Source organism: Capricornis sumatraensis, chromosome 6 (assembly GCF_032405125.1).
Source record: "Capricornis sumatraensis isolate serow.1 chromosome 6, serow.2, whole genome shotgun sequence".
Taxonomy (NCBI): domain Eukaryota; kingdom Metazoa; phylum Chordata; class Mammalia; order Artiodactyla; family Bovidae; genus Capricornis; species Capricornis sumatraensis.
Genome location: NC_091074.1, coordinates 47,348,040 through 47,420,128, shown reverse-complemented (window position 1 = coordinate 47,420,128; position 72,089 = coordinate 47,348,040). Strand labels below are relative to the sequence as shown.

At 40.8% G+C, this 72,089-nt stretch overlaps 1 protein-coding gene and 1 pseudogene across 1 annotated transcript; one reads left to right on the top strand and one right to left on the bottom strand.

Annotated features, from left to right (window-relative positions):
• Positions 1-7,100: 7,100 nt before the first annotated feature.
• On the bottom strand, positions 7,101-8,155 carry LOC138080708 (thyroid transcription factor 1-associated protein 26-like; annotated as a pseudogene).
• A 16,984-nt stretch (positions 8,156-25,139) lies between these two features.
• PDCD1LG2 (programmed cell death 1 ligand 2) lies at positions 25,140-60,481 on the top strand. Its single transcript, XM_068973584.1, has 6 exons — positions 25,140-25,191; positions 32,996-33,301; positions 48,352-48,618; positions 57,044-57,181; positions 60,377-60,430; positions 60,477-60,481. The coding sequence occupies exons 1-6, from the start codon at positions 25,140-25,142 to the stop codon at positions 60,479-60,481; spliced, it is 822 nt and encodes a 273-aa protein (XP_068829685.1).
• The last annotated feature ends 11,608 nt before the right edge of the window (positions 60,482-72,089 follow it).

Genomic DNA, 72,089 nt, shown 5'->3' with positions numbered 1-72,089 from the left:
AGTCTGATCCAGCCAAATCCCTTGATGCATTTCAGTCTGTATTCATTTCCTTTCCATCTTCTCTTCATCTTTCATTACTCCCTGGTCAGTAGAAAGGGCTGAGTCTCAAGGCTACCACTCCCATTCCACATTCCAGCTTCATTTGCTAAGGAAAATGCTCAGGATCACTGGGCAATTGATGAAGAGAATTTGGAGCTAAGAAGAATCTTTCCCAAGCCTGATTGGTACAAAATACCCTTGGACATTATACCATTAGAAGGTTCCTTAAAAGTTAAGTGACATTTTATAGCTAGTTAAACTTCCCTAATGGGTTTCCTAGAAAAGCCAGATATTCAGAGAAATTGTAGAGTACTGGTGCTCTAACAAAGAGGTCAGTAAATTCTCCACAGAGTTCCTTCACAGGTTTGAAAAATTACCTGCTCACATAGGAACATGTTGGGAACCTGACAGCAGGGACTGCCTCTCCATTTTTACCCTCCCACAAACTGACCACTGGCCTAGCTGTCCTCCCACAGCTAGTCGCTGCAGAAGCCACATTCACGTAAACTTCTGTCAAGCCAGCTGACCGGCCAGTCTGTTTCCTTGCAATATGAGCTACTTTACTGGGACATGTGTCTTTAGGTTAATACCCTTTTGATCCAGAGATTCCACTTACAGCAAGTTGTCCCAAGAAATAATCAGAGAAGTGCCCATGGCTGATTGTGTGGGTTCAGTCAGTGGTGCCAACTGTTTTGTAATATCAACATTGGAAATAACCTAACTGACCAGAACTAGGGGATGGCATAAATTAATTATGTCGCAGTCATACAATGAAATACTTATCAGTCTTTACTAATAAGTATGGGATTTATAATTATTGACATGGAAAGATACCCACAATGTCTTTGATGAGTAATAATAGCCATTCACTGAACAGTATCCTCAGATAATGCTACTTATTAAAGTTGTATTCATATAAATGTGTCCAGAGAGCTATAGAGAATTATGCTCACCAAAACATAAAAGCAGTTATCTCTAGAATTAGGTAATGAGTAATCTTTACTTTTTTTCATTAAAAATATTTTACAATAATACAGTATATCATTTTACAATCTAAAAAAAAGCTGCATTTTATTTCTGAGGGAGGAAAATGAGCTAGGTTTCAGGTTTTCGGAGTGAGATCTAATTACACCAATCAGGTAATAACATAATAATAATTAACATTTATTGAGCACTTACTGTGCACCAGAGACTCTGTTCTAAGTACTTTCCATGTCTCAAATCACTTAATCTATATGACAGTGTAATGAGGCAAGCCTTTTATTGCTGGTATTTAATAAATAATAAAACAGAATCCAAGAGAGAAAGTCATTTGTTCAAGGTCTCAGGGCCAGGACATGGTGAAACAAAGATTTGGACAGAGATCTCTGGTCATGAGCCCTGTGCTCCTCCGAGTATGGTTCATCTGCTCCTTCTCGGCAAGGAGGAGTGGGGGTGCCGGGTCTGAGGAGCGGGCCGGTGACAGGAGCAGGACTCTGTCCTCTTTTCCCTGCTGTTCCCTAAGGCTCCTCAGCCTCCCACTGTCCATTTGTTTGCTTAACCCCTCTAAGCTTCAGCTTCCTCTTTTGTAAAACAAGGAAGCCTTCTTAAGCCATCCAACCTAGAATTAATCAGTTCCTTTTGTATACTGTGTACCGACCTGGTAGCTCCTTCTGTTGTGGCACTTATATTGCTCCCCTACTGTCACCACCAACATCCCATCTCAGGCTGAGGGGCAGGCCCCAGCGTTCCCCAGTGGACAAGTTGTCACAGAGGCTGGAAGACCCCTGCACACTCTCTGTGCCTACATTTACCACCCTCTGTGAGAATCCTGTTCATTTGTCTTTCTCCCCATTGGACACGAACCCTTTGAGGCAGAAACAATGTCTTAGATACTTCTGCATCCTTCATGCCTGGAACATAACATTGTTCAATTATTAAACATTCTTTGTGGACTGAATATCTGAAAATCACAGCCATGTGGCCTTCAGATTCCAGAGTAATAGGGAAAGCAGTACTTGCATATTAATTTATTTTTTTGTTTTTTGCTTTCTACCTCATCTGACACCAAGTTCAGAGTAAGAATGGTCATTAAATAAAGTCACTGTTTTTAAATATTTATTTATTTTTAATAGGTTGATGATTGCGTTACAATATTGGTTTGATTTCTGCCATACCTCAACTTGAAGTAGCCATGGGTGTACATATGTCCCCTCCCTCGTGAACCTCCCTCCCACCTCCCACCCTTTCCCACCCCTTTAGGTTGTTCCAGAGCCTGGTTTGAGTTCCCTGAGTCATAGAGCAAATTTCCATTGGCTCTCTGTTTCACATATGGTAGTGTATATGCTTCCATGCTACTCTCTCCACTCATCTCACCCTCTCCCTCCTCTCCCCCGCCTTGTCCATAAGTCTGTTCTCCATTGCTGCCCTGCAAATAGGTTCATCAGTACCATCTTTCTAGATTTCATATATATGTGTTAATATACATTATTTGTTTTTCTCTTTCTGACTTACTTCACTCTGTATAATACGCTCCAGGTTCATCCACATCATTAGAACTGATTCAAATGCATTCCTTTTTATGGTTGAGTAGTATTCAGGTATATATCCCACAGCTTCTTTAACCATTCATCTGTCGATGGACATCTACGTTGCTTCCATAGAGAAGTCACTAATTTTTGACATGCCACTTAAGCAAAAGGGACCAGAAGGCTCTATTTCACATTGATCATCTAACGTAAGATTCTATTCATTCTATGTAAATTATAAAAGATCATGAACAGAACTCCTTCTCTTGTTTCAGGCATTTTACCTGTAGTGCTTAGTTAACGCACACGGCTGGTGAGGAGTGGAACCTGATCCAGCTTTTCAGCCCCTGTCTCAGCTGCTCTCCACTCTCTACATAGCACCACCCCTCTAACCAGTTACTGTGGTTTCTAAAAGCAAACCTGCCACTACCTCTGGCATCTTAGGAGAGATCAACTCATGTCTGAGTACTTACACTTTTCTCCCCACTGGTAAACTAAGGCTCATGATATCACCTCTTTTTAGCAAAAAAAACAAAAACAAAAACAAAAACAAAACCGAAGAGGCATGGACAGATATATTTAAACAGCCACTGTTAATCTCTGGGTACTCACCTACTTTTCTCCCTTTCACTTACTTTTCTTCACAAGGACTGCTGTGACCATCATCACCTAGGAATTCCCTAATGTTGAGTCACCAATTAGGGCAGACTGGTTAATTCAGAACCACCTGAAAGAAGTTTTGAAAAATACATATTTTTGGATCGCACCTCTGGAGATTTTGAATCAAGAGGTCTGGAGTAATGCCCCGGCATCTGTATGTGTTTTGAAGTTCCCCAGGGGATTCTGCTGTGCAGCCAGATCTGGGAATCACTGATCTGACCCCAAAACATGAGTCAGCTGTCTTGTCCTGCCCTTGACTACATTTGAAACAATGAGTCATCATTTCACTTTTTTTTTTCCCCAAAGTGAATTGAAACCAAAGAGCCAAACCTCAGATTTCCTTTACCTGACTGTAACTTCAAATGTCCCCTTCACTTGGTCCAAGCACTGCATCTGCTTCCCCAGGTGAGGCTTCAGGTGATAGACTCCCTCCGCTGTTTAGTCCTGGGAAGATGTTGCAGTCTTGATCAGCCCTGGTTAGGAAGTCCCTGGGTGAAATGGCTGTGTGATATTTGATTTATAATAAGACATATCTATTTGGTCTTTTGTCTCCATTTCTGGCACAGAGTTCCTAAAAAGTTTGGAACTCTGGGGATCCTTCAGTCCTGAGTTGGCTGGGACCACACCGGGTTCATCTTAGAGCAAGCCTAGATGTTTGGGTTCAACACTAATGCCTCCCTCTGACCTCCCAGCGATGAGCCAGGACAAGGGAAAGGGAGACTTTAGAACACATGTAGATTATTTGGTTCTGTAGGTTTACCTTGTTCTTCTCCTCCCAACCACCCTAAAAATTAGGTCAGGCAGTTAGCTTGCAGCAATAGGTAAATCTCAGGCATTTTTGCTCTTTTGTATTATTAGAACTGTCTGATATAATAGAGACCCACTTGAGCAAAAATCATAATTCCACACAGGTATCTGGTCAAACCAGAAGTTGGGACTACAACCCAGACTATAGAAAGGTCTGGAACAAGTACCAAAATTCTGGTCAGGGCCCCTCTGTTTCTCATCTACTAACTAAAGGGTTTCTCTCTGAAGAGTTTATATGGGCTACATATTCGAAGATGCTCAAACGTTTTTTTAGAAATTGTTGCCAATAGTTTCCCGTCAAACCTCTTAGCCTGTTGGGTAGAGCATGACCCTTCGTCTCATTTATTTTCATTTCTTTGGGGTATATATACCTAGGAGTAGAATGCTGAGTCATACCGTAAATCTATGTTTAACTTTGAGGGGAACTGCTAGAATCCAGTCCCCCTTGAAATTCCAATCATATATCCTTTTCACATATCCCTCCTCCTTCCAGAACAGGCTAAAGTATGGCTCTGTTATCTTGGAGTCGGGGAGGGAAATATTTCCAGGCTTCAGTCTGGCCTGATAAGGGCCCAGAACTCCTGTGCCCGTGATTTCCCTCCCTCTGTGTCACCTGAAGCCTCAGTAACTCTGGGGGTGTTCAGAGACCACTGAAGGCTCTGGGGCCTAGAATTAGGGGTGACCCCATTTTCTTCATCCTTGAAAACAGCTTTACAGTTTTTCAGACCCTAGAGGTAAAGAACCGCCTGCCAGTGCAGGAGACATAAGAGACGTGAGTTCAATCCCTGAGTCCAGTCTTTTCCCTGGCAAAAGAAATGGCAACCCACTCCAGTATTCATGCCTGGAGAATCCCATGGACAGAGGAGCCAGGGGGGCTATAGTCCATGGGGTCACAGAGAGTCAGACACAACTGAACAACTTAGCACACACACAAGGTATGGGATACTCCAGTGAACCCCCACCCCCACTTCAGGCAAGAAGCAGGTATTAATGTCTTCATAAAAGCACTCTCAAGCATCAAGGATGTATGTCTAGCACCCCCTTTTCTCCCAAGAACCAGAGAAGAAGAAAGTAAACATTCCCTCCAGGCCCTCCACAACCTCCTTGTTGTCTCTTGAATCCCTCTCATTTAGTTTTTCTTGTTAAAGGCTGGTGAAGCATTTCAATTTCTCCCATAGTCCTCTCTTCTGCACCCTCATTTCCTGTCCCCACCCTTGCACTTGGGAGATTTCTCTAGGGAATTTGACCTTAATGAAACCTGACTTTTGTGACTTCGGTAACTTTTTTCTCTATGAGGAGCCATCTCCCCAGTTATTTCTTCCCCATTCGGTGACATGGGGATTGCTATAGCAGGAAAAGTACTTAATCACTATTTTAAATCAAACTATTAAACTTACAATAAACCTCCCATTTAGATGAGTTTCTTTCAGAAAGTGAAGGAAACCTGGGCCTCGTTTCTTCTAAATACAACCATCTCAGTTGCTCTGGCCAGAATATTCATCCACACTTTTCCCTTCCCTCACTTTGAGCAAGGGTTTTCCTTCACAGATAGAGATCACGTGGGATTCCAAGCTACGTGTGTGACTTCTAATATGATGGCAAGTGACCAGCCTCCAGCCCCTGGGTTGACTGCAACTGAAGAAGTCTAGTTTTCAGGGTGGCCCACATGTGGATTCCCGCCCCTCCCCCATCTGACTCCCTCAACCTATGACTTTTTCCTCACCTCTGAATCCCCTATCCCCATTTTTCGAGAGAGGAGGTTAGCCATCATTCCTTTTTGTCACATTCCAGATAAACTCACATCAAGACGTTGGCCCCTGACTTTAGGAAGGTTGCTAAGGCTGGTTCTAGCTAAGTTGCTGGCTTCTTGCAGTTCCCGAGAAGCTCTTTCTGGGCTCTTTCTCTTTATCCAAGTCCCCAAAACCCAGGGAACATTTCTTTCTCACACTTAGATTTGTGTTCTTTTTAAATTTTTTCTTCCCAATAAGGCCTAGTAAAGTGGGAAATACTGGACTTATTTTTTGGACCTGAAGTAGCTAACATTGATTTAGCACCTGCTAGTGACAAGCACTGTTCTAAGTGTATATGTGAGCTTTTTTTCTTTTACTTCCTGTTTTATTGAGACATAATTAACATACCACACTGTGTAAGTTTAATGTGTGCAGCATCATGACTTGACATACATGCACCATGAAATGATGCCCACAAGTTAGTGCATATTTTTCATCTCATATAAATACGAAATTTTAAAAATTAGAAAAGAAATTCTCTCTTTCTTAGGATTTACTCTCTTAACAACTTTCATATATAACATACAGCAGTGATCGTTATGTGTATCCTTGGTACATTACATCCCTAGTACTTATTTACCTTATAATACTGAAAGCTTGTACAGTTTGACCACCTTCATCAAATTCCCCCTCCATCCGCCCTTGCCTCTGGTAAACACAAATCTCATCTTTTCCTATAAGTTTGTTTGCTTGCTTTTGAAGGATAATTTACCTATAACACTATGTTAGTTCCTGGTATACAACATAATGACTCAATTTTTTTAAACATTTTATTTCATGTGAATTTCATATGGTACAAAAGTATTATATCTTTGAACTTGTCACTCAAATAGGAGGTTCTTTCAGTTCTGTAGGCCAACCTTCTTTCAGAGGCAAATACTTTTTTTAAAAATAATATTATGTAGAACATATATAGAAAATTTTCTCTTATAAAAACAAAAGTATTTGGACATTTTAAATTTAGTACAGCTTAGCATCCCGGTTTCTGTTGATAGATTTAGTTAATTGTTAGGAGGTTTATATATAGGAAAAACTCTGTAAATGGTAGATATATTTTAACCCTTGATTAAGGGTGACATGTCTGACTTAAATTTGTTCTTATTTTTTAAAATAATTTTTAAATTTTATTCTGTTTTTTTGGTTGCACTGGGTCTTTGTTGCTACACACAGGCTTTCTCTAGTCGCAGCAAGTGGGGTCTATTCATTGCAGTGCACGGGCTTTTCATTACAGTGGTTTCTCTTGTTATGCAGCACAAGATGTAGGCACATGGGCTTCAGTAGTTGTGGCTTAGGGGCTCTAGAGCACAGGCTCAGAAGTTGTGGCACATGGGCTTAGCAGTTCCGCAGCAGGTAGGATCTTCTCAAACCAGGGATTGAACCATGTCCCCTGCATTGGCAGGCAGATTCTTATCTGATGTACCACCAAGGAAGTCCTATGTTCTTGTATTTTTTTAAGAAGAAACCCCATTTGTAAATTCAAATTTGGTTTTCCCTTTATAATTTTTTGCTCAGTATTTTGAACACTTTGATTTTCTTCTTTTTGTAAAGACGTTGAGTTTCTCCCTCTTTTCTCCTCTCAAATTCTTGCTTCTTAGCGGCAAGCTTAGCTCTTACCTGTTTATGTTCTTCATGTGTTTTTTGATTTGATAGTTTTCTTTTTGTTTTTATTTGGCATAGTAATAGAGTTGTTTCTAGCTGAGATTGCTCAGTATTCAAACATTCTTCAGACAATACCCGGTCAATGCTACACTGCTCTTCTGACAAAGGCAGGTCAACTTGTTCTAACAAAGACTAGTCAGCTTTTCTTTCTTTTTTAAATTAATTAATTGATTTATTTGGCTTTGTTGAGTCTTAGTTGTGGCACTCAAGATCTTTCACTGGGCTCTGAAGCACGGGCTCAGTAATTGCAGAGTGAGGGCTTATTTGCCCTGCAGCATGAAGGATCTTATTTCCCTAACCAGGGATCAAACCTGCATTCCTTACATTGCAAGGCAAATTCTTAGCCACTGGACCACTAGGGAGGTCCCCAGTCAGCTCTTCTAAGCTGCTTCTGGAGTCTTTCCTCTTTAGCTGAATAGAGATGTTTCTGATGATCAGGGTATCACTCTGTGAATTGAGATTCCTATGAGGTTTGAAACTTCTTTTCCCTTCATAGCAATATATTATAATCTTGCTGAATGTTTAGTTTTTAAATGCAAAGCCTTGTCCCTCAAGAACACTCCCCATGAAGACTTGGAGATGGTTAGATCACCATGTTCTTTTCACATTTTTGAATCCTACTTGTGAAGCACTTTCACCATGTGTCCCAAAGTTCCCTGTCTGCCACTTTCCTGGCAGCCTCACCAATGCCATGGGGCCCGATGAGGTAGAAGAAGGGAAACAGTAGAGAGTATATCTCCCTCCAGAAGAAAGGCAGGAACTCTGGGGGGTGGTATGTGGACCCCACAGATGCTAAACTTTTTAGAGTCTTGCAGGGGACATTCATCCATTCTCCGAAGGGAGGTCAAGTAACAGCAGGCAACTCTCATTGAAAGCATATGCCTAGAGCTGTGGGTGGAGAAGCAGTTCCCCACACAGCCCAATTCTTGAGGTCTAGACAGCCACTCCTATTTGCAGCTACTACAAGTTTCATCCCTTCTTCTTTAAGAGATAAAATATAAAGAATGAGAAGAAAGAAAGGAGAATGCTGCTTTTTCAGAAGAAAAACAGTTAGGCAGGGGAGATTTAGAGGTAAGACATGTTAAGAGGATTAGAACACATCAGAGAAATACGACTAAGAAAACCTACCCTGTCCTTCTGACCTCAGTCCTATGAACCAAGGGAATTGGGGTCATAGGAATGAAGTTGGTCTCCCAGGACTGCATGCAAGTTGTCCTTTCCTTGCCACCAGGTTGAAAAGCCTTATGGGGTAGTGGGGCCTCAGAGGCCTGAGTTAAAATACAGCCATGAAACTGAGGAAAGTTTGCTTGATGTCAACTGTTTCCTTGTATGTATCATGGGTCTAACAGTATCTAGACCACAAGTTGCTCCAAGAATGAAATGAAGCTCTGTAGAGGGTTGAATAGCGTTCCCCCAAAATTCCATGCCCACTGGAGCCTCTGAATGTGACCTTATTTGAAACTAGGGTGTTAGCAGATGTAATTAGTTAAGATGAGGTCATACTGGAATAGGGTGGGCACTAACACAATGGCTGGTGTTCTTATAAGAAGAGGAGAGGACACAAAGAGTATGAGCAAGGAATAAGGTCATAAATAAGGTGAAATGAAGGCAGAGATTAGAATGATCAGCTGCAGCCAAGGAATGCCAAGGTTTGACAGGAGCCCCCAGAAGGTAGGAAGAGGCAAGGAAGCATTCTTCCCTGGAGCCTTTAGCGGGAATATGGCCATGTGACACCTTGACCTCAGACTTCTAGCCTCCGAAATTGTGAGAGAAATGTAGATAGACTGTCTGTGGTTTTAAGCCACTCAGGTTGTGGTGATTTGTTACAGGAGCCTAAGAAAACAAATAAAATCTATGCAAACTTCTTGGTGCGTAGCTAGAATGTGCAACGCTGAAAGTGAAACCAAAGCTTCCCAGTAGGCTGGGCTGTAATCAGTTCCTTAGAATCAGTTTTGGTTTGAATCGTCCTCATGTTAAGAGAAAGCCTGAGCTGGATGGGGATGATCTCTTTTCTCCTCTTGCTTAATGTACCTTATCTCCATATTTTTTTGCAGCCGTCATCGTATGTCCCTCTGCCAGCTAGAAAGAACCCAGTGGTCTCGGTAGCAACCTAGGTTTTATTTTCATTTTGGCTGTTTGTTTTGTTGGCTTCTCTGAGGACTGACAAAGAGCAACTGTTTGTTGTTTTATTTTCTTTGGAGTCTTTGCCTGAGGAGCCTCACCAAGGCCTGATGGGAGTATCAAGTGGGCTGTGATTGTCTCGTTTTGTGAGTTGGTGTTGTGGACCATGATGAGGCTGCCACAGTCGGGTAAGTGCAGGCACATTTTCTCTCCAGACCATTGGAGATGTGAGAAACTGCCTCAGAAATTGTGTTCAGGGGCATAAGCAAGCTAATTTCCACCTGTCCTCAAAACAGTAGGATTTCTCTTGTTGGTCCTATGCTTATCATTCTTGCTGAGCAGTTTTAAAAGATGAGTTTTTTCTTTTCTGCACAAAATAAATGTGAACAGAAAAAATTGAAATATTCCTGAAATTGTCACTCCACTTAGAATTTTGGAAAGTTAATGGAACTTAAAAATTTGGTTTTTTACATCCAACATCTGTTTGTGATTAACCCTTTGGCAGGCAGTCAACATTCCACAGTAGCCTGTGTTTACAAGGTATGTTCTAAAAATCAATTGTTTAAAACAAACAAACAAACCAGGACTTCCCTGGTGGTCCACTGGTTAAGACTCCTAGCTTCCAATGCAGGGGTTGCAGGTTTGATTCCTGGTCAGGGAAGTAAGAGCCCGCATGCCGAGGGACACGGCAAAAAAACCAACCATGCGTGTTAGCTTATAGACAACCATTATTTAACAAAAGTGTGGCTTGGGCCTACTAAGGGCTTCTATTCTACATAAAATGATAACAGAAAGTTTAGCAAAATGAAGGAAAACCACTATTGGTCACTACCCATGTGTACATAATAGAATAGAGATGATAAGGAACTCATGTGAGAAATGGTTGACGTGAGGAGGTGAAACTTGAATGAAATAATCTACAGATAAGGTCTTCTAACCCTGAAATTCTGTGGTTCTGTGAAAGGAAATGAATGACATACATTGATAAAATGCACAGTAAGAGTATTCACTGTGAGCAGCAATCAGATAGTTGTGCATGTGTGGTAGGTCATTTCAGTCACGTCCAACTCTTTGTGACCCCATGGACTGTAGCCTGCCAGGCTTCCTTATGCATGGGATTCTCCAGGCAAGAACACTGGAGTTGCTATGCCCTCCTCCAGGAGAACTTCCTGAACCAGGGATCAAACCTGCAGCTCTTACATCTCCTGGATTGGCAGGCAGGTTCCTTACCACTACCACCACCTGGGAAGCTGTCAGACAGTTGTAGCAGGAGTTAAATGGCAGTTGACCTGGATGTTCTTTAAGCTCCCTTTGAAGTCTAAGAGTTTATGAATAGATGAACTGTATCTGTTGCCACTCAGAACTGGTCTATTTGCCTTCATTACCTGAACTCTCACTATCAACATATCTTCCTGGCTTTCTGTTCAAGGTGTCTTTTCAGATTTCTTCTGTCTGTGAACCTTTCCATTAAACTTCAGCTCCTTATAGGCTAAGACACACCTTTTAGGTCCTCTGAATCCCCAGTGCCCATCATACTGTATATGCATATGTATATGCATAGGTTCTCACTGAGTGCTTGTTCAGTTGTTGAATTAGTTGATTTGATGAAATGGCAGGTAAATCATCAGATGTGGGATGTTTGCATAATATATAGCAGGCAAGGAGCTGATGGAAGTGAAGCAGATTCCTCAGGGACAGTATTAGGAGTCATACTTCAGATTGACTTGCTTTAAGATGCTTTGGACAGTGATCCTTAGGTTGTTGTGTGTCATTTTTATTCCACATGGCAACATCCAAATATGCCGCCAGCATTAACTGTGTCATACTTGGGTTACCCTGTAATGAGGCAACTGCATCCTGGTCTCCTCATATCCCATCCTGGGTCTTCTGCAGTGGGGCTTCCTCAGGCTGTGTTCCCCTAATTTTCCAATCAACTCGCAGAATTCTAGGATAGATGGAGGAATCTGAAAGTTTATCCAGCCCCAGTCACCTCAGTGCTCTCCAGCCTTTTTGAATACCCCTGGGACTGATTCCCAGTTCTTGCTCTCCTGATCTCTCTATTATCAGCCCCTTCTGCTTCTTGGGATTTTCCTCCTATGGCTCTGAGATATTGTGATAATGAAGCTTCTCACTCTTAGATCATTTCTTCTCTGCCTTCTTCTCTGGTCTCCAAATTTTGGAGCATTCCTCAGAGTTCAGACTTTTTCTTTCTAATCTCTTTTTTTGTACTCTCCCTCTCAGAGAGTTAATTTATTCCCTAGTATCATCTCACATTTTTATTAGAATTAACTTCTTTATCTCTAGTCCCAAATAGTGTCCCAAACTTTAGACCTACAGTTTTCTTGACTGCCTTGTATTACTTCTTGACTCAAACTCAACCCATCATCTTCCCTTTAAAAATCAGTTCTTGGTCTTATATTTGTCCCCCACCCCCAATAACATCAATATTGTCTCGACAGTCTGGCCTCAAAAACCACAATCAACTTGTTGCTTCTCTTTCTTTCCCATGTGGCTAATCACTTGTCAATTGTTTTGTCAATTTTCCCATCAGTTGTCTTATAATAAATTTCTCCTTCTTCTCCCTTTCTTCCTTTTTTGTTTTGACACTAAATCTGGGGCTTTACCAAACTTCTGGATGAATACTGTGAACCCCCTAATCAAGTAGCTGACCTCTAATTCCACTTTCCCACTATTATATACTAAAGGGGGAAAAAAACCCTCAGATTTAATCTTTCCAAACTTCTTTGTTATTGTCACTCAGTGTTTGAATGACTGTTACTGTCTTTCTTGGCAGCTCTACCTGGTATTAAGCTCTTAACATTCTCAAATTGTATTTCCAGCCAGGTTATGCTCTTCATTGTCTTCCTCAACATGCCCTACATGTTTGCTCCTGGGCCGTCTGCAGTGCCCTTAAGAGTTGTTCAGCTCTCCAATTGCTATCAGTGCTTCAAAGACTCACTTCAAATCCCATCACTACCAGTCAGCTTCCAGGGTTTTTTTATCTTCATGCAAAATATTTTATGCCACTTATTATTATTTTTAATGTGTACAAGTTTTAACCTTCTGACTGTGTTATAATGTCTTTAAAGGTAGGGATGCTTTCTTAGGTGAATCCTTCTATTGATTCTCACAGTCTAATACAAAAACTTGCAAAAAATGGGAGCTTAGTATTTATTGATTAAAAAGTTGAGATTCAATTTGAATTTAAGTTAAATTTGAACTGCTAAGTTAAATTCATTAGAATTGTGTCTTAAGTCTACAGATAGTCTACCTGGGTCTCAGATCAAAAGTTCAACTTTATGTCTATGTACACATTCATATGATGAAAGTGAAAGAGGAGAGTGAAAAAGTTGGCTTAAAGCTCAACATTCAGAAAACGAAGATCATGGCATCTGGTCCCATCACTTCATGGCAAATAGATGGGGAAACAGTGGAAACAGTGTCAGACTTTATTTTTTGGGGCTCCAAAATCACTGCAGATGGTGATTGCAGCCATGAAATTAAAAGACGCTTACTTCTTGGAAGGAAAGTTATGAGCAACCTAGATAGCATATTCAAAAGCAGAGACATTACTTTGTCAACAAAGGTCTGTCTAGTCAAGGCTATGGTTTTTCTAGTAGTCATGTATGGATGTGAGAGGTGGACTGTGAAGAAAGCTGAGTGCTGAAGAATTGATGCTTTTGAACTATGGTGTTGGAGAGGACTCATGAGAGTCCCTTGGACTGTAAGGAGATCCAACCAGTCCATTCTGAAGGAGGTCAACCCTGGGATTTCTTTGGAAGGAATGATGCTAAAGCTGAAACTCCAGTACTTTGGCCACCTCATGTGAAGAGTTGACTCATTGGAAAAGACCCTGAGGCTGGAGGGATTGGGGGCAGGAGGAGCAGGGGATGACAGAGGATGAGATAGCTGGATGGCATCACCGACCCGATGGACATGAGCTTGAGTGAACTCCGGGAGTTGGTGATGGACAGGGAGGCCTGGCGTGCTGCGATTCATGGGGTCACAAAGAGTCAGACACGACTGAGCGACTGAACTGAACTGAACACATTCATATGGGCTTCCCATATGACACAGTGGTAAAGAATCTACCTGCCAGTGCAGGAGCCGCAAGAGACATGAGTTAGATCCCTTAGTTGGGAAGAGCCCCTGGAAGAGGAAATGGCAACTCACTCCAATATTCTTGCTGGGGTAATCTCATAGACAAAGGAACCTGGTGAACTACAGTCTACGGGGTTGGAAAGACTCAGACACGACTGAACCCTCACACACATTCCTATAATTACACATTTATAAGTTAAAGTGTATTAATTATCTCTATGATATCATCTTAAGTCTCTTTCTTAAATGCCTTTTAGAGGAGAGGAGTGAAAAGCTTTAGCTGGAATAAGGCCAGTCTTACTTATTGTAACTTTATCTTGGACACTAGTGATCAAATGTTACTGATATGCCAATGGTACTTTTGGTAGTTAGAAATGGAATCACACATTAATACCTAAAAATATTATTTTCATGGTTCATCAAAAATCTTGGTATGTTGCACACTTGAGGATTACCTAACATGGTGAAACAAAATAGTTGAGATTGGTTGTTAACTACATAGATGGCACATAGAAGGGACTGTGGAAATCACCTAGTTCACCCTTCTTTTGTAGAAAGTGGAGAATAAGTTCCTAAGGCAGCAGAGACAAAGACCGGATCTCCTGTCTCCTAAAACCTTCCACCATGCCACCAAGAGCAACAGCTTCTCTAGTGGCCTGGGTACCAACAGAAAGAGGGCAGCAATTCGAGCAGGACCTTTCACAAATCTAAAAATGGTAGCTTTCACTTCTCACTCTCAAGCTTGATCATCTCCTGACCAAGAGGGCCCTTCTTGGCTCCTCCTGGAGCCACAAGAAAATTTCTCAATGCTTATCCTATGCCATTCTGTTCCATTTTAGGTCACTCTTTCAGGCCCTGCCTGACTGAGTATGAAAGAGTTCATACTTCCCTCAACTACTTGCCTTGCCCTCAACTACAACATGCTCATAGGCAGAATTATCAAGAACTACTCAGAACTTCATTAAGAATTATCCAGAAATTAAGAAATTCCGCTAAACTAATTACTTGATTAAAAACTATTTTTTCCACTCACATTCCTAAGTATTTATTAGAGGCTACCCTGCCTGATACAAGGATAGCTATAATCTTCCTCTGCTTGATGAAAAGACTAGCAAAACCAAATACATCCATAAGGAATATATAATTAAGATGAAAATTAACAATTGACCAGGCATAGGCCAGGCATAGGAAAATATTTATATCCAAAACAAAGGTGAGTTTTAAAAGAGAAAGCTAGAGAAGGCTGTGGTTGTTTGAACATGTTCATTGCATTGTGGAAAAGAGTCATCACAATGCTCATTTGGCTGAAGAAGTACCTCACCCATCGGTGCTCTGTAAATGATGCATCAAGTTAATTGATTTAGCAATGCACCCTATAAGTTCTCCAAATAAATTCTTCCAGGCCCTGCCTGGCTGAGTATGAAAGAATTCATACTTCCCTAACATTAAATGCTTTAAGAATCCACTTTTTTTCAGAAAATGTGGTTCTCATAAGGAGACCAGGAGGCAGAAGTCTTATCCAGATTGCCGTGTTTTGAGGGAAATTGGTGAGGGACTTGAGATACCTGTGGAAACATTCTTCTGGGAGATAATCTTGTCAATAATCTTACTGTTAAAAAGGGATCACTTTCTACCTTTTGTGGAAAATTTTGTTTCAGTGTGTACCCTGTGCTTAAAGAATTCCAGGAATGAGGCCTCCCCATGCATGAGTGGCCCATTCTATTGTGAGTGGCTCTGTTTGATAAAAAGTTCTTGTATGTATCCCAAATAAACAGCCACTATATAGTTTCTGTTTCTCTGACAGAATGTGTCAATTGGGAGTCTGTAGACTAAGATTCCTGAGCATGATGCTAAATTGTCATGCATACAAACACTCATTCACTTGTCTGTTCAGCACACAGTTATAAGGACCAAATCAAGGGCAATCCACCTTTTGCATCCAAAGGGCTCTATGACCCTATGTATATGGCCAGCTATGCTATGCCACTTTACATAATGGACTTGAGTATCCCTGGATTTTGGTATCTGCAGACAATCCTAGAACCAATACCCTGCAAGATACCGGGGGATGACTGTACAAAGAGCTCCTGTTCTAGCCTGGAAGACATCACCTTGTAAACAGTGGGAGCTGTTGAAGTCTTTTAAGCAGGAGTGACATGGTTTAGGTTTGATTATTCGGTTTTCAAGAGATTGTTCTGCCTGCTAGGTAAAGGGATGGTTCATCCAATAAATATTAACTGAGTGCCTTCTTATTGCCAGACTGTGCTCTAGGGTTGAAGGCATAGTAGTAAGCAAACAGACAAAGATCCCTGCCCTTTGAGTGATTATATTATAATGGAAGACAGCAGGTAATATTAATAATATAATAAAAACAGGTACATTATATGGTAAATTCAATGGTAACAAAAGTTTTGGGAAAGAGAGACAGACAAGGAAAATTGGAAATGCTGGGGAGGGGAGAGGTGGTGCTGTTGCAGTTTTATATAAGGCAGTCTCACTAGAAAGAGCAAAGAAAACATCCAAGGGTGGGGGTAGGCACACTGGCAGCAAGATCCACTCTTGAAGGGGTGGATCTGAGGAAGGCATTGCACAGGCTGGAGGTGGGCTCAGGGCCATTTGGGCAGGGAAGTCTAGCATCCCAAAGACACAGATTGTAATGGGTCATGGGTAAGGTCGAGGGCTCTGGATAATACCTCTCAGCCCAGCAAACACCCCACACTGCAGAAGGGGCATGGCCACAATAGGGTTTTCTAAAGCATGGCAGGAGAGGCTTAACACAGAGGCCTCTCTTATATGGGTTATTGGAGGGACTTATGATTTTATTCTCAGTGAAATATTGAGCCACCAAAATGTTTTGAGCAGACATGATTCAACTTATATTTTTAAAGACTCGCTCTGGTTCCTGTGTTGAGAATCACCTGTAGGAAGCCAAAGTTAGAATCACCATGAGAGAGAGTGATGGCTGAGATTGATATATTAATAGAAGCAGTGAGATGTGGTCAGATTCTGGATATATTTTAAATAACGGCTTATAGGATTTGTTCATGAATCAGATGAAGGTGAGAGAACATAGGAGTCAAGGATGACTCCAAGATTTGTGACCATTAGAGAAAGATGGAACAGAAGGAAGCAAGACTAGAAGGTAAAAATGGCATGAGGAGACTATTCTATGCTATGTAAGGAGAAATGATGTGAAGCTGAATTAAGGTGATAGTAGGGCTGTGGGAAGAAGAGGCATCATCCAGGAAGTAGAATTAATAGGACTGAGGGATGGACTGAATGTGTGAGATGAGAGATGAGTAGGTTTAAGATGACCCCCCAGGATTATGGCTTGAAGTAAGAGTTATTATTATTGACTCTTTATGGAAATGGGATACAGAAGTTTTTATAAACTATCTAAGGTCTTGAAAGTGAAAGCGTTACTCACTCAGTCATGTCCGACTCTTTGTGATCCTGTGGACTGTAGCCTGCCAGGTTCCTCTGTCCATGGAATTCTCCAAGCAAGAATAATGAAGTGGGTAGTCATTCCCTTCTCCAGGGGATCTTCCCAACCCAGGGATTGATCCTGCATCTCCTGCATTGCAGGCAAATTCTTTACCATCTGACCCACCAGGGAAAAGGCTAATAATTTGTAGACTCAGAATTTGAACTCAGAATGTTCCTGACATTAGAACCTGAACTCTTAATCACTGCATGGGGCACATTATCCTTAGATGAAAGAAGACTTCTGGTTGGAAAGTACCTTTATGACAGTGACTGTCTCTTAGTTGGCTCAAGGAGGCAGTGTGCAAGGAAAGTCCCCTTGGGTGGGGAGGGAAGAAGGGGAAGTTAGAACCAGTATTGGGTGAATCCGGAGTCCTTTCTGTTGCCAGAACTATATGCTACATGCTATCCTTTTGTACTCTAGAAACAAAAATGCTCAGAAAGTGCTAAGCTACAGATGCAGCTTAAAATGATATCTTTCCTGGATGTATTTGCATTTTCAATAAGGAAGAGAGTTTTCAAGTCCAGCAAAGATGTGTCTTGAGCATTTCTTGCTGGAAAGCACTAGATTTTGTTCCCAGTTGTTCATTTCAGTCGCTCAGTCATGTCCGACTCTTTGCGACCCCATGGACTGCAGCATGCCAGGCCTCCCTGTCCATCACCAACTCCCGGAGTTTACTCAAACTCACGTCCATCGAGTCAGTGATCCCATCCAATCATCTCATCCTCTGTCATCCCCTTCTCCTCCAGCCTTCAGTCTTTCCCAGTATCAGGGTCTTTTCCAATGAGTCAGTTCTTCACATCAGGTGGTCAAAGTATTAGAGCTTCAGCATCAGTCCTTCCAATGAATATTCAGGACTGATTTTCTTTAGGATGGCCTGGTTGGATCTTCTTGCAGTCCAAGGGGCTCTCAAGAGTCTTCTCCAATACCACAGTTCAAAAGCATCAATTCTTCAGCGCTCAGCTTTCTTTATAGTATGACTATATGGGTATGGTATGACTACCATACCCAGTTGTTACCTGCTGTAATATCTCCTTCCCTAAATTAAAAACAAGAATACAGACCCCTGTGGACCTTGCATTCCCTTCTAGCTACTGCCTCATATCTCTTCCCCTTTTTATAGCACTGTTCTCTAAAAAGTTGCCCATATTCTGATGTCTCCACTTCCTTACTTCCTATTTTTATCTGTATGAAGTCTATTTATACTGTGCTTACCAGGGTCATCAATGACCTTCATGCTGCTAAATCCAGTGCCTAAGAGCATTTGGCTCAACTGATAACTCCCTCCTTCTATGTTTTAAACTCTAGGTTTTTTTTTTTTTTAATTTTTGTTCATTATTTTATCTGTTATTTTATTATTATTTATTAGTGGTGAAGCCAACAGATCAGGAGGTGACTGTAATTGAAAAAATAGTTTGTTATAGTCACAGATCCCAAGAGAAAGGGGCATGCCACACCACAGAGGGCCATACAGGAAAATACCAGTGTTGCACATGAGGTAGAAGGAGAGGGGGCAAAGTGGGCAGGAGCCCTCACTGTGCTTTCCATAGAAAGGAATTGGGCTAGTTTGAATAATCTGTTATTTGGCCCTAGGGTGATTAGAGCAGATATATATAAAATGGCCCAGAGTGTGAAAGCCCCAAAAGGAGGTGATTGGAGGTAGGGCTCTGGATAGGTTGATTTGCATATGAAATAGGTAAGTTGCTTACTGTCTCTCGTTTCAGTTCAGTCACTTAGCCGTGTCCGACTCTTTGTGAACCCATGAATCGCAGCACGCCAGGCTTCCCTGTCCATCACCATCTCCCTGAGTTCACTCAACCTCACATCCATCGAGTCACTGATGCCATCCAGCCATCTCATCCTCTGCTGTCCCCTTCTCTTCCTGCTCCCAATCCCTCCCAGCATTAGAATCTTTTCCAATGAGTCAACTCTTCGCATGAGGTGGCCAAAGTACTGGAGTTTCAGCTTTAGCATGAAAGAGTCTTCTCCAACACCACAGTTTAAAAGCATCAATTCTTCGGTGCTCAGCTTTCTTCACAGTCCAACTCTCACATCCATACATGACCACTGGAAAAACCATAGCCTTGACTAGACAGACCTTTGTTGACAAAGTAATGTCTCTGCTTTTCAACATGCTATCTAGGTTGGTCATAACTTTTCACAGTCACCATCTTCAGTGATTTTGGAGCCCAAAAAAATAAAGTCTGACACTGTTTCCACTGTTTCCCCATCTATTTGCCATGAAGTGATGGGACCAGATGCCATGATCTTCGTTTTCTGAATGTTGAACTTTAAGCCAACTTTTTCACTCTCCTCTTTCACTTTCATCAAGAGGCTTTTTAGTTCCTCTTCACTTTCTGCCATAAGGTGTCATCTGCATCTGAGGTTATTGATATTTCTCCTGGCAATCTTTATTCCAGATTGTGCTACTTCCAGCCCAGCGTTTCTCATGATGTACTCTGCATAGAAGTTAAAGAAGCAGGGTGACAATATATAGCCTTGACATACTCCTTTTCCTATTTGGAACCAGTCTGTTGTTCCACGTCCAGTTCTAACTGTTGCTTCCTGATCTGCATATAGGTTTCTCAAGAGGCAGGTCAGGTGGTCTGGTATTCCCATCTCTTGAAGAATTTTCCACAGTTGATTGTGATCCACACAGTCAAAGGCTTTGGCATAGTCAATACAGCAGAAATAGATGTTTTTCTGGAACTCTCTTGCTTTTTTGATGACCCAGCGGATATTGGCAATTTGATCTCTGGTTCCTCTGCCTTTTCTAAAACCAGCTTGAACATCTGGAAGGAAGTTCACAGTTCACATATTGCTAAAGCCTGGCTTGGAGAATTTTGAGCATTACTTTACTAATGTGTGAGATGAGTGCAATTGTGCGATAGTTTGAGCATTCTTTGGCATTGCCTTTCTTTGGGAGTGGAATGAAAACTGACCTTTTCCAGTCCTGTGGCCATGGCTGAGTTTTCCAAATTTGCTGGCATAGTGAGTGCAGCACTTTCACAGCATCATCTTTCAGGATTTGAAATAGCTCAACTGGAATTCCATCACCTCCACTAGCTTTGTTCGTAGTGATGCTTTCTAAGGCCCACTTGACTTCACATTCCAGGATGTCTGGCTTTAGGTGAATGATCACACCATCGTGATTATCTTGGTCATGAAGATCTTTTTTGTACAGTTCTTCTGTGTATTCTTGCCACCTCTTCTTAATATCTTCTGCTTCTGTTAGGTCCATACAATTTCTGTCCTTTATCGAGCCCATCTTTGCATGAAATGTTCCCTTGGTATCTCTAATTTTCTTGAAGAGATTTCTAGTCTTTCCCATTCTGTTGTTTTCCTCTATTTCTTTGCATTGATCACTGAGGAAGGCTTTCTTATCTCCTCTTGCTATTCTTTGGAACTCTGCATTCAGATGCTTATATCTCTCCTTTTCTCCTTGCTTTTTGCTTCTCTTCTTTTCACAGCTATTTGTAAGGCCTCCTCAGACTGCCATTTTGCTTTTTTGCATTTCTTTTCCATGGCGATGGTCTTGATCCCTGTCTCCTGTGAAATGTCACGAACCTCATTCCATAGTTCATCAGGCACTCTGTCTATCAGATCTAGGTCCTTAATCTATTTCTGACTTCCACTGTATAATCATAAGGGATTTGATTTAGGTCATACCTGAATGGTCTAGCGGTTTTCCCTACTTTCTTCAATTTGAGTCTGAATTTAGCAATAAGGAGTTCATGATCTGAGCCACAGTCAGCTCCTGGTCTTGTTTTTGTTGACTGCATAGAGCTTTTCCATCTTTGGCTGCAAAGAATATAATCAATCTGATTTTGGTGTTGACCATCTGGTGTAGAGTCCTCTCTTGTGTTGTTGGAAGAGGATGTTTGCTATGACCAGTGCATTTTTTTGGCAAAACTCTATTAGTCTTTACCCTGCCTCCTTCTGCATTCCAAGGCCAAATTTGCCTGTTATTCCAGGTGTTTCTTGACTTCCTACTTTTGCATTCCAGTCCCCTATAATGAAAAGGATATCTTTTTGGGGTGTTAGTTCTAAAAGGGCTTGTTGGTCTTCATAGAACCATTCAACTTCAGCTTCTTCAGCGTTACTGGTTGGGACATAGACTTGGATTACTGTGATATTGAATGGTTTGCCTTGGAAACAAACAGAGATCATTCTGTCGTTTTTGAGATTGCATCCAAGTACTGCATTTCAGACTCTTTTGTTGACCATGATGCCTACTGCATTTCTTCTAAGGGATTCCTGCCCACAGTAGCAGATATAATGGTCATCTGAGTTAAATTCACCCATTCCAGTCCATTTTAGTTCACTGATTCCTAGAATGTCAATGTTCACTCTTTCCATCTCTTGTTTGACCACTTCCAATTTGCCTTGATTCATGGACCTGACATTCCAGGTTCCTATACAATATTGCTCTTTACAGCATCGGACCTTGCTTCTATCACCAGTCATATCCACAACTGGGTATTGTTTTTGCTTTGGCTCCATCCCTTCATTCTTTCTGGAGTTATTTCTCCACTGATCTCCAGTAGCATATTGGGCACCTACTGACCTGGGGAGCTCCTCTTTCAGTATCCTATCATTTTGCCTTTTCATACTGTCTCTAGGAAATGGCTAATCCTGAGGAGGCAGTCCTTCTAGAGTCGACAAGACTCCAGATGTGAAATCATCAGAATATAGAGAATAAGAGATGCTTAATTTGCCTTTATACTCATTCTCCCAGTTCACTTTGTTAGTATTCCCCCCAAAGACCTATAAATGTTGGAATGCCCCATATCTCAGTCCTTTGACACTGTCCCTTCTCTGTCTCTCTTTAGGAGTCACCATGCAGCACTATGGCTTTAAGTAACACTTAGGCATTAATGACTCCCAAATGTGTATCTCTGCCCTAAACTTTGGACCACCAGTTGTCCACCCACCTACTAAACATCTTTACTTGGAGTCAAATAGTCATTTCAAACCAAAGATATTCCAAATACAGCTCTTGATTTCTGCTCTCAAATCTGCTTCTTTCTTAGTTTTCCTCTTTTTAATAGGTATCTCCATTCCTAGTGACTCAAGCCCCAAACCTACAAATTTTCCTAGATTTATTTACACTTGTTAAACTATATTTCCAAGCTGTCAGCAATTCCCATCAAATCTTCTTTAAAAATATAGAATACTTAAATAAATGGAAAAACATGCTGCATTCATGGATTAGAAGACTTAGTATTATAAAGATGGCTGTATTCCCCAGTAGACCTACAGATTTAGTGCAATCCCTGTCAAAATTCCAGCTGCTTTCTTGTGTGGAAATGGAGAAATTTTTCCTAAACTTCACATGGAAATGCAAGAGAGCAAGAATAGCCATACATCAAATAATAATAAAAGTAAAGTCTTAAAAAACGAAAAGCAAGTTTGAAGATTCACATTTCCAGATTTCAAAACTTACTGTAAAGCTACCACATAATCAGCAGTCTGTGGTACAAACATAAGACAGACATTTATGTCAATGGAATAGAATTGAGATTTCAAGCTAAGCCCATGCATTTAAGGTCAGTTGATTTTTGGTGAGGGTGCTATGACAATTCAATGGAAAAATAATACTGTTTTCAACAAATTGTGCAGAGATAAGTGGATGTCCATGTGCAAATGAATGAATGAAATCTTACCTCACACCATTTACAAAAATTAACTCAAACTGGGTTAAGGATGTAAATAAAAGAACTAAAGCTGTGAAATTCTCAGAAGGAAACATAGATGTAAATCTTTGTGACCTTGGGTTAGGCAATGATTTCTTAGAGATGACACCTAAAGAACAAGCAATTAAAAGAGAAAGTTTTAAACAAAACTAGCCTTCATCAAAATTAATTTGTATTTTACAATTAAATTACAACATCTGTGCTTCAAATAACTCTGTCAAGAAACTGAAAAGACAATCACAGGATGGGAGAGAGCAATTGAAAATCATATATTTGATAACCAGTTTCACCGTTTCTGGAAAAGTTAAATACAGAGTTAACACTTAACCAAGCAGTTCCACTCCTACATGTACACTCAAGTGATTTAGATACATATCTACACAAAAACTTGTAAATGAACGTTCATAGCAGCATTATAGTCAACAAATGGAAACAACTCAAATATCTATCAACTGTTGAATGGATAAGAAAGAAGTGGTGTGAACACGCACCAATAGAATAATCAGTTCTGTTCAGTTCAGTCACTCAGTCATGTCCGACTCCTAGCGACCCCATGAACTGCAGCACGCCAGGCCTCTCTGTTCCTCACCAACTCCCAGAGCCCACCCAAGCTCATGTCCATTGAGTCGGTGATGCCATCCAACCATCTCATCCTCTGTCGTCCCCTTCTCCTCCTGCCCTCAATCTTTCCCAGCATCAGGTTGTTTTCAAATGAGTCAGTTCTTCACATCAGGTGGTCAAAGTATTGGAGTTTCAGTTTCAACATCAGTCCTTCCAATGAACACCCAGGACTGATCTCCTTTAGGATGGACTGGTTGGATCTCCTTGCAGTCCAAGGGACTCTCAAGAGTCTTCTCCAACACCACAGTTCAAAAGCATCAATTCTTCAGCGCTCAGCTTGTCATAAAAAGGAGCGAAGTACTGGTAATGCATTACAACACAGAGGAGTCTTGAAAATAATATCCTCAGTGAAAGAAGCTAGACACAAAAGACCACATATTGTATGATTCTATTTATATGAAATAACCAGAATAAGCAGGTTTATAGAGACAGAAAGAAGGTTAGTGGTTGCCAGGGACTGGAGGAAGAGGGAAGAAGAATTGGGGAGTTTCAGCTAATGGGCATGGGGTTCCTTTTTGGAGTGATGAGAATGATCCAGAATTGGATAGTGGTATGGGTTGCACAGTTCTGTAGAATATACTAAAAACCACTGAGTTGTACCACTGAATCATCTGTGTCTTAAATATATATGTATACACACACATAATCCTCTATTGTATGTCGATTATACTCCAATAAAGCTGTTAAGATTTTAATAATTTAAAGGACAAATTTTAAAAGTTCAATAAGTGTTTTAAATGTATAAATGGAAAAAACCTTCAACAGACTACCTCTCATCTCCACTGGCCCCACTACTCTGGTCTAAACTATCATCATCTCTGCAAAAAAATTCCTTACTGATCGTTCTGCTTCCAATCTTGCCCATCCCGTTGTCCTTTACAACAGTAGTCTATTGTCTACACCAAAATTAAGTCCTCTTTTAAAAATGTAAATGAGGTCATGTCATTCTCCTGATCCAAATCCTTCCCTGGCTTTCCATTGTACTCGGAGCAGCTCTGCTTTTACCTGATTCAGATGTATGCCTCTGTCTGATTAATTCCCCTTGAAGAAATGCTTCCAAGGCCAATAAAATTTAAAAGCCTCTTTGAGGACAAAGAAGTTGACAGTGTTATACCCTGTCCCTTTCGCTTTAGCTGTGAGAAGCCCTTAAGTGGGAAAGTTTGTGAGCTTTGACAACTTTACCTGCTCAGTCAACTAGCAAGTATTTATATACTATCTAGCTCCGTTCCCAGAGTTGCAGTCCAGCTGGAAATGATGGTGTACAGTATCCATTTGATGAACAAGACTGATTTTCAAAGGCCTACACTGAAACTATGGAAGAAACAAAGAGGTGCAGATAACCAGCTTTTGTGGTTACCAGTCATGAGGACTGGTTCATACTCAGAAAAGGTTGCAAGAAAAGGAAGAAGAGCTTCTAATTTGGATCGATAGAGTGCCTCACTTCTTCTTACCTTATCTCTCATCTCCTCTAGGCAATCAGCCTTTAACTTTTCTTCCTAGCTCTACTCTACTACGGTCCACTGCCTCCACAAAGATTTGTTTACCAGTCATTTCATTGTTTTCAGGAGTGAGCAAATGACCAGATCATGAGATCCAGCAAAACTGCTGAAGGCTCTGAGACTTTCAATTGTCTGTTTCAGATCCGGTACAGAACATGTTCCTCCTACTAATTTTGAGCCTGGGACTGAAGCTTCAACAGACAGAAGGTAAGAAAAGTCAAAGGCTGGGGAGGGTCCTGAGAAGGAGGAACAGATGATGACCCCTAGCTGAAGCTGAGGATGAGAACGTGGTCCTTGGGCTAAAGACTTTCTGTAAGAGGAAGGGTGATTACCAGCTATGACAAGCACAATCAAAACAATGGTGCCCAGGATGGCTTGTGCACACCTGTTTCCTATCTTACAGAAACAGGGACTGATAATATTGGTCCATCTATCCCCACTCTCCAGTAAACATAGTAACAAGATGACAAGACCGTTCAGACCATGCATTGCTGAAATGACCCAAGAGAACATGGGTTAAGTGTCCTGAAAGATGAGATGCCAAGCAGCTGTTCTTTTCTCTTCTGTCAGGGACACTTCCTCTATTAAAAAGCAACCGTAGTAGCCATTGGTCATTCACACATTAATGTGGATTACTTGAATTGGGAAATCAGAGTCTTCCTTGCATCTAAATGGAAAATGAACCTTAGGCTATGCCTTTGGATTTTGAAGAAAGATACTCTGCTTGAGGGCATAGATGGCAAGGAGGAAAGCAGTTTCAGAGTTTCACTTTCCTGAGGAAGGCAGTTCAGACCATTCACGTGTCCAGTCAGGATCATGAGGGCTTTATAGTGGTGAACACCAGTATGTAAGAGAGGAAGACGGAGATGGACACAGGGAATTAGGTCCTCTGTAATAGCAGGCCCAACCCCATGGGAAGTCATCCAACATACTGCCTTTGACTGAGAAAGAATGCCTTTGTTGGCACTGATAACCTTTTGAGGAGCTTTCCCCTCTTCCAGGTGATCCCAGTAGCATTCCTCCCCCTCCTTTGGGCTGCCCAGCAGGGTCTGGCACTAGAGTCATTGACTTGGGGCCATCTTTGGAGAACACCCCAATATTCTGCTTACTCCAGCCCTGCCTTGCAGTGGCAGCTAAATGAATAGTTGATATTTCCTTCCTAAGGGACCCTGCCCAGCTGAGATTTTTAGAGACAGGTGTGAAATTAACTCTTTCCTTATATGAATGCTCTGTGGATGGTCTACTGTGTTATCTGCAAAATAATTTAAAGTGTGAAGTGAAAAGCTATCTGAAAATATTTTCATTTTTAAATTACTAACTTTTAAATTGACATAAAATAAAAATTTATACTTTTTAAAATAAAAGCATCTATGAGTTTTGACATATGCATAATCACATAGCCACTTCCCAGGTGGCTCATGGTAAAGAATTCACCTGCCAATGCAGGATACATAGGTTTGATCCCTGGGTCAGGAAGATGCCCTAGAATAGGAAATGGCAGCCCGTTCCAGTATTCTTGCCAGGATAGTCCATTGACAGCGGAGCCTGGTGGGCTACAGTCTATGGGGCCGCAGAACTGGACATGACTGAGCACACGTGCACACACATAGTCATATAGCCACTACCACAAGCAAGACCCAGAACAGTTCTGTCACCAAGCGAAAACCACCCCTCAACCATCCCCCAGCTCTAGCCTACAGTTTTAAATTTTCCAGAATGTTATATAAATGGGATCATTTTTAGACATTCCTTTTGTCTGGCTTCTTTCACGTATCACAGTGCATTTGAGATTTATCCATATTGTTACATGAATCAGTAGTTCATTTCTTTTTGTTGCTGATTAGTATCACACTGTATGTACACACCACATTTTGTTTATTCATTTTCCAGTTGAGGGGCTTTTGGGTTGTTTCCTGTTTTGGGCAATTATAAATATAGTTGCTCTAAACATTTGTATATAGGTTTTTGTGGAAGCATAGCGTTTCATTTTGCTTGGGTGAATACCTAGGAGTGGGATTGCTGAGACATACATTAAGTATATATTTAACTTTATAAGAAACCATCAAGATGTTCTTAGTATCTATACTGTTTTTGCATTCCTGCCAGTAAAGTATGAGAGTTCCAGTTGTTCCACATCTTGACATCACTTGGTATTGACATTGCCATGTTTGTTTTTAAAGTCATTCTAATAGGTGTACAGAAGTATCTCATTGTGATTTAATCTGCCTTTCCCTAGTGTCTGGTAATGATAAGCATATTTTCATGTACCTATTGCCCATCCATATATCTTCTTAAGTGCATATCAAATCATTGACCATTTTTAATTGGGTTATTTTCTTATTTTTTAGTTTTGAGAGTTTTTTTATGTATTTTGGATGCAAATTCTTCATCAGATATGTGATATACAAATATTTTCTCCTAGTCATCTTTTCATTCTCTTAACAGTGTCTTTTGCAGAGGAGAGATTTTAATTTTGAAGCTATCCAATTTATCAAATTTTTTTCTTTGATGGTTAGTCATATCTAAGAACTCTTTGCCTAACCCACGACCTGAAAGATTTTCTTCTAAACATTTTATAGTTGTATATTTTACATTTAGGTTTGCCATCCACCTTCAGTTGATTTTTGTATACTGTGCAGTATAGATTGGGATTTTTCTTTTTGGTATATGGACATCCAGTTGCTCCAGCCCCATTTGTTCACTTGTTGAAAAGACTGTCTTTTCTCCATTGATTGCCTTTGCACCTTTGTAAAAAAAATGTCAATTGGCTCTTATTGTGTGAGCCTTTTTCTGGATCCTCTGTCTGTTCTATTGATCTATGTATATATACTTTCACTCATACCACTCTCTTATTACTATAGCATTGTAGTTCAGTTTTTTTTCTTATATTTTCATTTCAAAACCTAAGGACATCTTGTAACCTAGACACATTCAAGAAAAATATTTATTTTTGTACTTTGTCATGTCTTGGAAGAAAAAGTAACCCCAGTCTTATGTCTCTCATTGATGTTTCCCTCTTTCTTCGTCCATCTGAGAAGAATAAAACCCAGGAGGCACATGGCCATGGTGATGCTTGGTGTCACTCTAGGACAGGGACCACACCCTGGGTCATTCTGTCTAGGTTATAGCCGGCCTTCAAAACTACATCTGCTGACCCCTGAGATATACAAAGCAGAAGAATCAGGTTGGGGAAGGGATTTCAAGTAGACGAGATGTCTCATGCAGCATTCTTGCAAAGAGGAGTGCATGAGTCGGGTGTCCAGAGCAGCATCTGTCCGGAACCAGGAACTAGAGTTTTCTGAAGACTGGCTGTGTAAAGCAGTGCCCTCTCACCTCCCTGCCTAGCCCCATCCTCACTTTTCAAATCCCTTAGGTAGCAAGTCTGTAAACATTTAAGTTTCTGTTAATGCAGAAGAAAAGTATAAAATTAGCTTAAAGAGGAAGCTATCTTGGGAGTTAATGCAAATAAATTGTTTTGTGTTTCCTGGAGATATGACAGGTGCTGACTCCTGATTGCAAATAAAATGCAAACTTCTCCCAAGAACCTTCAAAAAGGCTCTAGCATTACTCAAGCCAGCTATTTTCATCTGTCTAAAGAACCTTCATGTGTTATTTTTTCATGCTGTCGCCATGTCCTTTACCCTTTAATTTAGTCAAGATGACCAAATGAATATTCTGTCTGCTTAGTTTTGCAGTTGTGGAAACTTTTCCAGTGTTCTCCAGTGTCTCTCTGATGGCATCAGGAGTTCAGTGCTACGCTGAAGTTTAGTTTTGTAACCATGTGACATATGAAATAGAACACAAATGTCTTTTACTTAGTATAAAGCTGAAAAGTATATCTGTTTCATTAATGTATATAGTATACACAGGCCAGTAGATATATAGTCATATCTGTTAGAAGTACAGGCTTTCAGGGCACAGAGATATGAATGTGAATTCCAACTCCATGAGCTCCCACTTTTTTACTTTGGGCGAATTGTATCTTTTCTTTAAGCCTCAGTTTCCCCGTCTGTAAAATGAGTGCAGTGACTCCAGTCTTGCAGCTTTGGGGACATCAAATGAGATGTACAGTTTAGCCTAGTGTCTGGTTCATTGTGTTTAATAAGTGTTAACTATTACTCTATCTTACACAACAGACCAAATACAAACCAGTGTTATAACTCTGTTTCGTAAATGTTAAGATGCATTTGAATCCCCCAGCCTTGTTAAAATGCAGGTTCTAGGTCCTGGGAAGGGACTGAGATTCTGCATTCCTAACTAGCTGCCTAAGAAAACTGAGAACAACACTTTGAATGGTTTCTCAATGCTCCTTGCACATTAGAAACTCCCAGGAAATTATTTTTAGTTGATGCTGGCCTCACAAAATGATTAGAATTTAATTTTATAGGATACAAATTGGGGTCTGAGCATTAGTATGTTTTAAAAGCTTCCCAGCTGATACCAACTATCGCTAAGGTTGAGGCCCTCTCATTAGTGACTCTAATATGCAGCCAAGCTTGAGAAAAACCTCTTCACAGAACTGTTTGCAAGAGTGTTTTGATTTCCTCTGTAATTTACAATAAGATGGCTCAGAGGGTAAAGTGTCTGCCTGCAATGTGGGAGACTTGAGTTCGATCCCTGGGTCAGGAAGATCCCCTGGAGAAGGAAATGGCAACCCACTCCAGTACTCTTGCCTGGAAAATCCTATGGACAGAGAAGCCTGGTAGGCTACAGTCCACGGGGTCGCAAAGAGTCGGACACGACTGAGCGACTTCACTTTCACTTTCAAGAATACTTGAGGATTGCAAAAGTGTACTGCATTCCTAAACTTATCATTTTATATCAAGTAATCAAGCTGAAAGCTTTGCATATCTTAAAAACTTCAATTGTGGCAAAATTAGACCAACTAACAATCTTCTAGTTATTCTGAGCGACTCAGATACATGACTCATGTTTGCCAATTGCCCTTTCCTCTTGTGAATGTTAGCTGGGAAATGTCACCTGCCTGAGAGATAGCACACTTTATGCTTCAGGGTTCCATGTGTGTATATACACATACACTCTATAGAAGGCAGAGGGGAAAAGCAAGCAGAAAATGGGTTTTTGTCAAAGGCCCAGACAGTGAAGAGGGGAGTTCTGCTGTATGCTGTGGGGAGTTCCAGAGGAAGTTACAGGTGTTCCTTCTCTCATGAGAAGAAAGTGTAAGTGTGGTAAATAAACCTGCTAAATAAATCCAATAGAGACTACACCAAAGTCCTCTGATTCTTGTTAAATCTCAGACTCAGCAACTAACTTTCCCTGCAATCCCCATTTCTCTTCCCTGTTTCTTGTTTTATCCTGTTTCTTGTTCTTCTTTTATTGTATAATAAAAGAGAAGGAAGTACTATGAAGAAAGTCAAAGTAGTATAAATTTCTAAACCAGGCACATAGAAGATAGTTAATACATATTTGACGAGTGAATAAATAAATATTTTACTCTTCAGGGCAGAGTATATTTCATAACAGGTAGTAATAACAAATATTTGGAGATGATTCTAGGAATCTACTTTTAGGAGTATCCTATTATGGAGACTTGGGAGAGAGTTATTACAAGTGTTCAGGGCATTCCACAAAATGGAATCATGTGGGAAATTTAGAAGCACAGTGTCTTTTTTCACATGTATCATCCCAGAGTCTTCTCAATGTGGCCAAAAAAATGCAAGCTTAATTAACGTTTTATACAGAAGCACTGCCCAAACCCATTCTGTACAAAAAAATACCAGGCAGATGTGAACTCCTTTCTGTTAGAAAGGCACATTCATTTTCTAGTTGTGGTTAAAACAGGGTTTGGAAGAAAGATATAAACTCATCACTTATTTTTAATAAAACTCATATTTGTGCACTACACCAACAGGTACATTGGGTGGTGATTAAGAATGCCAGTTTGTGCAATTTAGGGCAAAATGAAGTTTGATGAGAGGAAAACAGAAGTGAATATGGGTGCATGCATACTCAGTCTCTCAGTCATGTCCTACTCTTTGCAAATATGGGTAGGCTCGTCCTTTTTTTTCTCTTCCTCTCCTCCTTTTTGTTATTTATATGTTAAACCTTTAACTAGAATTTAGTATGTGCTAGGCACTGGAGACACCAAAACAAATTCAACCTGCACTGCCTTCAAAGATTTTCAGGATGGTAGAAGGAAAAACTCCAGTCAGAAGAGAATTTCAATGTGAATCATTCGAGCAACTAAAAACCCCCTATCTATTTTTACGTGAAATCTGTTGTCCAGGATGGTCAGAATACCACTTTCTCAAGAACTAAAGCATGGTAGAAAAGAAAGGAACCAATGTTTGCTGACTACCTACTACCTGCCAAAATAAGCCATTTTGTGCTGTTTATCTAGTTTTCACCACACTGCTGGCAGGTAGATTTAATCTTGGACCTTTGCAGATAAAGAGGCCGAGACTCATAGAAGTTTAATGACGTGATCAAGATCAAAGGGTTCATAATCTGGATACACTCAGAATTTGAACCCAGGTTCATCTGTCACTAAATCCCAAGCTCTTTTCATACTATGTTTTATGTTTTACAGCATATTCTAGAAGCCATCCCCAAATATTTGTTAAATGAAAGTTTTGAATTAATTAAATGAATGGATTAATGAAGCAAGTCCTACTGAACATAATTTGATCTAATCTTCTGTCATAATTCAGAAGCTACTTTGAGATCATACACACAGTCTTAATGACTGCCCATTTATTATTGATAGAAACAGCGTAATTTTGTACAGTCTCTCACAGTTTATTCATGCATACACTACTTTCATTAGTTTTGCCATGTTTGACTACTCTTTGCACTATTGTTTTTATAGAATTATCTAAATCAACTGAGCTTTTATTTTTTGAACAAAACAATCTACCCCTGTGGTAAATGGAAAACCAGTATCAATGATACTAGTAAATAGAAGATATGAGCAAAAATAAATGCAATGAAAGTAAAGTGGTGCTTTAAAGTCTCCTGATAATATCTGCCTGAGCGCTTCTTGTTTTATTAAAAGGAAAAATAACCATTGTTAGAAATGTGAAAGTCTAGTTGCAAATTATATGTAATTTGAAAGATTGAAATAGAATTGAAGAGGGAATAAATGCTCTGAATAACCCAACTCCCTTTGGGCCTTGATTCTTTCATATCTAAAATCATTGTGCATACTTCTTGAGGTATATGCCTCACATTTGGGGAGCTACTGTTTCAAAAACTATAGATTTTGAAGTCAACCATCTGACTGGCTCTGAATTTTAACTTTACTAATTGTGCATCCTGAAACAACTGTGCATCCTCTTTGACCCAGTTTCTTCAACTATAAAACAGTAATGATTATGTGTATTTTATGGTTGCATTTTCAGTATTGAATGATATGGTTTAGAGTCTAGAACAGTGGCAGACACATGGTAGACATACATTAAGTATTAGTAGAAAAGACATTTCTACAGTGGGCTTGTATGATGTAGTGGTCAAAAGCACTTAAACTTAGCAATACCTAGGTCTGATCCTGGCTGTGCAATCTTAGGCAAGTTGTTTAACCATTCTGTGTCAGTTTCATTTTCTAAAAAGAAAATGGCTCTACCTCATTGGCTTGCTGGGGAGACTAAAAGAGATCATGTGTTAGCAGAGGCCCACCACCTAGTAAGAATTCAACAGTTGATAGTTGTTATTATTACTATCTCTGCTGAGAGGAGGTAAAATTTGGCAGGGAATGATGTAATTTGATCCATATAAAGAAAATGAGCTTGGATCATGGGAGCAGTGGGAGGCCAGTCAGCTGTAGAGGTGACGAGTGTTGAGAGGCAAGAACTACCTCAGAGCAGGGATCAAGAATTACACTCTTCTGCAAAGTGGATGGGGCAAGGGATAGAAAAGAACTTCTGCAAATGCCCAGATAATGATAGGTGTCTCCTGGGAAACCAAGGTTATATGGGTCTCCTCAGCTCCCCCACTCTGAACAGAACTGAAATGTGAAGCCAGACAGTGGGAGAATGTCTTATTTTCTGTTCAGCTTTGTTCACAGTGACCGTCCCAAAGGAAATGTACATGGTAGACTACAGCAGCAATGTGACCTTGGAGTGTGATTTTGACACTGGAGGTCCTGTGGAACTCGGAATTTTAAAAGCCAGTTTGCAAAAAGTGGAAAATGATACAGTCTTGCTCAGTGAAAGAGCCACTTTGCTGGAGGAGCAGCTGCCCCTGGGGAAGGCCTTGTTCCTCATCCCCCGAATCCAGCTGAAGGATGCAGGGCAGTACCGCTGCCTGATCATCTATGGGATTGCCTGGGACTACAAGTACCTGACACTGAAAGTCAAAGGTGAGTACTTTCAGGGCCTGGAATCCACGGAGGCGCCTCTCCAATGCAGGACCTATTAGTTGCAAGTAACAAGTCCACTGAAGCTAGCCAAGCAAAAACTGGGATGATGATTATTAACAGAAAAAGCTACCTCAGAGAAGACAAAAGCACCTGCTCAGAAGTAGTTTTTCATATCTACGTATAAAGCAATGGAGGTGAGGGTAAATGGGGATAGAGGAAATAAAACGGGTATAGAGAAAGCCAGGAAAATGACTCCCTGTAAGTTGGGAGGGTACCAAAGATAAGTTTTGCCTAATTCACAGGAACGATATTGGCTTGATATTATACTACTCTTTCAGAGTCCAGAGTTTTTTAAACCATGATTTGCCACCCATTAAAAGTTTAAAATATCAGTTTAAAGAGTGACAAAAGTGGGGTTTTTACCAATAAAATTAATAAATGAATAGAATTGAATATATCAGGGCATCACAAACTTTTTCAGAGGGTGTGTGTGTGTGTGTGTGTGTGTGGGTGTGGGTGTGCATCTTGGCTTGTAGTATAATAAATTCTTTCTCACTCTGGGTCATAGACTAAAATGTTTGGGAAATGCTACTCTAGCCTCAGTCTTATCTATTGCACAGGAACAGCTGAAGTTCAGAGAACTGAAATGGGTAGCCTGAGGGAGCCAGTTCAGTAGCTGTCTCCATTCCTCTGAGTTGAGGGCTCTCTCCACCACAACATGAGCCAAGAACCTAAATCAGAAGAGAATCTTCAAGTTGCTGTTTGTTCTGGAAAAGGTCACTTGAGGAAAGACATAACTACTATAGAAAAGTAGATTTGGCTCTGTTAATCAGCTTGTGTGTCTCAGCCTTTACTAACTGTTCTGAGGTAAACTATGTCAGTTTTCCTCTGCCGCTAGACCTCAGAGGATCTGTTCCGTCTTCTGGAGAGTCTCCGAATTTTGGTCCCTAAAGACCATTGACCTTGACAGCTGTGGTGTAATTTTACAATCTGGAATAAAGAAGGACAAACCGGTATAATTAGAATGAGGGTGAATGTTGTTTTCACCTGTGACCTTGAGTGGGTTATTTCGATTTTCATCAGTCAGTCTGAGTTCAGTCGCTCAGTTGTGTCCGACTCTGTGACACCAGGGACTGCAGCACTCCAGGTTTTCCTGTCCATCACCAAGTTCCGGAGCTTACTTAAACTCATGTCCATTGAGTTGGTGATGCCATCCAACCACCTCATCCTCTGTCATCCCCATCTCCTCCTGCCTTCAATCCTTCCCAGCATCAGGGTCTTCTCCAATGAGTCAGTTCTTCTCACCAGGTGGCTAAAGTATTGGAATTTCAGCTTCAGCATCAGTTCTCCAATGAGTATTCAGGACTGATTTCCTTTAGGGTGGACTGGTTGGATTTCCTTGCAGTCCAAGGGACTCTCAAGAGTCTTCTCCAACACCACAGTTCAAAAGCACCAATTCTTCAGTGCTCAGCTTTCTTTATAGTCCAACTCTCACAACCATACATGACTACTGAAAGAACCATAGCTATGACTGGATGGATCTTTATTGGCAAAATAATGTCTCTGCTTTTTAATATGCTGTCTAGGTTGGTCATAGCTTTTCTTCCAAGGAACAAGAATCTTTTAATTTCATGGCTGCAGTCACCATCTGCAGTGATTTTGGAGCCCAAAAAAATAAAGTCTGACACTGCTTCCACTGTTTCCCCATCTATTTGCCATGATGTGATTGGACTGGATGCCATGATCTTCGTTTTCTGAATATTGAGTTTTAAGCCAACTTTCTCACTCTCCTTTCACTTTCATCAAGAGGTTCTTTAGTTCTTCTTTGCTTTCTGCCATAAGGGTGGTGTCATCTGAATATCTGAGGTTATCCTAATCTGGAATTTTTCTTATTTGTCAAAGAATAGCAACAGTAGCTGGAGAAGGCAATGGCAACCCACTCGAGTACTCTTGCCTGGGAAATCCCATAAACAGAGGAGCCTGGTAGGCTGCAGTCCATGGGGTCTCTAAAGGTCAGAAACGACTGAACAACTTCACTTTGACTTTTCACTTTCATGCATTGGAGAAGGAAATGGCAACCCACTGCAGTGTTCTTGCCTGGAGAATCCCAGGGACGGGGGAGCCTGGTGGGCTGCCGTCTATGGGGTCGCACAGAGTCGGACACAACTGACCCAGCTTAGCAGCAGCAGCAGCAATAGTAGCATGTACCACATAGGATTACTATAAAAATTAAAAGAGATAACATAAAAAACTGAGCATGATGCCTGGCATATGATGGGTGTCCAGAGATTTGCTTCAAAGACCCTCAGTTCCCACAAGGATAGTGCCCTCTTACACATCAACTAACAGTGAATCATCAAGAAAGCCCTCAGCCTGGATGTAACCTCCTACCTTTACTGCGTTTTCTACAGTCAGCTGGGAGGAGCTCCAGACATTGATGTTAGTCTGAGTTTAATCAATGGGAAGAGAGAGAGCTCAACATCCTCACGATCTCCTAGTGTCCTTGGATATCTGCACCCCGAAATCACTGCCCCATGTTTGTTGATCTTTGTGGGCATGCTTTAATGCATGTAGGATCTTTGGGCAATTTGATACCAGTCCCAGTCTTTCTTGCTCTGGCTGACAGGTGTCCCTCCTGCATGGAAAGGCACTCTGCCTGCTTCCTCACCTAGATCAGGGATGATGTGACAGGATGACTCAAACCTTAAATAATTAATTATTAATCCCTTATACCTTTAATGATTGTCCAGCTAGACTATGCTGCTGCTGCTGCTGCTGCTGCTGCTAAGTCGCTTCAGTCATGTCCGACTCTGTGTGACCCCACAGACGGCCTCCTACCAGGCTCCTCCGTCCCTGGGATTCTCCAGGCAAGAACACTGGAGTGGGTTGCCATTTCCTTCTCCAATGCATAAAAGTGAAAAGTCAAAGTGAAGTCGCTCAGTTTTGTCCCACTCTTAGCGACCTCATGGACTGCAGCCTACAAGGCTCCTCTGTCCATGGGATTTTCCAGGCAAGAGTATTGGAGTGGGGTGCCATTGCCTTCTCCAGTCCAGCTAGACCATATGGGATCACAAAGACTTTCTATGGGATGCATACACATAGACAGTTTTAGGAAATTAGTTTCTAGATTTTCATCTTCCTCAAATACTCTTTCCCTAAATTGACTGTGCCTGAGAATGTGCCTTGCAGGCAAGGCTCTTGGGGTTCCCCTAAAACACTTCCTCTTTTAATTTTGCTTTACACATTTCATATAAAGCCTACCTCTCACCCATCATGAATATAATGCTTTGCTCCGAGGTGTGAAAACTTACACAGTGCCAAACAAAAGAATGACTGGAAATACTGATATCTTACCAAATTGTAATGGCTAACAAATCCTTCAGCAAACCAGGAAGTATCAAATTCTCTGTTTTCAGCAAAACTGAAGTAGTCCCTAATAGAGTTAATAGCTAATAAAAAAAAATGAAGTACTTTTGTTATATAAACCATAAGGCTTTCAAAGAATGAAATATTACTATAACTGAACTCCTTCCATGCCCACCTATTTATTCATATGAGCAAGATTCCTTAGCCCTTATAGCTACAAAAAATGAAAAACAGAAATAGAATTGATTCTGAAGATTGTCTCATTCCAACTGTTAAGTCATTTGCATCCTCATGCACAGGTAGAAAATGAGAATCCCATCCATCCCATTAAGAGATACATTTCCAGTAAACTTTTCTTATGTTTAATAATTGTCAATATTCATAATATTTGTTTTGATTTTACATGTGCTGATAATAATGGAAATTAGACCTCAATGCTGAATAACAATTTGAACACTTAAAGCCTCATGGTCACAAGAAAAAAATTTAATTTCAATAGCTATACATTTTTGTTGCTGCAAAGAAACAAAAGGATAACCACAAAGGAGTGATCAAACATGTTGCATTAGGATAAAATTCTGTAGAGGTGTAGAAGTGTAGAGTGATATTTAAGGAATATTAATAAAAAGAAAAGTTCTGACCATTAGAGTAGAATATATGTATTTTTCTTTTTTTATAAATTTATTTATTTATTATTTATTGGCTGCACTGGATCTTCGTTGCTGTATGTGGACTTTCTCTAGTTGTGGTGTGTGGGCTTCTCATTGCAGTGGCTTCTCTTATTGTGGAGCACAGGTTCCAGGCACATGGGCTTCAGTAGTTGTGGCTCACGGGCTTAGTTGCTCTGCGGCATGGGGGATCTTCACAGACCAGGGATCAAACGGGTGTCCCCTGCATTGCAAGGAGGATTCTTAACCACTGGACCACCAGGAAAGCCCTGTATTTTTCAGTGGATGGTGGTGTGTATTAAAGACACCTTCTTTGATATCTAGGTGATGTTGGATACATTTGTGAAAGAGTGAAATGCCTTACTGAAAATATGTGTTCATAAAATGCTAAACATTATATATTTTTCCAATATAGAAACCTATGAAATATTCCAAGAATAAACTTAATAATATGTGAGAGGGGGCACACTGCATCACAATTGTTTTATGAGGAATGCAAGCAAAAAGGAAAAAAAAAGAGGAGGTTGAAGTCAAGCACCTAAGGATATTCTGCCCTAATTGGGGGTCTCTGAAAGAAACAGGGGAGATCTGGGACTTCAGTTAGGGTGTGCTTAAATAGAACAAGACTAGAGGAAGGATGTGTTTGTCTTTAAAATGCCTGATTTTTGGCATATACTTGAAAATAGATTTATAATAGTTTCTTTGATGTCTGGACAACAGTTCATAATAAATATGGTGAAGAGAGGATGGATTTCATAAGGACAGGGAAAAAAAACACCAGATAGCACGGCTAAAGAGTTTATAAAAGACAGTAACAGAAGGCTGCAGTTTTTGAAATGCCTGGTTGCAACCCAAGATTAGATATCTGTCAGAGAAAGGCCAGGCAGCATGATGGAAGAGGAGAGCACAGCAGCCATGAGAAGCCAGGGACTGAGCACAGTGGCTGAGAACCGGCCTGTGCGTGGATCCCAGACAGACACAGAGCAGGAGCTAAGAACAGAAGGGCCAAACCATCCTGAAGGCCTGAGCAGGCTGAGGCTTGGCAGAATTTCTTTAAATCAACAGAAAGGCCCAGGATAGAGTACAACTTCATCAAAAGGTGGAGGAAGAAGGCAGCATAGAGAGAAACAGCCTTCACCCTAAGAAGGGGAAGACAAACAGCAAAGGGAGGAGACAGCCCAAGAGAAACATCTTAGTAGTGAAATGATGTCTGTACATTGAGCTTCTAGACCCAGAAAAAAGCATTTGCTAAAATAACTTAGTAATGAGGCTAAATCTCCGCTCTGTCTTTTCTCCCTGGGGAAACAGAAGGGAATAAGGAAAGCCTGAGAAGAAAACAATATCCTGAATTTTGAGGGGTGGGAAAGCTCCTGGGAATTACAAACTGTTTAACCTGATGTTCCTCTCCAGGTCATTTAACAGACCAATCGAGAGCAGTCCTAAAATATTTCTTTTAATGACTGCTAGATACCTGCCAGGACTCTTTAAGTTTAAGGCATTTAAAACTACATTTTTTCCACCTTAGTTATGGTCATTATGATGATAAAGCAGATAATACTATGTACAGTAGATAATATAGTGCTATAATGTATAGTAAAGATGATAAAGCTTATCTTTATTTTAGAAATGCTAAAGTTGCCAGTAACATTTGAATCATATAGTCAGAGATAGCAGGATAACAGAAAGCATTTAAACCAGTGGATACTGAAATCAGAAAGTAGTAATTCTTTTGCTGAAACAGACTGAGAAGCCAAATGGAGAATAGTGAGGCAAGTCAGCAATTAGTGAAAGCAGGAAGAGATAATAATTACCAGCACTAATTGACTATTTAATACGTTCTAGGTACCTAACTCATTTATCATTCTAACACTACAGTTAAGGATAAGTAATACTGTGCCTATTTTACAAATGAGGCTTAAGGCTTGACAAGTTATGTAAGCAGCACTTAAGTCTAGTCAAAATTTTTGGACTCCAAGGCCCATGTTCTTAACTACTATGCTTACCATGTGTTGTTTTGCTAAACCAGACAAGTAAGTACCAATGAGTTGAAGCTACCATGAGGCAAAATTTGACTTGGCATAAAGATAATCTTCCCAATGAAAGTTTAACTTTCTTATTGTCTAATCACTGCAAGGACCACTTCTGGAAGTAGGAGCTTCCATTTGTAAGTATATTTAACCAAAAGTTAGTTATCTAGTAGGTTACCAATATCAAGAAAAAAAATATTATTAAAGAGAAAAAGGGACATTTCATAATGATAGAAAAAAATCAGTTCAGCAGGAAGATATAGCAATCCTAAATGTGTATACATCTAACCATATAGCTTCAAAGTGTATAAAACAAAATTTGACAGACCTAAAAGGAGGAATAAACAGATCCATAATCATATTTGGAGATTTCAACTCATCTCTGTTATAACTAGAATACCCAAAAAGAAAACAAGAGAGTAGAACAGCATTAGCCATCTTGACTGACTTATATAAAACTCATGCCCAACAACTACAGAATACACATTGTTTCCAAGTGCATGTGAAACATTCATCAAGATAGTCATCTAGCAAAGATGCTGGAGAAGATGGTTCTTGTTGAGCAGGAAGTGAAGTGAAGTGAAGTGGCTCAGTCATACCCAACTCTTTGTAACCCCATGGACTGTAGCCTGCACCAAGTTCCTCCATCCATGGGATTTTCTAGGCAAGAAAGAGTACTGGAGTGGGTTGCCATTTCAGGAAGTTGGACTAATTGAATTTTAAGATCACTGCCATCTCTGAAATTCTAAAATTTACTCATATTTTCCTAAGAATATCACCCTCAGTCCAGCTTCCCCATTGTGTGTTGCTGATAATGATGTGTTTTCAGCCACTTCCCAAATAAGATGGGGAGACGTCTTTAATGTTATATAAATGAAGGATGTGGGCTCATACCTCTCCCTCAGATCTTGCTCGTTCTTTTTAAAAAAATATATTTTATTTTTTCATTGACGAATAGTTGATTTACAATGTTATGTTAGTTTTGTGTGTGACTCAGTTTTATATGTATGTATATATATATAGATATGTGGTATATATATATATATATATATATATATATATATTCTTTTTCAGATTCTTTTCCATTATAGGTTATTACATATTTTGAATATAATTTCCTGTGCTGTATAGTAACTATTTGTAGTTCATCTATTTTATATATAGTAGTGTATATCTGTGGAGAAGGAAACGGCAACCCACTCCAGTGTTCTTGCCTGGGGAGTCCTGTGGACAGAGGAGCCTGGTTGGCTGCCGTCTATGAGGTCACACAGAGTTGGACACGACTGACGCGACTTAGCAGCAGCAGCAGTGTATATCTAGGGCTCCCCAAGTGGCTCAGTGGTAAAGAATCTGCTTACCAATACAGGAGACATGAGTTTGATCCCTGGGTTGGAAAGAGCCCTTGGAGAAGGACATGTCAACCCACTCCAATATTCTTGCCTGGGAAATCCCATGGACAGAGGAGCCTGGAAGGCTATAGTCCATGGGGTTGTAAAGAGCCGGACATGAATTAGCAACTGAACAGCAGCAGCAGCAGTGTGCCTCTATTAATCCCAAACTCCTAAATTATCCCACTCCCCTATCCCCCTATAGTAACCATAACTTTGTTTTCTATGTCTATGAATCTACTTCTGTTTTGTAAATAAGTTCATTTGTATCATATTTTTAGATCCCACATATAAGTGATATCATATTTGTCTTTGTCTGACTTACTTCAATTAGTATGCTAATCTCTAGTTTCATCCAAGTTGCTGCAAATGACATTATTTCATTGTTTTTTTAATTTAAATTTTATTTCATTGTTTTTTATGGCTGAGTTATATTTTATACACACACACACACTTTGGCCTTGGAGTGCAAAATGAAGTAGGGCAAAGCTAACAGAATTTTGCCAAGAGAACGCACTTGGTCATAGCAAATACCCTCTTCCAACAACACAAGAGAAAACTCTACACGTGGACATTACCAGATGGTCAATACTGAAGTCAGATTGACTATATTCTTTGAAGCCAAAGATGGAGAAGCTCTATACAGTCAGTAAAAACAAGACCAGGAGCAGACTGTGGCTCAGATCATGAACTCCTTATTACCAAATTCAGACTTAAATTGAAGAAAGTAAGGAAAACCATTCGACCATTCAGGTATGACCTAAATCAAAGTCCTTATGATTATGCAGTGGAAGTGAGAAATAGATTGAAGGGTTAGATCTGATAGAAAGAGTGCCTGATGAACTATGGATGGAGGTTTGTGACATGGTATAGGAGGCATTGATCAAAACCATCCCCAAGAAAAAAAAGTGCAAAAAGGCAAAATGGTTGTCTGAGGACACCTTACAAATAGCAAGGATAAGAAGAGAAATGAAAGACAAAGGAGAAAAGGGGAGGTATACCCATTTGAATGCAGAGTTCCAAAGAATAGAAAGGAGAGATAAGAAAGCCTTCCTCAGTGATCAGTGCAAAGAAATAGAGGAAAACAACAGAATGAGAAAGACTAGAAATCTCTTTAAGAAAATTAGAGATACCAAGGGAACATTTCATGCAAAGATGGGCTTGATAAAGGACAGAAATGGTATGGACCTAACAGAAGCAGAAGATGTTAAGAAGAGGTGGCAAGAATACAGAGAAGAACTATACAAAAAAGATCTTCATGACGATGGTGTGATCTAGAGCCAGACATCCTGGAATGTAAATTCAAGTGGGCCTTAGGAAGCATCTCTACGAACAAAGATAGTGAAGGTGATGAAACTGCAGTTGAGCTATTTCAAATCCTGGAAGATGATGCTGTGAAAGTGCTGCACTCAATATACCAGCAAATTTGGAAAACTCAGCCATGGCCACAGGACTGGAAAAGATCAATTTTCATTCTAATCCTGAAGAAGGGCAATGCTAAAGAATGTTCAAGCTACTGCACAATTGCACTCATCTCACACGCTAGCAAAGTAATGCTCAAAATTCTCCAAGCCAGGCTTCAACAGTACATGAACTGTGAACTTCCAGATGTTCAAGCAGGATTTAGAAAAGGCAGAGAAAATAAAGATCAAATTGCCAACATCCATTGGATCATAGAAAAAAGCAAGAGTTTTTCAGAAAAACATTTACTCCTGCTTTATTGATTACACCAAAGCCTTTAACTGTGTAGATCACAACAAGCTGTGCAAAAGTTTTAAAGAGATGGAAATACCAGACCACCTTACCTGCCTCCTGAGAAATCTATATGCAGGTCAAGAAGCAACAGTTAGAACCAGACATGGAAAAACTGGTTTCGAATCGGGAAAGGAGTACGTTAAGACTGTGTATGGTCACCCTACTTTTTTAACTGATATGCAGAGTACATCATGCTGGGCTGGATGAAGCACAATCTGGAATCAAGTTTCTGGGAGAAATATCAATAACCTCACATGTACAGATGACCACCGTTATGGCAGAAAATGAAGAGGAACTGAAGAGACTCTTGATGAAAGTGAAAGAGGAGAGTGAAAAAGTTGGCTTAAAACTCAACATTCAAAAAACTAAGATCATGGCATCTGGTCCCATCACTTCATGGCAAATAGATGAGGAGACAGTGGAAACAGTGACAGACTTTTTATTTTCTTGGGCTCCAAAATCACTGCAGATTGTGATTGCAGCCATGAAATTAAAAGACTCTTGTTCCTTGGCAGGAACGCTACGACCAACCTAGATAGCATATTAAAAAGCAGAGACATTACTTTGCCAACACAGATCCGTCTAGTCAGAGCTATGGTTTTTCCAGTAGTCATGTATAGATGTGAGAGGAGGACTATAAAGAAAGCTGAGCACCAAAGAATTGATGCTTTTGAACTTGGTGTTGAAGAAGATTTTTGAGAATCCCTTGGGCTGCAAGGAGGTCCAACTAGTCAATCCTAAAGGAAAGCAGTCCTGAGTATTCTTTGGAAAGACTGATGCCAAAGCTGAAACTCCAATACTTTGGCCACCTGATGTGAAGAACTGACTCATTGGAAAAGAACCTGATGCTGAGAAAGATTGAAGACAGGAGGAGAAGGGGATGACAGAGGATGAGATGGTTGGATGGCATCACTGACTCAATGGACATGGGTTTGAGCAAGCTCCGGGAGTTGGTGATGGACAGGGAAGTCTGGCATGCTGCACAGTCCATGGGTCACAAAGAGTCGGGCACGACTGAGCAACTGAACTGAACTGAACACATACATAGACCACATCTTCTTTACCAATTCATCTGTCAATGAACATTTATATTCCTTCCATATCTTGGCAATTGTAAATAGTGCTGTAGTGCACATTCCAATACATATATTTTTTCAAATTAGAGTTTTCGTATTTTCTGGATACATGCTCACGAGTGGGACTGCCAGATCATATGGTAATTCTGCTTTAAGGATCCTCTATACTGTTCTTGGAAGAAACATTATGACCAACCTAGATAGCATATTGAAAAGCAGAGACATTACTTTTCCAACAAAGGTCTGTCTAGTCAAGGCTATGGTTTTTCCAGTGGTCATGTATGGATGTGAGAGTTGGACTGTGAGGAAAGCTGAGCACAGAAGAATTGATGCCATTGAACTGTGGTGTTGGAGAAGACTCTTGAGAGTTCCTTGGACTGCAAGGAGATCCAACCAGTCCATTCTGAAGATCAGCTCTGGGATTTCTTTGGAAGGAATGATGCTAAAGCTGCATGAGGTCGCAAAGAGTCGAACATGACTGAGTGACTGAACTAAACTGAACTGAACTGAACTGAAAATCCAGTACTTTGGCCACCTCATGCGAAGAATTGGCTCCTTGGAAAAGACCCTGATGCTGGGAGGGATTGGGGACAAGAGGAGAAGGGGACGACAGAGGATGAGATGGCTGGATGGCATCACTGACTCGATGGACATGAGTCTGAGTGAACTCCAGGAGTTGGTGATGGACAGGGAGGCCTGGCGTGCTGCGATTCATGGGGTCGCAAAGAGTCGGACACGACTGGGCAACTGAATTGAACTGAACTGATACTGTTCTCCATCATGACTATAGCAATTTACATTCCCACCAATAGTGTAGGACGGTTCCATTTTCTCCACACCCTTCCAATATTTATTCTCTGTAGACTCTTGATGATAGCCATTCTGATTGTGTGACATGATACTTCATTGCAGCTTTGATTTGCATTTTTCTAATAATTAGCTATGTTGAGCATCTTTTCATGTGCCTGTTGTCCATCTGTAAGTTTTCTTTGAAAAAAATGTCTATTCAGGTGTTCTGCCTATTTTTTAATTGGGTTGTTTGTGTTTTTGATGTTGAGTTCTATGAGCTGTTTGTATATTTTGGAAATTAATCCCTTGTCAGTTGCATCATTTCTTGATTATTCTTTTAGGAGAACATCTCTCCCATCTGCTCTCTTATTTATATAGCCAAAACTTCAGCCCAGCTCCTGATTCCTGGCCCTCCTACCTCTGAAATCACCCGTCAACTTGGCAGCCAAGACCTGTACCTTGTCCTAAGCTGCCTTGCTGGAGTAAGCCAAGCCCTCATCCATAAGACACTATTCCTATGAATCCATTTATTCTACTTTATGCCCCTCCCAAACCCCAGAGCTTACAGAAATAATCTACAACATACTAGGATGAAATGATAATAAGGGGACATCAAATCAAGGAAAAATAAGTGTAGATAAAGTAACAAAATGAGATAAAGCAAGTACTTAAAATGCATGCTTCAGGTACTATTGGATTGCTAGAGATAGACCAAAATTGGCTCCAAGGAGACCGATGATTCTAACCAGTTCAAGTTCTTTAGTAGGCTGCTTCAGAACCTAATTCTTCTCATCTTATTCTATTTCTGAGTACCCCTAAGTCCCTCCAAAAACATCCCTCTTCCCATATTTGATGCTTCATTCCTAGATTTTAGTACTTAATTAGAGAACCATCCTCTTCTGATGATTCCAATGCAGAATTAAGAATGCTGTACCCATGAAGGGCTTGAGTTCAAGTCCCCTCAGTCACCCCCGATTCCAGCCATTTTCTTATTTATTCCTGGAGTATGCATTTAGTCTACCACATAGGGTCTTTGCATGGTTTAAGTGAGAGGAGGTATATTAAGGGGATGGAGTCAGGTTTAGAGCTACTCACCCCAGTTGTCTCTAAGTTCTTGACTAAGTGAGATATACCCAGATTAATTAGTAGCCAAATGGGAAATGACCTTCAGTTTTTAAAATAATAACTGGATGAATATGTAATTTTTTTCCTTTTGCCTCTTCCTACATTGAGCCTTCTCTTATAATCTGCACTGGAGAACATGACTCAGAATAGGGACTTTTGGTTTCTTGTTCCCTTGTCTTAAACTGAGTCCAGATTTGCAAATCAGACCCTGAAGTCACTCATCCATCCAGCCTCATAGATAAGAAAATCTTCCCCACCACTCAGTCACAAAGAGAAGCTGGAGTAGTGTGAGTGAGGAAAATGTGAGAGCATTTTGAGGCAGGCAGCCCAGCTGGCCTGCCCAAGCATGCTTAGTGGCATGGAAAAGAGGACTTCAAGAAGGCCACAGGCTAATAAACAGCTCTTCAAGGTGCAGTCATCCTACTCTCTGGTGACCCATGACCCTCGTAAGTGAAGCAGAAGACCCGGGTTCAGTCCCTGGGTGGGGAAGATTCTCTGGAGAAGGAAATGGTTATGCACTCCAGTATTCTTGCCTGGAGAATTCCAGGGACAGGGGAACCTGACAGGCCACAGTTAATGGGGCAGCAAAGAGTCAAAGACGACTGAGTGACTAACACAATCAAATTAGCAACTCATAACAGAGACACACAAGGGAGGCTCTCAAAAGGCAAAAGTTGTGGAGAGGGGCTTGATTATTCCTTCCACGTCCACAGAATGTAAAAGTGCAGAACATGAACTCAGTACCTAGAAAACACTTAGTAAGTCATACATATTTGATGTTTTCCATGTGGCTGTTACCATTATTTTAGTAGAAAAATAACTTTTCACCATTTATACTCCTCCCAAAAATTTGAGAAAAAAATGTTTATTCATATCTGGGCCATATATATGTCTTCACGTCAAAGATGGTATCAAAATTCTATTCCTTAAAGACTAGCTAATGAAAGCTAGTGCCCACCCCCTCTTCCTTTCACCAAAAATCAACAGGTTACTTTTTGCCCTCCCTTGTACTTGCATATGTGGTTAACATTTATTTTTAGCTATAGTCTAAAACAGTTGGACAGTTTGTCCTTGTGTCTTCCTGGTGCTCTCAGTGTCACTTGTATCTATTTTAGACCTCAGTTTTCTAGAGAGCAGGGAGGAATATCTGGTTAATTCATTCAGCATCCACTGCACAGAATGGTGTGTGCGTGTATGTGTGTGCACACACATGTGTGTGCATATGTGTGTGTGCATGCATGTGGGGGGTGTTATAGAGGAGAAATAACTAATAAGTATACCCTATTCTTGAATATGTATAGACAGAATCTAGGTCTTTTAAAAATAATAGCACTTATCATGTACCTGCTGTTCAGTTCAGTTCAGTTCAGTTGCTCAGTCATGTCCGACTCTTTGCAACCCCACGAATCACAGCACGCCAGGCCTCCCTGTCCATCACCAACTCCCAGAGTTTACCCAAACTCATGTCCATTGAGTCAGTGATGCCATCCAACCATCTCATCCTCTGTCATCCCCTTCTCCTCCTGCCCCCAATCCCTCCCAGCATCAGGGTCTTTTTTTTTTTTTTTTTTTTATCAGGGTCTTACCAATGAGTCAACTCTTCACATGAGGTGGCCAAAGTATTGGAGTTTCAGCTTCCGCATCAGTCCTTCCAATGAACACCCAGGACTGATCTCCTTTAGAATGGACTGGTTGGATCTCCTTGCAGTCCAGGGGACTCTCAAGAGTCTTCTCCAACACTAAAGAATTGATTCAAAGCATCAATTCTTCGGCACTCAGCTTTCTTCACAGTCCAACTCTCACATCCATACATGACCACTGGAAAAACCATGCCTTGACTAGACAGACCTTTGTTGACAAAGTAATGTCTCTGGTTTTTAATATGCTCTCTAGGTTGGTCATAGCGTTCCTTCCAAGGAACAAGAATCTTTTAATTTCATGGCTGCAGTCACCATCTGCAGTGATTTTGGAGCCCCAAAAAATGAAGTCTGACACTGTTTCCACTGTTTCCCCATCTAGTTCCCATGAAGTGAAGGGACCAGATGCCATGATCTTCGTTTTCTGAATGTTGAGCTTTAAGCCAAGTTTTTCACTCTCCTCCTTCACTTTCATCAAGAGGCTTTTTAGTTCCTCTTCACTATCTGCCAGAAGGGTGGTGTCATCTGCATATCTGAGGTTATTGATATTTCTCCTGGCAGTCTTGATTCCAGCTTGTGCTTCTTCCAGCCCAGCATTTCTCATGATGTACTCTGCATATAAGTTAAAGAAGTAGGGTGGCAATATACAGCCTTGATGTACTCCTTTTCCTATTTGGAACCAGTCTGTTGTTCCATGTCCAGTTCTAACTGTTGCTTCCTGACTTGCGTATAGGTTTCTCAAGAGGCAGGTCAGGTGGTCTGGTATTCCCATCTCTTTCAGAGTTTTCCACAGTTGGTTGTGATCCTCTCAAGACCTCTGAAGGCCTCTACCAGGTTACCAGTGTTCTGCGCCTAAAGCCACCCCAACAGCCACAGATTGTGATAGGATAAAGCACCATTGAGATTTGAAATCAAGCCTTGATTGTGCATAATTGGCTCCACCAGTTAATAATCCTGTGACTTAGAGTGAAATAAACCTCTCTAGCCTCAGTTACCTTCAACAAAAATTGGGGATATTGATGATGCTCTTTTGTTGTAAAAATTAAATTATTCAGTGATGTAAAAGAGCATGATATCTGGGTCACAGGAAATGTTTTAAAAGTTAAAACCATTTTTATTTAATATTGATAATGATAATTTATTTCATAAGACATTAAGTACAGGGATCTATAGGAATCAGAAACGAGAGACTTATTTCTTCTTCTTTTTTTTGTCCCAGCTTCCTACAAGAAAATAAACACTCGCTACCTCAAGGTCTCAGGGACAGATGAGGTAGAGCTCACCTGCCAAGCTGAAGGCTATCCCTTGGCAGAAGTGTCTTGGCCAAACATCAGTATTCCTGCCAACACCAGCCACACCAAGACCTCTGAAGGCCTCTACCAGGTTACCAGTGTTCTGCGCCTAAAGCCACACCCCGGCAGGAATTTCAGCTGTGTGTTCCGGAATGCCAATGTGAAGGAACTCACTTCAGCCACCATTGTCCAAGGTAAGAGCTGCCCACCCTTCCTAGCTCTACCAGTGAGGGTTCAGGCAAGAAATGGATGACACAGTCAGAATGAGTAACCTGAGAAGAGTGTAATAAAGGGAGTGATTAAGATTTAGAGAAACTACTAAAAGTAGGATAGAGCACCTGGGACTTCAAAAGTCGTGGAGCTGTACCGCCTCTGCCTCCAGGAGAGTCTGCTGGAACCTGGAAAAGGGACCTGGGGCCTCCAGTACAGGGGTACTGCCACCTGCGGCCACTCCCAAGAACTGAAGGTGATGAATGGATGCCCCAACCTTGTTCTCCCACCCTCCAGTCTCCTGCTGGAGCCTCCCACTGGCAGAATGCAGGTGAGGTCAGAGAACAAGGGAGTCCTCTGATATGTTCATAAGGTCAGCCTCTCAGGGCTAGAGTGTGCAGTGAATGGACCCAAAGAGGAAACTGAAAATACCCAGCATAAGGGCTGATCACTTTGACTCAGGCATAATGCCATGAGTCAGCAGTATGAATATTACTTTGCTGGCTTTTCTGCCAGTCAAGTGGTTTTAGAGTTTTCCAGGAAAACTGACCTCTTTAAAAAAAATCACTTATAGACCTCTCTGGCTATGCTGAATCCTATACTTTAGAACTTCATGCATCAGTAAAATTTATAACAGTTCTCATAGTCTGCTAATTTTTTATCTGCTAAAAACATTCATTTGACAAATAAGAACAGCTAACATTTAGTATCAGATCATTTAGTATCAGCTAACATTTAGTATCATAATCATTTTATAAGACAAGTCATTTTTTTGCAGAGGCATAAGTCTCCTATTGTTCCACAACCATCATGGGCTTTATTTTTTTTAAGAATTTTATTTATTTATTTAGCCATGTCAGGCCTTAGTTGTGGCATGCAGATCTTTCCTTGCAATGCATGGACTCTCTAGTTGTGGCACACAGGCTTAGTTGCCCCAGGATACATAGAATCTTAGTTCCCCGTCCAGAAATCGAACCCATATCTCTGCATTGCAAGGTGGATTTTTTAGCACTGGGACACCAGGGAAGTCCCCACTGTGGGCTTGAGACAACACAAATTTATTAGATCACACTTCTGGAGGTCAAAAGTCTGAAAAGAGCTTTACTGGGCTCAAATCAAGTTGTCACGGGACTGTAGAGGCTCTAAGAGAGAATTCATTTTCTGGATTTCTCCACCTTTGGGAGGCTACCTGCATGCCTTGGCTCATGGCCTTTCTTTCCACCTCCAAAACCAGCATTAGATTTCTACTACTGCCGTCACATCTCTTTCTTTAACTCTCTTGCCTCTCTCTTCTACCTCTTAAGGACCCTTGTGATTACATTAGATTCCCCTCCACCAATACATACCTCAACCTGATAATTCAGGATAGTTTTCCCATTTCAAGGTCCTTAACCACATCTGCACAATCCTTTGTTATGTAGGGTAATGCATTCATAGGTTTCAGAACATGGACATCTTTAAGAGGAGCCATTATTCTGCTATCTTACCAATAAAGGATATAAGTTCAGAACAAAGACAGTCCTTAGTAGTGATTAAATTTGACTTTACAGAAGATTTGCTATATTATCATTATATTCCACTATTTACTCTCTATCTTAGATAAAAAGAACTTATGATGAGGACTTGTGTGGCATGCAGGCATTTAGGTGGTGACCCCAAGGGGCAGAAGTGACACATTCAAAAATTAAGACAGGAAAGAAGGAAGAGAAAATAGAAGGGTGCATTATTCCAATTGTTGGCATGAACAGTAGAAGCTGAAATACTCAAGAATCTCGTGAGAAGTGTATAGATCATCTCCTAAGATGTTTACTCAAAGAGCTTCAGACTGAAGGACTAATCTTTTGCTTTTACCCCCAGTGGTGAGCAGTTGTCCCCAGGAGTATAACTTCCTTCTGCTGTGAGCTATGCATGAATGTGGGCTGAGAGAACTCCCCCAGCATCTATGGCATCAAAGTCATTTCAGGGCAGAAAGCAATGTGTCCACCTGAGGGAGTCACTGACCATGAAGTGAGCTGAGGCCCACCCAGAATTCTACCCAATATGTGGCTAAACTCAGAAGAGAGGCTGAGAGAAAGTGAGGCAGGACGACAGTAGTCGATCCCTTCCACTGCTCAGGTCTGTCCCTTCATGCCTTGTATTCAAACTACTGTCTCCGAGCCTTTCTGAGCCTTTGGGCAGGGAAATAGCTACTATCACTGCACGAGATACATATACCAGAGTTCGTGAAACAAGTTACAGTTTCTGCTGCTGCAACTGATCCCAAACCATAGTTGATATTTGTCATCTCTCTCATCAGCATACATTCTAGCTTTCCCTCACTCAACATTTCAGATGGAATAGTTTGTTTGCCTGGAGGCACCCCTTGAGGGTGGAGGGAAGGAAGAGTGTGGGGGTGATTCAGACTTTCAACACTGGGAGACCTGAGCCCTAGTCGCCTCATCCTCAGCAGACTGCAGTTGCTACAATTGCCTTTTCATTGTTATCACTGGGTATGGAAGTAACAAGACTCAGAGAATCAGTGGATCCCTGAGTTCCAGACAGTCTTCCCTGCCTCCATTGTGTAGCAGCATCGGAATTCTTCATGGGAACCATCACTTTGCCAACAAAGGTCCATATAGTCAAAGCTACGGTTTTTTCCAGCAGTTATGTATAGATGTGGGAGTTGGACCATAAAGAAGGCTGAGCATTAAAGAATTGATGCTTTTGAACTGTGATGTAAGAAAAGATCTTGAGAGTCCCTTGGACTGGAAATCAATCCTGAATATTCATTGGAAGGCCTGATGCTGAAGCTCCAATATTTTGGCCACCTGATGTGAAGAACTGACTCATTAGAAAAGGTCCTGATGCTGGGAAAGATTGAAGGCAGGAGGAGAAGGGGATGACAGGATGAGATGGTTGGATGGCATCACTGACTCAATGGACATGAGTTTAAATAAGCTCTGGGAGATGGTGAAGGACAGGGAAGCCTGGCGTGCTATAGTCCACGGGGTTACAAAGAGTCAAATACGACTGAGAGACTGAACAGCAGCAACATGGGAATCAAGATCAGCCCCTCTACCAGTATTAGTATTCTTTGCTTTGCCTGCTGGTCTGACAGTGGATAGAGCTCGAGTTGACTAGGCAGTAGCTATAACTTTACATGTGGTAGAACATGCCCCTTGGTACACAGCATCCTTGGTAGAAGTATTGGCCGTATAGGGAGCTGGAACTTTAATCCAGGGCAACCTAAATTTGTGGATAGGAGAAGCAAAGACTTTACAAGTAGGTCACTGGAAAAAGTGATGAGAGGAAACAAGCCTCAGCACTGGGGAAGCCCTGGCACAAAAGCAGCACACTGTTGAGGGATGGCTGTCATGGCTGAAGTGAGTTAGAACCTGCAAAGAACCATCCGTCATTCAGCCACATTGAGCCATGGCTGAAATCAGGTGGGACAGACAGAATATGAGTTGAGGCACCAGAGATACTGCTCTATCTCAAATTAAATTTTGTCATGGACTGGCACTGATCCACAGGCCAGTTGGAGAACTTTGAAATGACTCAGTGCCCATCTCATCATTAATTTCCTAGCATTTTTTTTCCTAGAAAATAAAATCCTCCCTGATATAGTTTTCAGAGCAGCCAGCTCCATTGTCATTCCAAACCCCCATTCCCCCACCTCCCCACACTTCACTACACAATTCCAACACTAAAGTTAGCCCAGCTTCTTTCTAAGTTATTATGATGAAGTGAAAAGGCGAAGAGAGGATTCATGCTAAGAAAATGGACAGAAATGAAGACATTATAAGTATACCATTTTGAGAACGAATTTTAAGTGAAAATAATGAATTAGGCAAGTTGACCTTTCAACATTCTCTACATCTCCTTTTATCACAACTAAGACCACCAGACTTGTCACCTTATAAAAATTGAGCTATAACTAATTTGAAACCAGAGCTCCACAGGCTCAAATATTAATAATCCCAGGGGAATTAGTTTTTTCCAGGAATTGTTTAGTCAACTTTCCTTTGTTATGTAGAATTTTCTGTCTGGTTAAGTGTTGGCCAATATTGGATGAAATATGGTTTTCTAAAGTGACTCTTACATAAGGATCTTCACTGGGAAACAAGGGCCTGGATAAGAAGAATTTGGAAATAACTACAGCCTACCCTTGTCATCACTGATTACATCAGTATTTTTCTCTTCATAGTAGTGAGGTGGAAGGGCAGACTGACCATTTGTCTAGAAGCCTTAAGGCAGTGAGAAGTTGAGAATGAAGTAAGCTGGCCCTTCTCTCCATGGGAGAGACCTAATAATAGTAAAGTCAACAGTTGTGGGAGGTACCTGTGGGGTCTCCTAGGAGAGCGCTCATGAATGCAGCCAGCAGGGAGATGGAGGAGTCTTGGTACAGTTAGATTCTCTGAGCTGAGAGTCCCTCTCAGGCCTACATTCCTCCTGCCCCCAGACACGGATCCTCTGCTCCAAGTAGTACCCTTTCCTCACCCTGTACTCTCTGAACCTACCTGCACCTGTCTGGTCACCGTGACTTCTTTCCTCAGGCAGTTTCTTCCACACAAAATATCATTCTTCGTTGTCCTCACCAGCTCTCAGGGTAGTTCAGGTATCTCCAGAGTACAAGGCATCTTTCCCTCATCTCACCTCCTAAGACCTATTTCTTTGCTTGCCTGCAACTGTGCTTGTCTTTTCTCTTTCATTGCTCTTTTATTTTCCATGCATTTTAATTGTTCACATGAGTCTTCTTTATATCCAAACTAAAGCAAAACCTGAGTGCTCTGCCCATGGTAAGTGCTCAGTAAATGTAAGATTAATGACTTGGAGACTTACTCCTGGACTGTCCCAGTCCCATCATCCCAGCTGCCAGTCTGTGTGGTACAAATGATTGCCTAGTTTTGTGATACAAGTACCGGCAACAAAATGACCAAAGTCACACATCCTCCCATGGGTTCCTTGCTCCTATTTCTCAAAGACATTTTTAAGTTGTCTTATGACTGTGCCCTTTCTCATAAATTGGCTGCTCATTGCTGACATCTGTGACCCACACATACTTCTTCAGAAGTCAGTGAAGAAAACACATACAGCAGTGAGATTCTGGGGTGGGAGGTACTCCAGTAGCTCCAGAATAGATGACTGAACATCCTAATTTTCAATCAGAAATTAAGGAGCAGTGACACCATTTTCCTTTTGAAACAGGGTTCTTTCCACTTGACCAGGGATGCATTTTCATTAGGAAATATAATGAGATGGGAGCACAAGAAATAACTATAACAAGACCCTTGTAGGGCTGGAAGAGAAGCTCTCCCAGGAGACTTGGAGGTGACTCTCTGGCAGTGCTCAGGAGCATGGGCTCTGAGGTCAGATGGACTAGAATTTCAAATCCTCTCTCTGCTACCTCCTAGCTTTGAGAACATGAACATATGACTGAGCCACCCTAGAACTCAGCCTCTCATCTGTAGAATAGGGATAAATAATGGTAGATACCTAATAGAATTATCATGAGGATTAAATGAAATATGTAAAGTCCTTAGCAGTCAGAAAGGATAGAAACAGGAAAACAAAAAAACATGGTTTGTCCAGCAAGAAGCCTGGTTTCCTTATAAGTGCATGAGACTGTGGATAAAAACAAATCCAATATTTTTCCCGTTGCATCAGGACATCTCATTGTTAAGTAGCATGCAATTATTATAAAACAGTCTGGAATAATATGCATTAGGATTTAGGCTAAGAGACCTCAAAATATAGTAGCTTAAAGGCAGGAGTATACTTCTCTCTGATGTCACATTCAGAGATAGAAGGTGGGTCAGAGCAGGTAAGTTGCTGTTTTCTGTAAAGTCATTCAGTAATCTAGGTTCTTTCTGTCTTATTGCTCTGGGACTCTCCAGGATGTTACCCTGTTGAACTGTCAAAGCTGGGTCACTGCCACATTGATGTTTCAGCCCACAGAAACAAAAAAATACACCCAGTGTTTGAAGGCCAAGACACAAAAAAACCCATTCTCTAGGCCTGAACTTAGTTCACATGGCTGGCCATACCTAACTGCAGGGAAGGCTTAGACATGTAGTCTCAGCAAAACCATGTGTCCAGCTAACACCTAGCTAATACTAGAGAAGAAACAGAGAATGGATTTAGCAGTCTGCCACAAGATTTAACTAATAAGAAAGATTGGGCAAGGTAGACTAGATGGACAGATAGTCAATTCAGTCCAGCAAATCCTCATTGACACTTTTCATGTAGCTGGTGCTTGGCTCTATAGGGGATCCAGAGATGACTTTGCAAAAGTCTTTGTAATTTCGTGTACTTACATGCTAAGTAGACTGATGTCTTATTGCATGTTCAGTGTTCGAAAATCTTTAAGAATAAGTAGAATTTGTGTTTGGAAGGAACTATGAGGGAACCTTACAGGACAAGGGTTTGCATAAAGGCACTGAGGTAAGGACATCTCCTGCTGTGGGAACAGTAAGAACTCCTTGACTTATGGTGCTATAAAGTCCCTCAGTTGTGTCCAACTCTTTGCAACCCATGGCCTATAACCCAGCAGGCTCCTCCATCCATGGAATTTTCCAGGCAAGAATACTGAAGTAGGTTGCCATTTCCTATTCCAGGGGATATCCCAATCCAGGGATTGAACCTGCATGTCTTGCGTCTCCTGCATTGGCAGGCAGATTCTTTATTACTGCACCACCTGGGAGGCCCCAGTAAGCACTTCCAAGAAAATATTAGTTACTATGGGTTATATGTGATAAGGGCTGTTAACTAGATGTATTGTGGTGATAATTCACAGTGCATACAAATATCGAATTTTTATGTTGTATGCCTGAAACTAATATGTTATATGACAATTATACCTCAATTAAAATTTTAAAATATGGATTGTCTAACGTTTAGATGAACCAAACTTCTTAATGCTTTTTATCTTTATGTTCACTACATCTTAAACTTAGAGACAAATACCTGAGGGGCCTGAGCTTTGGATCAGACAGATCTGGGTTTGCAGTCCTGGTCTGGCCGCTTACTTCGCAGGGATGTGTGCATGCGTGCTCAGTCACTAAGTCGTGTCCATCCCTTTGTGACCCCGTGGACTTCAACCCACCAGGCTCCTCTGTCCAAGGGATTTCCAGGCAAGAATACTGGAGTGGGTTGCCATTTCCTTCTCCAGGGGATCTTCCCAACCCAGGAATCAAACCGGCATCTCCTACTTGGCAAATGGATTCTTTACCACTGAGCCACCAGCCCATTAGCAGTGATGACCTTAGATCTTGGAGCCTTACTTCCTCAACTCTAAGATGAGAGCCTCAAATTAAATGACATCTAGTCCCTTCTTAGCTAAAACTGTCTGTGGTTCTCAGATAGCACTATGATGGGAGAAAGAGAAGACAGAGGGCAGGACTTAGCCCTTCCTCAGGAGCAGTTTTGCCAGACTTTTCCAGGACCAGGCTATGATGCTTATTCTTTTTTTGGCAGTGCCCAGGCCCTCAGCAGAGAGAGTGCAGACTCCCAACCACTGAACAGCCAGGGAATTCCCTGTTATTTTTATTCTTTATGAGTTACTCCATAAGACAAAATTCAGCCTGTTGTAAAGGGCACAGTTTACTTGAGTATGCTTCCATCTCCCTGTAGTGAACCCCCATCCAGGCCTGTCCTTGGTCAGTCTGGAGCCCTCATTCTAACCAGAGCACTCCTTTACAAGGCTTTCTCCAGCCTCCAAACTTACTCTTCTCATCCACCTCTCTACTAAACTCATCTCTTCCTCAGTGCCAGACCTTGATTCTCTGAGGAAAGGAAAATGGCTAGCTGTAATGATTCACATTAAGGTATGATATTCTGTTTTTTCAAAAGGATCCTCTTAATCCTGGAGGTTGAATAACTGATCAGATATATTCTAAGCATCATGAATGCTCAACAGTGGAGGGGGAGACATATTTGGGCTGAGGGACTATCCTGTAAAAAGAGAGCTGATGAAGGAGAAACAGCAAGGAAGGAAGGAAGAAAAAGAAAGAAAGGAAGGAGAAGGAAGGAAGGGAGGGAGGAAGAAAGAAGAGAAAGAAAGAGAACATAATACAGTAGGTATATAAGAATAGTGAAAAACATGGAATGTGGAATCAGGCAGCTTGGACTATATCTCAGCTATGTCACTTAATGTGTAATTTTAGGAAAGTGTGCTAGGTCTCTGTGCCTCACTTTCTTCATCAGTGAAACGAGAGTTATAGTACGGCCTGCCTCATAGAGTGGTCATGAAGAGTAAAGGAGCTCATACAGATATCATTCATATACATACAGCATTCATAGAAAAATACCTGGCATGGAGCAAATGCTCAATGCAAGTTGGCCATGTTGGCTATAACTCACTTGGCTGCATTGTTGGTTTGCCTCTGAGTTACCATACAATGGGATTCTGGTGCTTTTTCTTTCTGCCAGGTCCTATGGAAGACCCCAAGATCCCTCCATCTTCACTGCTTCATGTTTTCATTCCCTCCTTCATCATTGCTGTCATGTTCATAGCCACAATGGTAGCCCTAAGAAAACGACTCTGCCAGAAGTTGTATTCTGGAGAAGGTAAGTGAGTTTTATTCATGGTAACCAAGTAGACTGGGTGTCTGCAGTGTGAGGCCTTGCTTGGCCCCACTGACCTGTAGCTTCACACTGTGTCCACTCAGGGCTCATGAGTTTCTTGGAGCTTGTCCTGATGATTATTTTCCAGGAGAAAATGCCTCTGGTCTCCAGTAAGATGCAATATTTTTTTGAATAAAAATATTGATAAAAGTAAAAATTAAAAAACTGAATATTTTTAAATGAGTGTTTCATTCTGTAGCTGAAATGGTTTGCTTTGTTCTCTGAGCCAAGAAGTGTCATCAGCCTAATGAGATCAGTGTTATTTGGGCAATGCAGATGGTTGTGCCATCAGCGTTCACTGGTGGGAGGATGGCAGGATCCTTCATGAGGACTCCTTTAGTTCTCATTCCTCCTTTGCCCATTCTGGGTCTGAGCTGGGCTTAGCCATCCTCTTCCCTACAGGAACCTGAATCTTCTGGTTGAGTAAGGAAAGGAAAGAAGTGTAAGGCCATCTGGTGTAGGGAAAGCACCCGACTGGTGCTTTCAGTCAGGAGATCTTTTAGCAGCTCCCTCCTCAGCCCATCACAGGCTTACCAACCTATTCCCATTCCACTGTGACAGTGAGACAGAGCATGCCTGTGGTGTTTGAATCCAGGCCAGAATACCTGCAAGCCCATCTGATGCTTTCCTAAACAGGTCCTTTCCTACACAGCACCCAGTGAGGCTTCTCTCAAGATCTATAGACAGCCTATAGAAAAGGAAACAGCAGCTAGGAATAATTCACTAAGAATTTGAAGTGGTCACTGTTTGAGGACTGGGGGGCTTTTCAGTGATTGTTATCCTACATTTACAATCTAACTTCTATATTCTCATCTGCCATGAAATATTATCATCATCTATTTGTCCATTGATCTATGTGTGCATTAGCTTGGGTAGTAACCACAAACCCTCTACTGTAGAATCCAAGATCCATGAACTGTTGTCAAAAGAAAGAGGGGGGTTGGGGAGGAAGGAAGAAGGGAATAAGGGAGGGAGGAAAGGAGAAAAAATGATAGGGAAAAAGAGTGGAAGTAGAGGAATTTCAGGGTCTTGCCAAAAAATCTTGGGGTAAACAGAATCACTTCTGCAAATCTGTGACTTCAGAGAGTCACGACAGATGCAGCTCATCAGAACCTTATCTTTTTTTTTGGCTGCCCTGGGTTTTCGCTGCTGCTTGAGCTTTCTCTAGTTGTGACAAGCAGGGGCTCCCCTAGTTGCAGTGCACGGGCTTCTCACTGTGGTGACGTTTGCTGTGGAGCACAGGCCCTACAGCATGTGGGTCTCAACAGTTGTGGCTTGCAGGCTTAGTTGCTCTGCAGCATGTGGAATCTTCCTGCGCCAGGGATCAGAAACATGTCCCTTGCACTGGCAGGCAGATTCTTAACCACTGAACCGCCAGGGAAGTCCTGCATTCCTCTAGTACTACCCTCATGTGTACCCCTCAGAAGCATTTTATAACCAAGGTTCCAGTCTTGGAGCCTGGGAACCCATTAGGCACCTCATAAATGAGCAGCGGATTTTTTATCCTTACTCTCTGAGAAGGATAAAAATGAAGTAGAGCCACATCTCTTAAAGATAGAATGGAGAAAAGAAATTTTCCCCTCATCCCTTATCCCAATTTCAAGTGTAAGTAGCACCAAGCTGGGTGTGAGTCTCAGGCACCAACTAGACTGGGAGAGATTTGTTACTAATAGGAGTTAAGTGAATACATTTTCAAGTGATTTATTTTTTAATAAACTAAAGTGAAATCACCATTGCTACGTAATAGCCCTCCTCTGTAACTCTTGTGCTTTGGGATCTGCTCTCTTAGAAGGGAGTACACAAGTACACATGAATTCAGGGATTATGGTTTCTCTTTTTCATCAGTATATGTCCAGTGTCTAAAACATTACCTGGCATATACAACAAAATTGTTCAATAAAATTTTAGACTTTGAATCTTTGATATGCAGATATGTATGCTAACCTGCTCTATACAATATGGCCATATGTGGTTATTTAAATTAAACAAAAATTCAAGTCCTGGGTCTTATTTTAAGTGCTCACATATTGTAAGTGTTCAACAGTCACATGGGGCTAGTAGCTACTGTATGGGATAGAGAAGTATTTCTAATTTCTATTGGATTTAATAAACATATGATATTTCAATAAATATGATCATAAAAAACCTAACACATTAGAAGAGATGTCTAATGTTTGCAGTTTATTTCTATGCCTGTCTCATTATCGACTGTTAGTAATTAAGTCACCCACCAGTACTAGCCTGTGCACCACATTTTGCCCTAAAAGACTGAGCCAGAGTTTTGCAGAGATTTAAACCAAAGGCCAAATATATTGACTAATGTTTGCATGAGAACCACAGAAAATGACAGCACTGACCTCAGGCATTAGAGTCCTTCACTGAATCCTCCAACATTCAAGGGCAATTCCTATAGTTTAGCCACTGACCCCTTTCAAATACAAATGCTCTTGGAGGAGACTGCAATGCTGGATAGAAGCCCTCTAAATCTGGGCCAAGGTCAAGATGGATACAAAGGAGTTACTAAGAAGCTGATATGCAGAACAAAAGCAGATTAGGGATGGACTGAGTTCAGGAACCCAAGCAACTGCAGCACATGTGTATTGAACCCTGTAAGAAAATCAGAATAAGAGAGAATGTGTGAGATCAGGGCTTGATAAAGATATAAAGCCAGGGAAACAACGATGAGCAGCAACCCGTCTTGTGAACTTGTGTTTCTGCTCCCAATGTTACTTTGAACCAGTATCAGTCAATTACACCTTAGTGCAGATTTATTGATTACACCTTCTGCTCTGTGTAGGGAAAACAGGAAGGAAGTGGTATTCAAGACTAAAGTAAAACAGGGAGAGAGAACTTCAGAGGTATTTCCGGGGCCAAATACCCAAATTAGCAGTCCCTCAGCCTCTGAGGACCTGGGGGCCTGGGCAGACAAGGGAATGGAAAGTAAGCAGAGGCCTTCTTTCTTCACAATTTTCTCCTAAGGGTATGGTTTTAGTTTGTATCCAGCCTGAGGTCTCAAACCACGGTGGAAATTTATGCTTCTCTATGTGGATTTATTTGGATTTACTTTTCGTTCTGACATTATTTCGCCTATAAACAGAACAGTTTCCTTAACCCACCCCTGGAATTTTTCTTTTTCAGATACAACAAAAAGATCTGCCACCAGGGTAAGGAGAGAAGTGGACAGAGCTGTGAGTAATCATGATTTTTCTTTTCTGTTTCACCTTCTTTTCTCTCCCAGATTAAATTAAGAAATAAAACCTCTGCTTTGTTGCACGAAGGGCAAATAGCCTGGGCAGAATCCTCCTGCTAAGTGGCATTTAGTTTCTCTTGCAATCCTGCACTGTTCCATACCTTTCTTGGAAAATAAAGATGGTGTCAGTTGAATAGCCACAGAACAACTATAAGGCCTTTAGTCTGTTTATATTCCTAAGCACTCCTAGAAAATAATGCACAGGAGATCTGGGCTCAAATTAGAAACATGGTTAAATTTAACAGCAGAAAGAAGATAGTCTACTGTGACAAAATCAGCAGCTGGGATTTTTGCAATAGTCGTTAAGTACACTGTGGGTTGTGGGTTAAGGGTATTTCTGGAGATGTAGAAGTCTCTTCATGAGATTGAAAGGCTTGGAGCTGGAATTTGTGGAAGAGGGAGGAAGTGATCTAGAGGTCAGGAGAAGCAGGGTTTCTGAAACCATTCAGCTTCATCAGATGAAAAGCATAGATGCTGGGGAAGTGGTCTGTTGGAGATCCATGGCTCTAGGTCACATTGTAAAATGGGTATTTCTAGCTCTCTTGGGAAAGCTTCTTTTGCCCGAAATCTAGGGATCACATGGTGTCACACATGACTTTATGAGTTCACCAAAATAATGAGAGGCAATTCGTAGACATTTCTAAATAACTATGTATTATCAGCTGCTGAGAATATTAAGAACTGTTTATTTTTAAATTCTTTTGAATATATTCCCCAGATTCCAGGGACACTGATTATGAAAATAACCCTATAAAACCTTCAAATACCAGGGTCTGCATTTGGCTAATCTATCACACATGGCAGTTCATAAGCACAAAATATGACTTAAAAGAATGAAATGAAAAGAGGCTCCTGCACCCTCCCTGTCTCCACCACTTCCCTGAAAGAGATTCTTGAAAATACATCCTTTCACTATAGACTCATTCCTGGACCCAGTGCCAGAGAAGAAATGCAGCCTAAGCCGGCTGTGCTTGACATCCCATTGCCTGAGCTTTTCTGAATCATGAGGCAGCTTTCAGACCAACACTGCAAGTTCTGATACAAACATTTGTTTCTTGGGAAACAAAAATCCTGTATTCCTATAAATTGATCTCCTTGGCCTCCAGGTGAGTTCCCATGAAAGAGGCCCAATATTTGCTGAATTTCATGAGGTCAAAATGTTTGAATAAGTGATTCCTTCAGCTGCTCAGCACAAGGAAGAAATAGTGAAAAACTTGAGCACAGAAGTAATAAACTCAGATGCCTATTGGGCCAGTGATGAAATGAGTAAAAACTGTCCCTAACCAAATAGGGAGTGGGGGGAGGGGAGGGATTTTGACAAATTGGAGAGCATTTTCCCTGTCAGTTTAGCAGTAGCCTTACATTGCCAGAGAAGATGGAAATCCAGATTTTTGTATAAAATATCTTAATTATTAAATGCTAGCCGAAAGTATTTCAAATAGCAAACAAACTAAACAAAACATGCCTGTAGGTTAATTGAGCCTGTCGATCAGTTTTCAAGTCTTTTCCTGAAACATAATTTTGTAAGGGAAGAGTTTAGAATCTGAGTAATGAAGGCAGAAACACCTGTTTGAGGAATTGATTACTCAACAGCTTGCTGCCAACCTAAATGTCTCTCCTGTGACCTGCCACATGGTCTGAATATTGCAGTTATAAAGTGAGGGTATCACAGTCATTTTTAACCAGTAGAGCTCCTTTATAAACAGAGGAATCTCACACTCTCTTTTAATAGTTGTCTGAAATTCAAAATAAAGTAACTGTCTTGATCAAAAGTCAAATTAAAGAAATGGGATTCATTTTCTCCATCCGCTGCCCAACCCACTGCCCCTCCACATATTATTTACCCACACTCTCTACCTTTTAACCTGGAGGAAGAGTCAGGGAGGTGAAAGTGATGCTTCTCCTCTTCCTCCCTCACTCCTCCTTGACACTTACCTGAGAGTAGTAAGAGGTCAGGACCAGTTAGATATATATCATAGAAGATACAGATAGGAATGTACCTGGTACTATTACCTATAACAGTGACAAATTAGAAATAATCAAATATGAATCAAAAAGAGAAAAGATGAATAAGAAGACTAGATAATAATTAAAATGAAAGCACCAAAACTAGATGTATTTTTGAGATGAATAAATCTGAACAATATAATTTTGAGAGGAAAGATAGATGCAGAAAGACATAGATAGCATATTACCAATGACAGAAAGTTCAGAAACATGCAAACAACCTTAAGTAGTGTATATGGGAAACAGTCATATGTACAAAGTACGAAAGAAGTACAAAAATAGCATGGAAATGATAAACATCAAATTTAACCTCCTGAACTGAGTAGTGGGTATACAGATGTTCATTACATTATTCTCTTGATTTTATACCTGAATTATCTATTTAAAGAGGTCACAATTAAAATTCAAGACAATTTAGATTTAAATTTTTCTGTGATCTAGCTACATAATCTTAGGTAAGATCTGCCTCTTCTCTGTGCTTCAGTTTTGTCATCTGTAAATTGAGAAAGTTAGATCAAATCCAGGAGGGCAAACAAGACTCATGTCAGGTGCGGGGAATGCCTGGAGCAGAGATGAGGATAGTTTGGGAGACTGTTTCTAGATGCAAACTGTGGTGATAGATGGATGAATAATGTCTGCCTTGGGTGCAGGTGGGAAGAGTTGAGGGCCTTGGCCATTTAATAACAAATGTGGAGGGGATGTTTTTCATTTAAAAAAAAACTGTGTTTATCTATATTTCTGTTCACCTTTATCACGTACATATGTACATGACATTATTTTATGGTCTATTAGTACTTGTTTTGATTGCATTCAAAGTTATTTTCAGATTGATTGAAGTATTTCTAATCATGTTTAGAGCTGCATAAAATATAGAACTTGGTTGATGATCACTAGCGAAGTATTAAAGGAAAAATTATTTTTATTTAGTATAATGTATTATGGTTTTGTCAAAGCAGATACAAATGTGTTAGATTTTCAGTAGATGCTTTTTTTAAAGTTCTTCCCTAAAAAGTTGCTCATCAGTTATTAACTCTTTATTGAGAACTGATTTAACATTTGGAATAATATCCCCTGGGAAGAAGAGGGAACAGAACATGGAAATACTGATCTGAAGGATAGAAAGAGAACAGATCTGGGGCCAAGTGTTTGGACAGCCAAGAAAACTTGGAATGTGTTGCTGGGGATGAGGGGCACTTCATGCTTCTCTGGAAGAACAGAAACACAGAACCACTTGTTGTTTAGTCACTAAGTTACATCCAACTCTTCTGCGATCCCATGGACAGTAGCCTGCCAGGCTCCTCTGTCCATGGGATTTCCCAGGCAAGAATACTGGAATGAGTTGCCATTTCTTTCTCCAGGGAATCTGTCCAACCCAGAGATCAAACTCATGACTCCTGCATTACAGGCAGATTCTTAGCCTGAAAAGTATGAAATCTGTAGGGCTGCCAGGTTGCGAACTCAGGTAGGATTTTTTATATTACAATCTTGAGGCAGAATTCCTCCTTCTCTGATTGCTGTTAAGGTCTTCAACTGATTGAATGAAGCCCACCCATATTATGGAAGGTAATCTACTTTATGTAAAGTCAGCTGATGGTAAATGTTAATTACATCTATTATACAAAATACCTTCAGAGCAACATCTAGACTAACATTTCACCAAATAGCTGGGCACAGTAGTCTAGCCAAATTAACATAAGATAAACCATCACAGGCATCAAGAAATGAGGGGGACATTCTTGCCTGGAGTAAGTCAGTTGGTCAGACTTCCTAGAGCCTTTGAAAATACAAGTATGTGGCCATCTATTTTCTGGTCACTGTAGTTGTCCAAATGACCAGGGCTTTGTCTAACACCTCCTCATCCATGCAGCTGCCACTCCAGATTTGCATGTAGACTAATTAGGGTTTTTTGTTTATTTCAGCAAGATGTTTTTCCCTCAACTCCCTGCCTGTCAACCATTCAGTAACAAAAGGGCATCTGTGACTTCAGAATCTACCACTTTGTATATTTTGAAGTAATGAATATCTGAGTAGATCTAGAGGGGGTAAAAAAAAAACAAAAACCCGAACTTGTAGCCAAGAAATTACTTGATAAAGTCAAACAAGTTTTTTGAAAAAATAATTTTTACTTCTCAGTAAAATGAACAAATTATAAGAGCTGGATTTGACTTATCTAACATCTTGTTTCATTGCCAACACCCAATGAGAACTATAGATAGATACGTATAGCTATGTATAGATAGCTTTGGGAAGTCCCCTTGAGTGGAGCAGCACATACTGCAAGATCTGATTCCCCCTACACTGTTTTCATCATCAGGCCAATCTCCTGTCTCTTGATTAGATTTGAGCTCTTTTGCATGGCTTTTCAGGCCATCCTTCTCCCTTTCCTGTTCCCAAGCTGTGCTCATTCCTACCTTTGCGCCTTTGTTCATGTTGTGTCTTCTGCCTGGAATGCCCTCCTCATTCCTTCTTGCTGACTGAAACTCAAACTTCTTGTAGGATCTGCCTTAGTATAGCATAATAAGTTAGCATTATTATTGTTTTAATGCCAGACCACTGTTCTAAACACTCTAGAGTTACATTTAATTTTCACAGTAGCCCTACGAGGTATATACTTCCTCCCACCATCTCCAGTCTCAGAGATGAGAAGATACTTGTGCATGGTCATATGACAGTGAATGCATGGACCAGAAAATGGACCCAAGTATGCCAGGAAGAGCCCATGCCTATGCACTGAACTGTACTCCCTTTCTTGGTCTGTAAGACTCTATCTGCAGCTCAGCCCTGTTTGTTTTTCCCTCTGCATTGTACACACAGTCTATACCACTCTTAACAGCATGGTCACAGCATTATTTCCTGGCTTATTCTAAGTGTACATATTTTATATCTACTTAGTCAATGAAATGAAGTGAGATTTTACTGTTCATAAAACTATTGGGTTTTTGGTTTTGTCTCCTTTATTAGCTGTTTTTCTCTACTTCTTTTAGCTTATTCTATGATCAGTTTAAAAGAAAGTGACTGATTTTGACCAAATTAAGCTTGCTACTAAAAAATCTTGTTTAATTTTAGTTGAGTTTACCAATTCAAAAGAGAACAACTTATAATGATTCTAGAATATTTGTCATACTTTAGTAGGCACCTATTAATGAAAATCAACCAGTTAACACTCTCCTACCCACTGGTGTGTATCGATTAAAAAAAAAGAGTAGGCAAACCATGGCCAGGGGGTCAAATCCCCACCTGTTTATGTAAACAAAATTTAAATAATAATGAAAAATAAATAAATTAATTAATTTTTAAAAATGAAAAAAAACTTAATCATGCTTTTCATTTTCATATTGTCCCTGTCCCCTAATTTCCCATCCATTCCTCTGCTTCTTATGTTAGAGTTGAGTAATTGCAAGAGACGATATAGCCCATAAAAATCTAAATTTTTTATAATCTGGCCCTTTACATAAAAATTTTGCTGTCTTCTGACCTAGAGGTTCTCCCAGGCTTTGCACCTCCTTCCACAGTAAATGTAATGGGTTGGTCAAAAAGTTCGTTTAGGGTTTTTCATAAGATGTGGAAAAACCTGAACGAACTTTTCTGCCAACCAAATACTTCTTCCTGAGCTAAGGGATACAATGTCACCCCCACTCCTATGTCAGTTTCATGAAGTCTGAGGACAGAGCCCACTGGAAGTTCTTAGGCTGAGCCAGCCTCTCACTCTCTGACACACAGTCTCTGCTACCCTAGCTCTGCCTCACCCTCAAAACCCACCACTGGGAGACAGTGTTATGTTCTTGGCTTTCCAGGAGCAATCCTGGGCCTTCATATTCTTACTCATTATCATCTAAGAAGATGAAGTCTTGGGACTTGCTCTGAGCATGTCCTTTGGACATATTTAATTTCATTTCTTTAATTTTAATTTTTATGGAAGTAAAGTTGATTTACAGTATTGTACTAGTTTCAGTTGTACAACAAAATGATTCAGTAATACATATATAGTTTTTCAGATTCTTTTCCATTATCAGTTCAGTTCAGTTCAGTCACTTAGTCATGTCCGACTCTTTATGACCCCATGAATTGCAGCACGCCAGGCCTCCCTGTCCATCACCAACTCCCGGAGTTCACTTAAACTCATGTCCATCGAGTCGGCGATACCATCTAGCCATCTTATCCTCTGTCATTCCCTTCTCCTCCTGCCCCCAATCCCTCCCAGCATCAAAGTCTTTTCCAATGAGTCAACTCTTTGCGTGAGGTGGCCAAAGTACTGGAGTTTCAACTTTAGCATCATTCCTTCCAAAGAAATCCCAGGGCTGATCTCCTTTAGAATGGACTGGTTGGATCTCCTTGCAGTCCAAGGGACTCTTAAGAGTCTTCTCCAACACCACAGTTCAAAAGCATCAATTCTTCGGCACTCAGCTTTCTTCACAGTCCAACTCTCACAGCCATACATGACTACTGGAAAAACCATAGCCTTGACTAGACGGACCTTTGTTGGCAAAGTAATGTCTCTGCTTTTCAATATGCTACCTAGGTTGGTCATACTTTCCTTCCAAGGAGTAAGCATCTTTTAATTTCATGGCTGCAATCACCATCTACAGTGATTTTGGAGCCCCCAAAAATATAAAGTCTGACACTGTTTCCACTGTTTCCCCATCTATTTCCCATGAAGTGATGGGACTGGATGCCATGATCTTTGTTTTCTGAATGTTGAGCTTTAAGCCAACTTTTTCACTCTCCTCTTTCACTTTCATCAAGAGGCTTTTTAGTTCCTCTTCACTTTCGGCCATAAGGGTGGTGTCATCTGCATATCTGAGGTTATTGATATTTCTCCATTATAGGTTATTAAAAGACACTGAATATAGTTCCCTGTGCTGTACAGTAAATTCTTGTTGTTTATTTTATATATGGTTCAGTTCAGTTCAGTTCAGTCGCTCAGTCATGTCCAACTCTTTGCGACTCCATGAATTACAGCATGCCAGGCCTCCCTGTCCATCACCAACTCCCGGAGTTCACTCAGATTCACGTCCATCGAGTCAGTAATGCCATCCAGCCATCTCATCCTCTGTCATCCCCTTCTCCTCTTGCCCCCAATCCCTCCCAGCATCAGAGTCTTTTCCAATGAGTCAACTCTTCGCATGAGGTGGCCAAAGTACTGGAGTTTGAGCTTTAGCATTATTCCTTCCAAAGAAATCCCAGGGCTGATCTCCTTCAGAATGGACTGGCTGGATCTCCTTGCAGTCCAAGGACTCTCAAGAGTCTTCTCCAACACCACAATTCAAAAGCATCAATTCTTCGGTGCTCAGCCTTCTTCACAGTCCAACTCTCACATCCATACGTGACCACTGGAAAAACCATAGCCTTGACTAGACGGACCTTTGTTGGCAAAGTAATGTCTCTGCTTTTCAATATGCTATCTAGGTTGGTCATAACTTTTGTTCAAAGGAGTAAGCGTCTTTTAATTTCATGGCTGCAGTCACCATCTGCAGTGATTTTGGAGCCCCCCAAAATAAAGTCTGACACTGTTTCCACTGTTTCCCCATCTATTTCCCATGAAGTGATGGGACCAGATGCCATGATCTTCATTTTCTGAATGTTGAGCTTTAAGCTAACTTTTTCACTCTCCTCTTTCACTTTCATCAAGAGGCTTTTTAGTTCTTCACTTTTGGCCATAAGTGTGGTGTCATCTGCATATCTGAGGTTATTGATATTTCTCCCGGCAATCTTGATATATGGTAGTATATCTTAATCCCATACTCTTAACTTATCCTTCATTCCTGCCCCTTTGGTTAATCATGTTTGTTTTTTATATCTGTAAGTCTGTCTTGTAAATAAGTTCATTTGTATTTTTTTTTTTTTTGGATTCCACATGTAAGTGATATCATAAGATATTTGTCTTTCTTTGACTTACTTTATTAAATATAATATTCTCTGGGTCCATCCATGTTGTACCAAATGGCAATATTTCATTTTCTTTATGGCTAATATTCCATTGTGTGTGTATGTATACACACACTCACACACACTATATCTTCTTAATCCATTCATCTATTAATGGACACTTAGATTGTTTCCACGTTTGGCTGTTGTAAATAGTGCTACTGTGAACATTGAGATATGTGTCACACATACTTCTGGCAAGACTCTTATTCAAATAATTATTCTTGCTTCCCACCTAAGAAAGGAAGAGCTTGCTGGTTTTGCCTGACTGACCAGTGACTGAAGTGAGGCCTGATTATTGTGACAGTGCCCAGAAGGGCTCAGTAATTCAAGTAACAGCTGCTCTGGGCTGGGTTTTCCACTCCATGTTTCTACCCCTAACTTTCTAGAGAACTCTGGGAAAGGTAGTGCCTGTTCCTGTTGTGAAAATCCAGACTTCTCAGTCACCCAACATGGGCCTTCAAGGCCTTAACCTTAATATTATAAAATTAAAACCTCAGATAAAACTAAATGTAGCCAAGGATATGGCCCTTTCCCATCCTTCTCCATGGTGAATGTGGTAGTCATTAGTGTTATTTCACACATTTCTAGATCTCTTGCTCTTGTGAACACAACAGGATTGCACTTCTCTATGATTAATTAGGTTATAAGTGTGGTCATATGACTTGCTTTGATCAACTAAATGTAAGCATAAGTGATGTGTGTTACTTTGGGGTAGAATATATAACAGCTAGCCTGTGCTTTGCTGTATTTTCTGTTTTTATCTGCAACATTCAAGGCAGTGATTTCTACATCAGCCTGGGCTTCTGAGTAACAACAAATAACAGGGAGCGTCTGACCCTTGGTGGGCATGGAGCATGACCAAGAATAAGCCTTTATTTATTATATTGAGATTTAAGAGTTGTTTGTTACTGCAGCATAATCTAGTCTATCCTAACTGATACAACAGGGAAACAATAGAGCATATGCTACCATTTAACATTCTGTTTCTGAGGAAAAATGCTTTCTATATAAAAAAGAAAAAAGGATAAAGTGTCAGAATATATTCATCATATAATTAGTTCTCTATTTAAAAAAAAGTTTTAATATAACCACCATACCTGCTTTCTCCCCCAAAAATGAAGACATTAAAATATCAAAAAAAAACCATTAAACTGCTCATAATCATAAAAAAATCCATAATAATTGTCATTGTGTGATGGAACCTCATATTATTTTCTTCATGTTTCCTGAATTTTGTTTGTACTTTAATACATTTTTAAATTCCCCAATGTGTCACTGTTTTAAGTACCTCAGGGGTGCCTGTTAGATGAAGAAAATAGTTTTTTAAGCCCTGTTAACCATCCCCTACTCATCTCTCTGTATCTCAGTAGTCAGATGCATTATGTAGGGCTCTTCATAGGGTCCTTTTCAGCTTTTGGGAGGGAAACGCTTTTACTCCCTTTCAAGAACATGTATCAGTGTCTTAGTTGCCTCTCACAAATTCCTAGCTCAGGCAACTGAGAAGGAATAGACACATACTGCAGGGATGTAACAGACAAGGTAACTTGCACAAGGTTATGTTATAACTTAATGATGGAACTCCTAGTCCAGAATTCCTGAATCCTTTTCTGTGGTACACTACCCTTTCCATTTGTGGAAGTTCTCCTTGCAGCTAACTTGACTCACTTATGGGGCTATTCAGGCCCCTGGCTTCTTGTTGTTATGCAGGCAAACAAGCTGTCAGCCAATATAACTTTAGGAGTGGATTCTGATTCCTAGACATCATATTAAAAAGCAGAGATATTACTTTGCCAACAAAGGCCCATCTAGTCAAAGCTATGTTTTTTTCCAGTAGTCATATATGAATGTCAGAGTTGGACCATAAAGAAAGCTGAGCACCAAAGAATTGATGCTTTTGAACTGTGGTGTTGGAGAAGACTCTTGAGAGTCCCTTTGACAGCAAGGAGATCAAACCAGTCCATCCTAAAGGAAATCAGTCCTGAATATTCATCGGATGGACTGATGCTGAAGCTGAAGCTCCAATACTTTGGCCACCTGAGGTGAAGAACTGACTCATTGGAAAAGACCCTGATGCTGGGAAAGATGGAAGGCAGAAGGAGAAGGGGATGACAGAGGATGAGATGGTTGGATGGCATCACTGACTCAATGGACATGAGTTTGAGGAAGCTCTGGGTGTTGGTGACCGACAGGGAAGCCTGGCGTGCAGTCCATGGGGTTGCAAAGAATCGGATATGGCTGGTCGACTAGAACTGAATTCTGATACCATAGATATGTATCAGTTCAGTTCAGTTCAGTTCAGTTCGGTCACTCAGTTGTGTCCGACTTTTGCAACCCCATGGACTGCAGCACACCAGGTCTCCCTGTCCATCGCCAACTCCTGGAGCTTCCTCAAATTCACATCCATTGAGTCAGTGATGCCATCCAACCATCACATCCTCTGTTTTCACCTTCTCCTGCCTTCCATCTTTCCCAGCATCAGGGTCTTTTCAAATGAGTCAGTTCTTCACCTCAGGTGGCCAAAGTATTGGAGCTTCAGCTTCAGCATCAGTCCGTCCAATGAATATTCAGGACTGATTTCCTTTAGGATGGACTGGTTGGACCTCCTTGCTGTCAAAGGGACTCTCAAGAGTCTTCTCCAACAGCACAGTTCAAAAACATCAATTCTTCAGCTATCAGCTTTCTTTTTGGTTCAACTCTCACTTCCATACATGATTACTGGAAAAACAAAAGCTTTGACTATATAGGCCTTTGTTGGCAAAGTAATGTCTTTGCTTTTCAATATGCTCTCTAGGTTGGTCATAACTTTTTTTCCAAGAAGCAAGCATCTTTTAATTTCATGGCTATAGTCAGCATCTGCAGTGATTTTGGAGCCCCCAAAAATAAAGTCTGTCACTGTTTCCATTGATTCCTCATCTATTTGCCATGAAGTGATGGTATCAGATGCCATGATCTTAGTTTTCTGAATGTTGAGTTTTAAGCCAACTTTTTCACTCTTTCACTTTCATCAAGAGGCACTTTAGTTCTTCTTTGCTTTCTGCCATAAGTATGGTATCATCTGCATATCTGAGGTTATTGATATTTCTCCTGGCAGTCTTGATTCCAGCTTGTGCTTCATTCAGTCCAGCATTTCTCATAATGTACTCTGCATATAAGTTAAATAAGCAGGGTAACATTATACACTGTTGATGTACTCCTTTCCTATTTGGAACCACTCTCTTGTTCCATGTCCAGTTGTAACTGTGACTTCTTGACCTGCATACAGATTTCTCAGGAGGCAGGTCAAGTGGTCTGGTATTTCCATCTCATGAAGAATTTTCCACAGTTTGTTGTGATTCACACAGTTAAAGGCTTTGGCATAGTTCATAAAGCAGAAGTAGATGTTTTTCTGGAACTCTCTCCCTTTTTTGATGATCAAGCACATGTTGGCAATTTGATCTCTGGTTCCTCTGCCTTTTGTAAATCCAGTTTGAACATCTGGAAGTTCATGGTTCACGTACTGTTGAAGCCTGGCTTGGAGAGTTTTGAGCATTACTTTGGTAGTGTGTGAGATGAGTGTAATTGTGCATTAGTTTGAGCATTCTTTTGCATCGCCTTTCTTTAGGACTGGAATGAAAACTGACCTTTTCCTGTCCCATGGCCCCTGCTGAGTTTTCCAAATTTGCTGGC

Excerpts from the sequence above, each read along its gene's own strand:
- PDCD1LG2 (XM_068973584.1), top strand. The coding sequence starts at position 25,140 with ATGTTCCTCCTACTAATTTTGAGCCTGGGACTGAAGCTTCAACAGACA. Across the intron at positions 25,192-32,995 it reads GAAGCTTCAACAGACAGAAG|CTTTGTTCACAGTGACCGTC; the intron begins GTAAGAAAAGTC and ends TTTTCTGTTCAG. Across the intron at positions 48,619-57,043 it reads TTCAGCCACCATTGTCCAAG|GTCCTATGGAAGACCCCAAG; the intron begins GTAAGAGCTGCC and ends TCTTTCTGCCAG.